Below are 72,089 nucleotides of genomic sequence, written 5' to 3'. Positions count from 1 at the left end.
AAGTTTTGCGTCATTGGGGGTTTTTATGAAGAAGTTATAGACGCTCAAAGTTAAGGTGTTAGTTTTGGATCTACTGTCACTCTTTTGGGTATAACGCACGCGTATGGATAGCAACTGAGGATCGGCGACTGCGACTGGAGAGAGCACTTTTGCAGCTATACTTTTTACATACTGCTTATTGGATTCTAAGCTAGAATGAAGGAATTATTGGATTTTGAAGTCAGCACATGCAATCTAAGGGTAGTAAGTAAACCGATTTGCTAGTGGTTGTCTCTTGAGCTATATCTTGAGCAATTTGACAAGGTTTTAGCTCAAACTTTCAAGGAATGTGTAATTTCATGTTAAAAAACTTTGTCCATAAGTTTTATGACATTTGGAGTTCGGTTTTTTGAGATGTAAGGAAAATAGTTTTTTGGGTGCTTATAAATTAGGGTTTAGAGTGCCTGCTAGGATTTCTTAGATGCCAGTAGATCGGGAGTGAATTTGTGGTTGATTTTTTTTGTGATAAAATTTAAAGGTGAATTCTACATATCCTATAAATTTGAAACAAACTGAACGGTTAGATTAGTAGTTATGATTTTCTAAAGTTTGGGGCAAGAAAACCCTTAGCAGAAAAAATATGTTTTGAAGGGATTTTGTTATATTTGGAGTTTTATACAAAAATAAAGGAGTTTTGGAAGCTAAGACAAGAATCATATAAAGATTTAAGCTACACTCCCTATAACTAGATACCCGATGTATTCCCAGATAGCAAATCATGTCATATGACAATGCTCCCTCTGTCAAACTCTTAACTGGAACTGCTATGCTCGAATACACAAGAAATACAAGAAATGGCACTCCAACCAACCCAAAACAATACCACAGAATGACTTTAATTGGTGCCCTACTCCTATTCTTTTATTACTTGGTGATAATGACAACATATTACCCATGCTGTCTATAAAAGGTAATGGGAAGTAATCTTTCTTGATAGCCACATTAAGTTTCCAAAAATCTTGAAGAATGTGGATTTTCCCATTCTTTTTCGGTACCATGACGATTGTAGAAATCCACTCACTATTCAGTTTCGGATAAATTAAACCAACTGCAAGAAGCTTGTCCAATTCCTCCTTCACCATGAGGGAATATTTAGGATTAAGGCAATGTTGCCTTTGCTGTATCGGTTTAGCATTCTCCTCTAAAATGATACGATGCTCACAGACGTCAGTGAGAATATCCTTTAAATCAGCATAAGTCCAAGCAAAAGCGGACTTATGATGCAAGAAAAATTTTGTCGAACAGGTCAATTCTTGGTCCTTAATACCTTTATAAACCTTAATTGTCTGTGGCTCTACTGTGGTCGCCAAGTTAATAATTTGACATAAAGGTACAATGGCGATGTTCTGTTTCAACTTCCTCCACTGATTGAAAATTAGTCGGTAAATCTGACATGTGCGAAGTACTGAATCCTATATCCAAGGCACTAACATGGTGCACATCATACTTAGTCATCCAATCAATACTAATATAATCAGAGCTTTCCGAATCCATCAGGTATATCAAGTACTCTCCCAGACCTCTACATTGGTACACCCTTCCAAGATGTTGTACTGCCTCCACAGACGCCTCCGTAATCGATGCGACTGCACCATTATTAGAACTAAGCTCATCGTCCAACATCAATTCAGATGCTAGTAATTGAAACTCCCCATGATAGCATACTCGATACATTTATAATACCATTTTATCGCTCTCTTTGTGAATTGTCAAAGTACCCCGATCCCAATCGTTCTTGGCCTTTACTTGATAAAATCAGGGTCGTCACAATAAAATTGGATACGATAAAGTCGAATGTTGTAGTTGAAAGATGATATAGTCAATTAAAAATACAATATCAATAATTATAATTTGAACACTCCATAAAATATCCATTGATTTAACCTAGATATGATCTATCATCTGTAATACCAATGTCGTGGATACCAAGTATTCTAAATCTAAAGCATCCATTGTATTAGCGTTCATTAAATTGACACTGGAACCACCATCCACCTGAACACCCGAGATCATAACACCGTCAATCGAAACATCGATGGTTGATGTACCTGAGTCAGGGTTCAAACTAACTTCACAAACTTCCTTATTACGTTGCCTATGCTGTGTTAACGATGAATTCAATGTGGAACGGTACTCGAGTGCGACCGCTAGAAGTTGCTTCATAGAAATAGAAGGCCGAATAGTATTTAGATCCTTCAATATGTCATAGGGTTCCATATTTAGGTTAATGCCCAATGTCCTCTTTCTTTTCATTGGTTTGAGTTTAACTCCATGAAGTAAGATATTCTTCCATCCTGGACTCGGAATTGGAATAGCAGACGAATTTTCTTTGGAATTCCCATCTCTTAGAAGATCATTCAACAAAAAGGACGTTTTCCAGAATGACATAAGAAATAGAACAGCTTGAAACAGATCTGAAGCCTTCGTAATCAGTACCTCATTGGATAGCCCAACTGAATCAGGTCTCATACTAGATAAAAAGCCCGTAATAGGACTTGAATTGGATGTCTCCATAATTGGATCACATTGGCTCTTTGCTTTAGGATTGTCCAAATGTTGAATTGGTCTTTTCCCTTTTTGTTCACTCCTTATAAGCATGGCTTGGACACATTCTATCCAATTTATCCAAGAATCTTGAGGATCTTGATTTATCTCTTCCATTTTTCCTTGGTTTTGGACCTACTGATCCCGATTATTGAAATTGAATGGAGCATTACATTGCTGATAAGTATGCCTCGACTGCTTGCAATTTCAACAAATTGGTGCATAATCATCACTAGCTTTGGGATTGAAAAATTCACTGACATAATGACCAATCTGTCTGCAACGGAAACAACGAAGTTGTCTTCTTGCACCTGCATCAGGCATATTGGGTGTCTCTACTAGTATATACCTATTAAGCTTGTTTCATGTAGGATTAGAAAATGATCCTGGTTGTCCCATTGGAACGGAGGAAACTTGGTTCGATGACGCTGGTAGAGCATATTATTGATACCTCTGCTGTTCCTTCCCATGGTTCTGGGAGTTTGATGCAAACCTTTAATTAAAATTGGAACTTTGAAAGTTATTGAATGCTCGATTCTGTCGATTAGATTGATTTCCATTCCATCCAAACGTATTCTTTGATTGAACTTGATTGATGTCCCAATGAGTTAGTAGGATCATGGTCTGATTATTGAATTATTGTTGCCTTTGCAAATTCCAATAATTAGCTATTAAGTACTTTTCTCCGTAAAATGTACATTGATCCATCATTTGTGAGAGTGAAGGGCATTCTGTTATCAAATGACCGTGGCCCTTACAATTATTGTACCAAACATTGGTCCTAGTATTGGTAGGCTTTTACCTCTTTTCTTTATCCTTGGCCATATTGACAACCATTTCTTCCATTTTCTTCGTCAGGTTCAACAACAAGGCTTCATTAGAATCTTTTGGGATTTGTATTATTGATAACTCTGCTGCAGTTAATGCTTGTTGTTGATATGGAAAATAAAAAGCATATATTGTTGTCACATTCGGTGGCATAGCTTGCAATGGGGTGACATTAACTGGCCCTTGAATATTGGCACTGGAATTAGCCCTTGTATCTAACATCCATGGATAAGTATCCATTGATCCGTTCCAAGTCAGATTTTGATAACTGCCTTAAATTGGAATCATCATAGCTCTCGCAGTTAAAAATTGATCATAATGGTATTCCCTCCAAACCTTGGCTCTATTAAGGGTTGCAGACACCGTAACGGGTTGAGCTTCCTTCACAAACATTTTTAACTCTGGTGGTTGTAAACCATTGATTAATATGGATAAGATAAATACCTCTGGCATTTAGTGATTCAGCCACTTATTGAGTAAATCAGCCACCCGGCCATAATACGATTCCACCACCTTTCCTAGGATCATTTTGATGTTCATTAACCTCTCTTGAAGACAATCCTCAAAACCTATTGGTCGAAAATGGGTTAAAAATGTATTCTTCAATGCTTCCCAATTCAGAAATTGATCCACTCGTTGGCGGTTGTATCATTTAAACACCGTGTCCTTTAAGATTGCTGGCTACTATCGTAACCAATTAGCTTTGGTTCTTCCATTATTGGCTACACATGTTGTCAGAAACTAAGACAAAAAGTAGGTAAACGAGCCATGCTCATTGTGCGATCACTCACGTCACCTATTTGTACTACTATTAGAACCGCTGGACCACCCGTTGCCATTGAAGAGAACAATGTGCTGCTTAATCTCTTATTAAAATTACCACTACCTTTCCCAATTATCTTTTTCAAAATTTCTAACCTCCTCAATTTATTATTATTATCCCTGAATAAGTTTATTGATTGAATTAGAGGTAAAAATGATGAATTTTGAAATACGCTGAATTGGCCCTTATTGGTAAGTAATTTATGCCATTCTACGGAACTAGTTTTTACAAAATTGACAGTTTCTGCTATTGGAAAGGTATCCAATGGAGTACCCAATTCTTTTGTCTTTCCTTCACTTGTAGTTAACGAGCTCAAGAGATACGCTAGGTTGTTGACGAAATTTCCTACGAGTGCTCTTGAAATTTTTTTTAACGACATATATGTCTGAAATATTAGAGATCGGTCAGCTTCTGGGTATACTCGGATATGCTGACAGGCATGCAACTATGGCTTAATCCAACTTTATCGATGCTTCCTTTTTAACTTACGTTCTTACTTGTTTCGTAATAATTCTTTTACTTGTATTTTCTCTTGTCTTTCTTTGACTGGTGTGTTTTCTTTACTGCAATGTTTTCATTCTTAATAACCATAATCTTTCATTATATATTGCTGAATTTGCATCCTATTGCCTAACTATTCATCCGACAGTTAATTCTTAACACTCAATGCTATTGTCATTCCCCGGTAGCAGTGCCAAAATGTGATTGTCGTTTTACTTATTCTACAATTCCTTCCAGAATAAACCTATATAGGAAAATTTGAACATAGAGAAAGACTAAGCGCATGAGTTTCACTTGTTAGGATCACACAATTAATTGTATTCCGAACCACTAAAACACTAAGAAACACTAAAATGCTTCCTCCCAATAACAATACTCTTTCATCAACTGATAACCACAATGTGCAACCCTGCACTCTCAAAAGATTGCTCAAAACTCAATAAATTCCATTCAATACCAAGAATAATAGATTTCACTCCAACCAATCTGAATTCACAAAATTCTTGTAATCACAAACTTCCTATGTTGAAACACACACACACAACTCTCAATGAACAACAATCATAATCTTCCATCTATAATCAATCTTCCAATAACTTCTCATATAATTCAATCACTCAGTACTCCAATTATAGAATCAATAACTTATAAATCAATCTTTGATTTATTCCACATACTCACTTCTCAGTATTCAAAAACTATTTATTACTCTTCAATAACAAAGAAAACAAAAAAAACAAAGAGGAAGCACCAAGCTTAACCCCGGCTCATGACTATCATAGTCTGGCCCCCCAACCAACTTCTACAACTCTTATATAATTGCTAATGATTTCCAAATCCTAACCATAATCCTATAATTAACCACTTTTAATAACTAAATCAACCATCCCTCCTCCTAAACTAACTATTCTATAGACTATTAGTTTATTTTACCAATATCTTACAAAAACAAACTAATATCTATTCTACAGATTCTAAACTTCTTCTATAGGCGTAGGATTAGTGTTTTTCTGGTTGGCACTAGTGATGTGTGAAATTTCTATCCTTAGAATATTGATAAATTTAAAAAGATCTACAATAGTTATAAATCTATTTTTACTTTTGCTAAGTATAGCATCTATGATTTTTTTTCTATTTCAAACAACTTATAAATCTACAAGTCAAATTAGAAGAAGATAATCTACAACTTCTAATATGAAATAAAAATTTCTACGAATGATAATCTCTTTTCTTTAGAAAAAAAAATTAATATTAGAAAACTAAATAGTTTATTTAAAAATATGTAATCTAAACTCTTTAGAATACAATAATAGAAAAGAGATAATCTACTTACTTCTAAAACTTAACAAGAATAATAAATTAGAACTCTTGTCAAACTACCAAAGAAATATGTATATTTTTTTAAATCCTCAATAAACTCTTATATCATTTAAAAAAACTAGATAATCTTTTAAGATGATATAGTATGAAGCTACAATAGCTATTACCAAAGAAAAGAAGACTAAAAAAATTTAAAGCAATACTAAGGACTAAAAAGGTATTGACAAGAGTAAGTGGATTATCCCACTTCTATTGTTATGTTTTGAAGATTGCAGACTATCCACCTTTAAACAAAAAAATCTTATTTTTTAAAACTAATCTTTTCTTTAAAAAAAGTAATAAAATTTTTTTTGTTAAAGGTTACAGATTGGTCTCCTTTAAATTAACTTTTTGAATTTGTTTAAATTATCTATAGAAGGAAAGATTATAGATGCTACTCTTAGCAAAAGTAAGAATAGATTTATAAATATTACAAATCTTCATGAGTTTTCTAATACTCTAAGATTAAAAATCTTATGTATTTCCAATATGAATCATAGAAGTACTATGACTATGCGTGTAGAAGAAGTTTAGAGTCTGTAATAAGAAATTGTGCAATTAAAGGAACCAAGTAGATCAACCTCACAATCAAATCCAGGGAGTTTTTCTTTTTACAAATATGATGGACACAAAGATTAGTACATTTCAAAAGTTTAATGGAACAAGATCAAAATTTTGAGGAATTTTGCAACCAATCAAGCTCTATCTAAAGTTACATCTTTTCTAATACCCTGATGTATTTAATCAAGTTGGATTCATGGACACAGTTTTATAAAGAAGTCATTTCTCTTAATTTATACCTTTAATGAAAAGAGATTTACAACTCCTTTATGATTTGAATTCATTTTTAGAAGTATTTATGGCCACATTTAAAAAAAAATAATCAAAAAAGAGTAGTAGAGGCCAAACTCTTATCTTCATGGTAAGAATTATGGTGAGCCACCATATATTTTGCTAACTTCCAAAAGCTTGTTTTTGATGTGGACTCGAATGACAAAGCCCTTTTCAATCAATTTCAATATGGATTGAAGAATAATGTGAAAGAATTGTTACTAACAATACCAAAGATAAAATCTTTGGAACAATTTATTGCTTAAGCCATTGCATATGACAATCAATTAATTGAAAGATGTAAAGAGTAAAGATTTGGTTGAAGAGGAATAAATCAAATAATGACAGTAGCTCTTAAGTTTTTAGAAACTTATTCATCAAGGCCAAAACTAATCCAAATTGATACAATACATTTTAAATCTCTCACAAAATAAAAAAAGACTTGACGATATGAAGAGACCTTATCCTTATATTGTGGAGAAGCTAAATATACTTGTCAATATTATTCAAAGAAATAATGCAACCACAAAATAACAAGCATAGTTGCTAAAGAAGACAATGTGTTAAGAAATGAGTTTTTCTAGCTACAATAGAGACCATTATCATATTGTGGTTTGGCTACCATGTGAAAATAATATAATTATATATTTAATGTATAATTTACTTAACAACATGGTGAAAGCCATGTTACTAGATTTTGGTTGGTTATAGAATGTGGTTAAATTATTACTTTAAAAAGAGGTTATTTAAAAAGATTACTATAGTATTTGTATAACTTTAATTTTTTTTGATAGTGGCTTTTAAGATTGGTTTTGATTCATAGTAACTTTTGAATATTTAGAGTCACCTTTGTTAGACATTGGTAACCTTTGGAAAATTATTTTGGTTCTTATTTGGTGTTTAGAACATAAATTATGTAAATCTTATAAGAAAAAGGGTTGAAAAGGGGTTTTAGTAGCAAAGAGAGTTTAGGGCATCCATATGGATGAATGGAGATGGATGATAAAAATCTCCATTCCTATTGGTCAAAAATCATGACCAATAGGCTTTGAAGAGGTTGCTTGAGGCCATATTAGAGATTAGAGTTTGTTTTTCGACAATATTCGAGCTTTGAAGGCTAGAATCAGCAATTTTAGGTTTTTGGCTATGATTTTGGAGCAAATCTTATATGATTTGGAGTTTATGTGAAGGAAATATAGGTGCTCAAAGTTAAGGTGTTGATTTGAGAGCTACTATCATTCTTTTTGACATAACACATGCATACAGATGAAAATTAAAGATCGGCAACTATGACTAGAGAGAACACTTTTGCAGCTACACTTTTTGCGTATTTCTTGCTGGATTCCAAGTTATAGTGAAGGAGTTATTGGATTTTGAAGTCAGCACATGCAATCTAAGGATAGTAAGTGACCCGATTTACTCGTGGTTGTGTCTTGAGCTATAACTTAGGCAATTTGACAAGGTTTTGGCTCAAAATATCAAGAAATGTATAAATTTATATTAATAAAATTTGTACATAATTTTGATGATGTTTGAGTATTGGATTCAAACCCTAATTTATACTCCATATTTACTCTTGATCTTCTAGCATCTGAGAAACCATAGCAGATGCTAGAAGATCAAGAGTAAATATGTAATTAAGTTTTTTTGTGGTAAAATTTAAAGGTGAATTCTATCTATCCTATAAATTTGAAAAAAATTGAATAGCTACATCAAGAGTTATGAATTTCTAAATTTTGGGAAGATAAAATCCTTCGCAAGAAAAATTTGTTTTAAAGGGATTTTGTTATATTTTGAGTTTTATGCAAATTAAAGGAGTTTTGGAAGCTAAGACAAGATTCATATAAGTTTTAAGCTAAACTCTCTACAAATAGATATCCAGTATATTTCTAAATAGCAAATCATGCCATACGATAACGTTTGGATGGAATAAAAATTGATCTAATCGACAAAATCAAGCATTCAATAATTTCAAAGTTTCAATTTTAATCAGGGGTTTGCATCGAAACTCCAGAACTACAATAAAGAATAGCAAAGGTATCAACAATATGTTCCATCGATGCCATCAAATCAAGTTCTTTTCATACAATTGGGACAATCAGGATCATTTTCTAATCCTACATCGAACAAGCTTAGTACGTATATACCACTGGAAACATCCAATAGGCCAAATGGGAGTGCAAGAAGACCACTTCATTATTTTTATTGCACACAGATTGGTCATTATACTAGTGAATGTCTCAATCCCAGAGCCAGTGATAATTATGTCCTAATTTGTAGGAATTATAAGCACTCAGGGCATATGTATCAACAATGTAATGCTTCATTCAATTTCAATAATTGGAATCAACAAATCTAAAGGCAAGGAAAACTTGAAGAGATAAATGAAGGTCCTCAAGATTCTCTGATAAATCGGGTAGAATGTATGGAAGCCGTTCTTACTAAGAGTCAATAAAAGGAGAAAGGACCAATTCAACATTTGGATGATCTTGATGCGAAGGGCCAATTTGACTCAATTATAGGGCCATCTAATCGAGGTCTTGTTACACACTTCTTATCCAGCATGATACCTGATTCAGTTGCGCAACTCAATGAGGTCTCGATTATAGAGGCTTTGATTTTATTCTAAGTAAATCCATTCTCTACGTAGTTTCAAGAAATTTTCTATGCGTTGAAAGATCCTCTCGAGGGCAAAAATTCCAAAGAAATTCCAACTATTATTCCAATTCCGAGTCCAAAAAAAAAGAATATCTTACTTTATGGAGTTAAACTCAAACCAAAGAAAAGAAAGAGGGTATTGGACATTATCCTAAATATGAAATCCTATGATATTTTGAAGGATTTGGACGCTACTTGGCCTTCTATTTCTATGAAGCAACTTCTAGCGGTCGTACCAAAGTATTGTTCTACATTGAATTCATGGTTAACACAACATAGGCAATGTAATAAGAAAGTTTATGAAGTCAGTTTGAACCCTGACCCAGGTGCACCAACCATCGATGTTTCGATTGATGGTGTTATGATCTCGAGTGTTCAGGTGGATAGTGGTTCTAGTGTCAATTTAATAAACGGTGATACAATGGATGCTTTAGATTTGGAACACTTAGTACCTATGACATTGATATTATGGATGACAAATTATAGCCAGATTAAATCAATAGATATTTTACAGAGTGTTCAAATTATAATTATTGACATTGCATATGAAATCAACTATATTATCTTTTGGTTATAACATTCAACTTTATCATATCCAATTTTATTAGGACGACCCTGATTTTATCAAGTGAAGGCCAAGGACTATTGGAAACAAGGTACTTTGATAATTGGCAAGGATGGAGACAAAATGGTGTAAGAAATGTATCTAATACACTATCACAAGGAGTCTCAATTGCAAGAATCTAAATTGACGTTGCATGATGAGCTTAGCTCCAATAATGATGCAGTAGGACCAATTACAGAGGCATCCATAGAGGCAGCACAACACCTTGGAGTGGTGTACCAATGTGGAGGTCCAAGGGAATACTTGATATACCTGGCGGATTCAAAAAACTCTGATTATATTAGTATTGATTAGATGATCAAGTATGATGTACACCATGTTAGTGTCCTAAACACAAGATTTGATGTTTCATACATGTCAGACTTACCGACTCATTTTAAACTAGCATGGGAGTTGAAACAAAACACTATCGTTACACCTTTATGTCAAACTATCAACTTGGCGACCACAACAGAATCTCGAAGAATTAAGGTCTACAAAGATATTAATGAACAAGAGTTGATCTGCTAGATAGAATTTTTCTTGCATTATAAATCCGCTTTTGCTTGGACTTATGATGATTTAAAAGGTATCTTCCCTGAAGTCTGTGAGTATGGTATCATTTTAGAAGAAAACATTAAACAGGTACGACAAAGGCAACATCGCCTTAATCTTAAATATTCTCTCATGGTGAAGGAGGAATTGGACAAGCTTCTTGCGGTTGGTTTTATTTATCCAATACCTAATAGTAAGTAGATTTCTTCAATCATAATGGTGCCAAAAAAGAATGAAAAAATTTGAATTTGTCAGGATTTCTATAAACTTAATGTGACCACCAAGAAAGATTACTTTCCATTGCCTTTCATGGATAGTATATTGGACGTCGTAGTAGGTCATGAATGTTATTTGTTCTTAGATGGATTTTTTGGATATAATCAAGTTCATATTGCAATAAAAGACCAGCTCAAGACGACTTTTAGTATGGATCGGAGCACATTTATTTTTCTTGTGATGCCTTTTGGTTTATGTAATGTCCCAGCCATATTTCAGAGAGTGATGACTCAGGCCTTTGAAGACTATCTTCGGATATTTATGGAGATCTTTTTAGATGACTTCTGTGCATTCAGTACAAAATAAGATCATCTTAATTATCTAAGCAAATATTTGGCTCAGTGCGCTAAGTTTGGAATATCGTTGAACTTGGATAAGTATCAATTCAATGTTCTATGAAAAAAATTATTGAGACATATCGTCTCTACCCATGGTATGGCTATGGATCTTGATAAAATAAAGCATATAATGAACTTATCCAGATCAGAGACGGTCTCTGGTGTTCGAGGATTTGTCGGCCATGTCAGTTATTATCAACCATTTATTTATTTGTTTGTAGTTATTTGTCAACCTTTAATAAACTTATTGAAGAAACCTTTGTTAAATAGACCTAGTTTCATCTGGACCATGGAGTATACCATGGCCTTTGAAGCATTGAAATCAAAATCGATCTCTGCATGAATACTGGTGGTCCCTCATTAGACAGAGCCCTTTTATGTATACATTGATGCATCCAATGTGGCTATTGGATCGGTGCTAAGTCAAAAGGATGACAAGGGTCTAGATCATCCTATCTATTATGCTAATCGGCAAATGGTGGCTACAAAATACAATTAGACTACTACTGAACGAGAAGCATTGGATATGATATATTCTATCCAAAAATTTTGGCACTATTTGCTTGGATATCCATTTGTGTTTTATATAGATCATGATGCCCTCAAATATATGATTAATAAGCCTCAATTGAGTGGATGTATTATCCGATGGATATTACTCCTACAAGAGTTAAATTTTTTAATTGTCGTATGACCTGGTAAGAAACATGGAAATACTGATTATTTATCCCGATTATCAAATATTCTCGGAAATGAGCCTATCCCTAATGCTTTTTTTGACTCCAAATTATTTGTAGTAGATGTGATTTCTTTTGAGTATAGTGAAATCATTGAGTTTTTGACCTTCCACACCTTTCCACTGACTTTCATTGACAAGCTTACCAAGCAACTCATTCTAAAGAATGCCATTTACACGATGATTTGTGATGCTTTGTATAAACAAGGCAAAGATGGCATTTTGAGACGCTGAATCTTTCTAAGTGAAGTACAATCGATTCTAGAGGGTTGCTATTTGGATAATTATAGTAGTCATTTCACGAGAGACAGTATTGCTTGCAAGGCTTTAATGGTTGGATATTTGTGGCCCACAATGTTTTTTGATGCACACCAATTTTTATGTGGTTGTGATCCTTGTCAATGAATTGGTTGATACACAAGTACTTTAGCGATGCCATTAGTACCAATCTTAGCACAAGCACCATTTAAAAAATGGACTATTGATTTTGTTGGTCCCATTGCACTAGCGTCAAAACTTGGCCAAAAGCGATATATTTTAGTTACCATGGACTATATAACAAAATGGGCAAAGACTATCACTATCTACAATGATAATACCAGTATGGTGGCTACTTTTTTATACGAAAATATTGTACCTCAATTTAGGTGTCCAAAGGAATTGGTTAGCGATAGCAGCATTCATTTCATAAATGCTATCATGGTAGCCTTGACAAACACATACGAGATCAAGCATTGAAAAATCACTCCATAACATCCTCACGCTAATGGACAAATAGAGAAGATCAATGAAATTTTGTGTAAGGTCTTGATTAAGACAATTTTAGAGCCAAATAATTATTGGGAGACCAAACTCTTCGCGGCTTTGTGGGCATATCGTACAGTATATAAAGTAACTACCAACTCTACTCCATTCCAACTAGTTTATGCACAAGAGGCAATTTTATCCATCGAGTTGGAAGTTCAAAGTTTACTTGTTGCCTTGGATGAGCGACTTAGTGACAAAGAATCATTACACTCTTGGTTGGCAAAATTGGAGGAATTGGATGAAATATAGGATACAAATCTTTTCAACATGGAAGCAACTCAAAAACGGAGGAAGAATTACTATGATAGTAAACTGCGTCTGAAGAATTTTATGTCTAATGATTTGATATTGCTCTGTTATAACTGATTTTATCATTTTTCGGACAAATTTTAAGTTCGCTAATATGGGCTGTATCATATGGTTGAAGGTTTTTCTAATGGATCTATTCAATTCAAGGATTTCATGGACCATCAATTTAATATCCACATTAACGGGAACTAATTACGATTATATAATACATAAAATCCGAGATGGATTTTCATTTTTTTTGGAAGAAGTGACTTCGAATGAACTCGGGATAGACCTAATTATGATATAAGTGCATTAGGGTGTAGAGGCGACTGAAAAGATAGTTAGTAATTACTAATGTGTTAGATGGGATGGAGGTGAAAAATGGATAGTATAGGTAACATATTATCATTATCACTAAGTAGTAAGAAAATAGGAGTGGGGCACCAGTTAGAGGTCATTTTGTGGTATCGTTTTGGATTGTTTTTTCTAAAATTGCCATTTTTTGTGTTTCTTACATATTTGAGAGTAGTAGTTCCAATTAAGAACTTGAGAGAGGGAGCGTCATGGCAATTGAAAGTACAAAGTGAGCTACAGACAAAGAGGACAGTGGCCGAAATATGAGAGCTAAACACACATTAAAACCACCTTCTGTGATAATCGTTACCAATATAGAGCCGATGAAGTTAGATATTTACTGGATGTGAAGAAGAATAAGAGACTTTGGGAATGCTCAATTGTTCAAGTTATTGCACCAGTCAGACCACTTACCATCAATCAATATGGCATTAGTGGAAGAATACGTCACAAATTATGACCCTGAGGATGAATTGAGTATCATACAAGGACAAATTATCGGGATTGATGAAACAATCCTAGAAAAGGTGTTGTTTTTTCCTATTGAAGAGATTGTAGTAGGGACCGATGAGTCAAGCAATTTTATTTGAGGAAGATTTTTCAAGGGATGTATGTCATCTTTTGAGAGGAGCCAAGGTTGGTAGACTATTGAGGCAATTTCACCAAAACTTGAGAAATAATTTTATTTTGTGGTGAGGCAGTTAGGATTGTACAGACACCTTACATATATGTCCAAACGATTATTGTATGCAGCAATAGGGATGTTTGAAGGGATGGTATTCAATTGGACAGCATACATAGCTATTTGTATTAATGTAAAGATAGGAGCCAAGTGGAAATTAGAAAAGTTTACATATTTGCTTTGTTTCAATTATGTGTATGTTGTGATCGCATATATATTGCATCAAACACGATCAGTAGAAGAAAGTCTTGTACCAATGTCAGTGCCTTCACAAAAAGAATGGAATTTGTTGGCACAGAATATCAATGAGGTGGATGTAATACATGAAATTGAAGAGTCAAGTCATACAGTGATACAAGAAGTTGTTTCAATTATTGAATCGAAATGGGTTCTAATTTATTTCACAGTAGAGGAGGAGAATGAAGCCCCAATTATAATGGATATCAATCAGTTAGCGTTTCCATAGGATCAATTGCCCAAAATTTTATCTCTTAAAAATACTTCATTGAATCACATTTCACAAATACATTGTATGGTACAAGCATTAGATGTAGAGGACAAAAGCAAACGGGATCTAGAAGACATCAAAAAGTGATATTAGATCAAAACCAAAGAATTGAAGAACAAAAATGGACTATCCAAGAAATTAAGGAATCCAAGTTGATATTGGAGCGAAAATTGGTTCATCAATATGAGGCTATAACAAAAGAAAAAGAACACATCTTATAAATTGTGGAAGGACAATAGGATTAATTGATCGAGAATCGCAAGACATAAAATTTGGAATGGGAGAAACTCAAATGCCACTTAGAAGCGGAAAGAGACAAGGCAAAGTTATTGGCAAAAGAGAAAGCAATATTGAGTGACCAATCTAGATGCGAAATGGATAGGTTGAGGTCCAAAATTGAAGTTTTACAAGCTGAGGTGGTAAAATTGACAGAAGAGTTAACTATGAGGAGCTGATCACAATTGTCAATTGAAGATGTCCTAAAATAGCTGAGTTAGCAACAACATCAGTTAGAACTCTGAGATGCCTAGATCTTGAAATTAGAGGCTCAAGTTTGTGAATTGAGAGAGTAAAATGAAGATCTCTCAGTCTAGTTGAGAAAGAAGTCGATGGAAGGATTTGAAGAAGAGGAAGATTTGCAATTGGAACCAGAATCAGTGAAACCAATAACAGATAGTGCGGCAATTGATCAATTGGGTGGACCAAAAGGGATAGTAATTTTGTAGAGTTTTTTTAAGTAGTTTTTAAATAGGTATCAATTGCGTGTTTACGAGGATATTGTACAGATATGAATGGAACTATATAGAATAGATATTAATTTGTTTTTGAAAGATATTGGTAAAATATACTAATAGTCTATAGAATAGGTAATTCAAGATGACGAATAATTGATTTAGTTATTAAAAGTGATTAATTACAAAATTATGGTTAGAATCTAGAAAATCAAGGAAAAGTATAAAGGAGTTATAGAAGTTAGTTTAAGAGGAAGACTATGATAGTCATGAGCCATGATAAGCTTGATGCTACATCTTTCTTTGTTTATTTCTTAGATTTTGTTTTCTTTGTAGAAGAAGAGTTATGGATAGTTTTTCAAAAATAAAAAGTTATGTTCTGGAATGAAAAAAGATGTGATATTGTCAAAAGAAGAATTTGATTTATTCAATATTGAGATATACAATGATAAATTAAAAGAAAATAATTGGAAATATTTGTATAGAATAGATATGAATGGAAGGATTATAATACATTGAAAATAGAAAATTGAGAGTGATTCATCAAAAGGAATCTGTAGAATCTGAAATTCTATAAAGAAGTGTGTTAAAAATGACCATTAGTGGTGAAGGATTCCAGTGTTTGGATTATGGAATGATTATGTACTGTCTTTTAGGATAGTGTGGGGTTACACGTTGTTGTTATCAGTGATGGCAAAGTATTATTAGGAAGTGGAAAATATTGTGGTATTCTTTGATATTTTTAGTGGTTCAGAATATAATTAATTATATGATCCTAACAAGTAGAACTCAAGCGCTTAGTCTTTCCTTGCATTTGAATCTCTTTCTATAAGTTTATTCTGAAAGGAATTTGTAGAATAAGTAAAACGATAATTACATCATGTATAAGTGAAATTTTATAAATTTATAAATATATTTATTTTAGATATTTTTTAGAAATCTTAAGTCATTTAAATGGATAGATTGAAGGACATGGAATTTTGATTGGATTAGAATTTAAATATTTGAATTTTAGGATTAATAAGAATATTTATGATCTTAAAAAATCTTCTAATTTGATTGAAACAAAATTTCATAAGGCTATATTAGACTTAGATTTTTATATTCTATTAATTTAGAGAGAAATTAAAGGCTTAATAAGAAGTAATCCTTATTAAAAGGTCAATATCTTAATTAGAGAAGAATGAAAATAAATAGTTGAAATTATCAAAATCTCTTTTTTTTAATTTATAAATTTATTTTTTAAAAAACTTTGTATGCTTGTTGTTTGCTTAAATATTGATATGTAATTTTTTATTATTAAAAACCAAAAATTTAATTATAAGTTATTAGAATTTTTAAATTATTATAGAAATTTGGTTAGGATTTATTTAAAATTATTTTAGGATTTTATTATCCTTTTATTAGTATTTTATTAAAGTTTAATGAAAATTTCTTAGATTTTTATTTTAATTTTATTAATATTTATTTAGAATTTATTTAGGATTATATTAGGATTTGATTAGGATTTACATAAGATTTATTTGAATTTTTTTTAATATTTTAAAGATTTTTAAAAAAAAATTAAGGTTTTATTTATATTATTTTTTAATATTTTATTTATTTATTTATATTTTCTATTTTATGTTTCTTTAGAAATATTTAAATTTTTTTAAGTATTTTTAAAAAAAATTATGATTTATTTATGATTATTTTTTATAATTTTTTTAAAGATTTACAAGAATTGATTAAAATTTGATTATGATTGCTAAAGTTTAATTGAGATTTATTTAGAATTCTATCAAAAATGTTTAGACCTTTGTTATTGGATTTTTCAATTTATCTTCTACAAGAAAATATCTAATGCATTTTGAAGTAAGATAATATACAATACAATACCATAGGAGAATAAAATATAAGATTTATTAGAACCAATCTGCATTGAGAATACACACACCGTTCGAATATGACTTTTGGCTTTGATTCTAAAAAAAAAATGTAATTACTTCTTAATCCAAAAGAATAATTTTTCATCCTAGAAAAAAATCCAGATAGGTATATGATTGATTGAATAAATACATTGGCATCTTTATTAAAATCCAACACCTATAAAGGTCTATACTTGGTTGAAATACCATAGAGACTTGTGATATTAAAGTGAAATGTCTATTCACCTTATCTGCAAAAAATCTCAACCACTTTTTTTTTTGCACATGAAATATGGTTGGATGGTAGTAAGATCCTCTATATTTGCAATAATATAAGCATAAAAGCATGTCAAGTGCCCGTCTCCTATGGTAGCACCTCAAATTATATATGTATATCCATGACATCTTCTTGGCCAAGTTTCTAATGTACCAATCAACTATAAACATATATAAAGTCAAATATGCATCTATAAAGCTTCAAAAAATCTTTGCTATAAAATAATATTAAATCTACCTACATTTACTTTCTTTCTAGTACTTCTTATGTATATAAATATGTATATTTGTAATATTATTCCCTCTCCTTCTGTTTTCAAAATAAATTCTATGATGAATAATTATTATATGTTGAAGAAGTTCAACATGCAATGACTTATATTTGCTACATATTATCACAAATATACATATTTATTCTAATAATTATCTATATGTTTAGATAGAAGTAGGTAAATATATTTTAATTTTATAATATCTTTTAGAAAAGCTTCTTAAAAGCTTTTTAGATGAAGTTTTGACTTTACATGTATTTATAGTTGGTTGATAGGTTAGAAATTTAGTCAACAAGTTAATTATATGCCATATATATTGGTAGTTTATTAAACAAGCTAAGTATGTAGTACACATATAAAAAACTTGTTTTGCAAGTTAAGACATGTGTTTAATAAAATCAACACATGTTGAAGGTCCTATAGAATATTACCATATAGCTCTTAGTTAGATAGAACATATGGATACAAGAGTGAAGCCTTTTTCACTCTTATCAATGCCTTTTTAGTTCTTAGTCTTATTTTAAGACTTTTTAATCTTTTTTATTTTTACCAATAATCATTTTAATTCAATATATTATCATCTTTGAATAATTTACTAGTAGTTTTAGTAATAGAAGAATGTATTAAGATTTTTTTTAAAGATTCATGTCTTTGAAAGTTTAACAAGAGTGCTAATTTATTATTCTTGTCTTGTTTTAGAAGTGAGTGCATTATTATACTTCTATTGTTGTATTTTAAGATTGTGGACTACCTACCTTTAAACAAATAGTTTAATTTTTTAATATTGATTTTTCTTTAAAAAGAGTAAATTATCTTTTTTTATAGAAATTTTTATTTAATATTAGAAGTTACAGATTATCCTCTTCTAATTTAATTTTTTGAATTTGTTTGAATTTTCTATAGAAGAAAAGATTATAAATGCTATTCTTAGTTGAAGTATGAATAGATTTATAACTATTGTAAATCTTCATGAGCTTGTCAACACTTTAAGAATAGAAATATCACATATTTCTAATGTGAATCACAGAAATATTATTCCCATACATATAAAAGGAGTCCAAAGTCTATGCCAAGAAGTTGTACAATTGAAGGAATCAAGTAATCAGCTTCACAAGTAAATTCATGAAGTCTCTCTTTTATAAGCACGAGAGGCAATGATTAGTATAAAGAAGAAGTTTGATGGAACAAGATCAAAATTTTGAAGATTTTTGCTACAAATTAATCTTTGTTTAAGATCACATTCTTTTCAATACTTCAATGGATTTACTCAAGTTGGATTTATAGATGCACTTCTATTGGAAAGTACTCTTTTATAGTTTATAATTTTGATAGAAAAATATTTATAATTATTTCATAATTTGAATTTATTTTTAGAAATATATATGGCTATATTTAAAAAATTAATTTAAAAAAAGTAGTAAAAACTAAGTTTGTATTATTATGATAAAGATTTATTGTTTAGCGACTTTATATGCTACTGAATTCCAAAATCTTATTCATGATGTGGATTAGAATGATAAAATCTTTATCAATCAGTTTCAATATGGATTAAAAAATAATGTAAAAAATTTATTTTTGATGATATTGAGAGCAAATTCATTGAAGCAATTTATTACTCAAGCCATTGCATATAATAATTTATTCATTGAAAGATGTAAGGAACAAAGATTTGCTGAAAGAAGTATAAGTCAAGCCATAGTAACACCTTCTAAGTTTTCAAAAGCTTATTTTTCTTGAGCAAAGCCTATGCAAATTGACACAATACATTTTATACCTCTTATTAAATAATAAAAGATTTGTCGTTGTAAAAAAGATTTATGCCTATATTATGGAGAATCCAACTATATTAATCAACATTGTTCAAAGAAGTAATGCAATCACAAAAATGAGAGGCATGGTTGCCAAAGAGGACAATGTATCAAAAAACAAGTTTTTCTAATTATAATAGAGATGATGTGGCTGAAATCTTATATAATACCTAATAAAGGTCATATTCTCTCATCAAATTCTTTACCTTGTTTTATAATAGAAGTTTTTTTAGGATTGAAAAATCATAAAGTCTTAGCCTTATTAGATTTAGGAACTTTAGCTTATTTTAGAAATAAAGACTTTGTCAAAAAATAAAGTATGTCTTTTATTAAGAAAACCAAACTTGTACATATAGAAGTAATAGATGGTCATTTGTTATCTTTTGAAGATGTTACATATAAAATTGAACCTTTAGAAGTAGCAACTAGTAGTCATAATAATTTAGTAATATTTAATATACTTAGATCTTTTTTTAATCTAATTATTTTTAGATTATCATGACTAAAAAAATATAACTTTCAAATAGACTAAATTTCTTGTAATCTTGATTTTTTCCATAGTTTAGCTCAATATTCTATTAGGCAAGTAAAAATTTATAAGATTGATACATCTAAATCATTATTAATGGGAGCAAGCACTTTCATGCATGCTACAAAAGAAGGATCAACTTTTGCTATTTACACCACCTATTATTGATGGAAAAAAGATTTCATGTAGCATTCCAAGCCAACACCAAGATTATGAAGAAATATTTTTTTAAAAATAAAGATATTCTTCTAGAGCATTATCTTTATGATTGTTCCATCAATCTTTGAGAAAAAGCACAACCACCATTTAAACCAATTTATAGCCTATCATAAAATAATTTAGCTATATTCAAGGAGTACATTGATGAGAATTTTATTAAGAACTTCATACACCAATATAAACCTCTAGCTGGGACTCTTATTTGTGAAGGAAAAAAATAGATCTTTGCAGATGTATGTAGACTTTTGAAGACTCAATATGATTAACATCAAAAATAACTATCTTCTATATTTAATTTTAAGAATTTTTGATCAATCAAATAAAAAAAATATCTATACAAAAATATATCTATAATGAGCATATAATTTGGTACATTTTAAAGGAAAAGATGAATAAAAAATTGTGTTTTGAATCAAGAGTGGATATTTTGAATATAATGTCATATCTTTGAGATTCAAAAATCCACTACTTACTTTTTAAAATCTTATAAATGACGTCTTTTGTAGGTTTCTTCATGATTATTTTATCTATTATTACGATAATATCTTAATCTATTTTAAAAATAAAAAATATATATATATCATATTTTTTATCTATTAATAAAACTAAAATATGCATACTTATATGCCAAGATGAAAAAATATATATTCAATACTATTCAATTTGAATTTTTATAATACATCATTTTCAACAAAGATTTAATAATAGATCCAATAAAGGTTCAACTATTATAGATTGAGAGATCTCAAAAATAATTAGAGATGTATAATATTTTTTTAGATTTTCCATTTATTACAAAATCTTTATTAAGAACTTTTTTCAAGATTTATAATAAAGAGATTCTTGCGATCTTGGATTTATTTTGAGAATGATATTATTATGTAGAAGGAGCTTTAAGTCTAGTCACTATATATACAAATCTTAAGAATCTCAAGAATTTCATGTCAATAAATGTTTTAAATCATCACCAAGCTCATTAAAGCTTGTCTTTATCAAGATTTGATATCAAGTTTACTTATCAACTCAATAAACAAGAAGATTTATCAAATGCCTTTTTTAGATCTTTTCATTTTGCATCAAAAGAAGGAGGCTCAACTTTTTATCAAGAAAGAATGATTCTTGAAGCTAGAGCATTTTTATCTTTCAGCATTAAAATTAATATTTATGAAACAAATTCAATCAAATATGTCCTTTGATCGTCCTATTTATAATATCAAAAATAATTCTTCTAAGTTTCATGATACTTCTAAGTTTAAGTTCAAGAATAATCTATTTTATTTTAAAAAATAATCATATATTTTAGAAGCCAAAGTACAATTATGTATTCTTTAAGCTAAACATGATTTTTTAGCAATTGGACATTTTGGGTACAATAAGACTTCAAAGCTAATATCTAAAGATTTTTGGTAGTAATATATATAAAAGATAATCAAAGACTTTATATAATCATGTGATATCTATTTAAGATCAAAAATTCCTTGACATCAATCTTATGGACTTTTTTAGCCATTACTTATTTCAAAACAACCAAAATCTTTTATTTCTATAAACTTTATCATCAATCTTTCAGTCTCAGATTCATATGATTTTATATTTGTGATAATAGATTATTTTACCAAGATGGTATATTTTGTACCATGTACAAAATCTATCACAAGTAAAAAAAATGGCTAAATTTTTTTTGATAATATCTATTTTTATCATAGATTACTCAAAGATATCATATTGGATAGGAAGATTCAATTTATATTAAGATTTTTAAAAAACCTTTTTAAGATTCTAAAGATAGATATAAAGATCTCATTGATTATTTATCCTCAAGTTATCAAACAAATAGAATAGGTGAATCAAGTTCTAAACTAATATTTGAGCTATACCATCTATTGTCATTAAGATGATTGAATAATTCTTTTGCTATTGGCAGAGTTTGTATATAGTAATATTGTACATTCTTCTATTCAAAAAATAAATTTTTTTACCAATTATAATTACCATCCATAACTTGATACTTTTGTCTTTTCAAAAGTTGATAATCTTATTGCAAAAGATTTAAAAAATTATTTGTGAGAGCTACATGCAACAATGAAAGCTTAGTTAAAGAAGCTTAAGAAAAACAAAACTTCAATATAGATGCCTATTATAAGAAACAACCACAATTTAATATAGGTGATAAGGTATGATTACTTTGTTACAATATTAAGACTACTCGTTCTTGTGACAAGTTGGACTATTGTAGGTTTGGAACTTTTTTAATTTGTGAACATGTCAATCCTATTGATTATTGATTATATCTATTGGAATCTATGAAGATCCAACTTATATTCTATGTATCTCTTCTTGACTCATATAAAATAGTGAATATCTTGGAAAGAAGACAAATGCCATATCTTCTTAATGAAGTAGATAATGATCAAAAGTTTGAGGTGGAAAAAGTCTTAGATTCAAGACAACACCAAAATAGATTAAAATATCATATTTATTAGTATAGATATGTATTACAAAAATATTTAGGTATTCTAATAAATACCTATATGATTAAGTAGGAGTAGGTAAATGTAAATAAAAATAAGTTAATTTCATAAGATCTTTTAGAAAAGCTTCATAGAAGCTTCATAGAATTTGCTTGAATTTACATGTGTTTGTAGTTGATTGATAGATTAGAAACTAAGTCAACAAGTTAATTATATATTTATAGCTTACGAAACAAGCTAATTATGTGGCGCATATATAGATAACTTGCATTGCAAAGTTAATAGGTTTTAGAGGACTTATAAGACATCACTACATAATTTCTACTTAAGAATATATATAGAGGCAGGAGTGAAGTCTTCTTCATTCTTGTCAATGCTTTTTATAGTCCTTAGTCTTATTTTAAGACTTTTTAGTCTTCTTATTTTTGGCAATAGCTATTATAATTTAATATTATATCATTTTTGAGTAACTTTCTAATTCCTTTCAATGATACAAGAGTGTATTGAGGATTTTCTTTCTTTGAAATTCATGTCCTTGATAATTTGACAAGAGTACTAACATATTGTTTCTATCTTATTTTAGAAGTGAATAGATCATCCTACTTCTATTGTTGTATTTTGAAGATTTCAAACTACCTTCTTTTAAATAAAAAAATCTTATTTTTTAACACTAGTTTTTTTAAAAGAGAATAGATTACATCTCTTTGTAGAAATTTTTATTAGAGGTTGCAGATTGGTCTCATTTAATTTAACTTTTTGAATTTATTTAAGTTGTCTATAGAAGGAAAGATTATAGAAGCTATTTTTAGCAAAAATGAGAATAAATTTATAAATATTCCATATCTTCATGAGCTTGTCAATACTCTAAGAGTGAAAATCTCATGTATTTCTAATATGAATTATAGAGGTATTATGCCCATGCTTATCAAGAAAGTTCAAACTTTGCGATAAGAAATTGTGCAATTGAAGAAAGCAAGAAGATCAATGTTATAATCAAATCCAAGGATTTCTACTTTCTACAAGTATGATGGAGATAAGGATTAGTATACTTGAAAAGTTTAATAGAATAAGATTAAAATTTTATGGATTTTTGCAACCAATCAAGCTCTATCTAAGGTTGCATCGTTTCCAATATTCCAATGGATTTACTCAAGTTGGATTCATAAGTCCACTTTTATTAGGAAGTAATCTCTCTTAGTTTTCAACTTTAATAGAAAAAGATTTGTAACTCTTTTATGATTTAAATTCATTTTTAGAAGTGTTAACAACCACATTTGAAAAAAATAATCGAAAAAGAGTACTAGAGACCAAGCTCTTATTTTTATGGCAGGAATTATGGTTAGCCACTATATATGCTGTTCACTTCCAAAAGCTTGCTTGTGACATGGACTCGAATAACAAAGTCTTTATCAATAAATTTTGATATAGGTTAAAGGATAATACCAAAAAACTGTTACTGATAATGCCAAAGACAAAATCTTTAGAACAATTTATTGGTTAGGCTATTGCATGCGGCAATCAATTCTTTGAAAGACGTTGTCATGATGTAACATGGATAACAAGTGAAAGGGTGAAGAAAATATCATGTTTTGAGGATCTCACTTCAAAAATATTATACCAAATTATCTTGGAAAAATAGATATTAGTCAAAGGGTAGAAAAATTAAAGGTGCTAATGCTGCCTATTTACAAATTATGCTTCTATTTACTTTATAAGGCCATAAATAAGGCAAAAAAAGGTAGATTAGAAAAATAAAGGATATAGGAATATGTAGGGAGGAAATAGGAGTACAAATTAGTAAAAATTACCTCAAGAAGACGAAAGTTGATACCCGAAGAGGACCGGTTATGAACCTGGGTCGAAATCAGACCCTGAGGCACAAAACCGTACTCTGACGGCGACTCAAGGACTCTTTGGTAGATCGGAGAGTAGATTTTGATAGAAGATTGGATAGGTTTTCTATGGGTGTTGGTTTTGGGTGATTTGGAGTTGATATGACTTTGTAAACGCTTTGCAAAGTCGAGGTTTGTTTCGGATGACTTGGATTTTATGAAATAAAATAGGGTTTATGTTTTGGATGATTTTAAGAGTTTTGTAATAGATCTATGGGTGAAATTTTGTAGGTTTATGGTTATAGTTGTGTTAAATATGTGTTGTGAATTTGAGCTTGATCTAACGGTTGAATTAAGGGATATTGAGGTTTAAGTGGGTCAAGGTCTCAGAAAGTAGAATTTTAGGTCTAGTGGGGGTTTTTGAGATTTCTTGCAATCTATTGGTTGAATTGGAGTGAAACTTGCCTGAGAGGATACTAGACTTGATTTTCTATGTGTATGAGAATTTTGAGATCAATCGAAAGATGCAAAAGAGAGATATTGGCTTTGAAAGATTGGCATTAAGATTGGAGAAGGAAGCAAGCCAATATCCGAGCACATTTTTGAGGAAATCGTCAATTTGGTAACTCCGATCCTTATCAAATTTTTTGTGCTTGTTTTTAACTTATTTTTTCAGAATTAGACAAAATTTTAGTTAAGATCAATGGTTTATTCATTAGTTATTGAGGTTTAAATCTGTTGTAGGAATTATTAGGGTTTTGTTTAGGATTTGGTTAGGATTTGGTTTGGGGTTTAGGATTTGGATTAGGGTTTGATTTAGGGCTTAGGATTTGGTTTAGGGTTTAAGGTTTGGATTAGGATTTGGTTTGGGATTTAGGATTTGGATTAGGATTTGGTTTAGGATTTAGGATTTGATTAGGATTTGATTTAGGATTTATGATTTGGATTAGGATTTGGTTTAGGATTTAGGATTTAGGGTTTGGACTAGGATTTGTTTAGGGATTAAGGTTTGATTAGGGTTTGGTTTAGGATTTAGGATTTTTCTAGGGTTTCATTAAGGTTGGATTAGGATTAGGATTTGGTTAGAATTTAAGTTTCTATTAGATTTTTGTTAGGGTTTGACTAAATTTTCTTTAATATTTTTTTATATTTCTTTAGGATTTCCTTGTGTTTCTTTTATAACTTCAATAAAATTTAATTGAGCTTTCTTAATATTTGATTATGATTGTTAACATTTAATTGTAAATTCTCTATAATCCTATTGGATTGTTAGGATCTTTTGTTGCAATTTTCTTTTACCTTCCACAGCGAGGTGCTCAGTGCATTCTCAAGCAAGACTTCACGTTATATGACAACGTCAAGAATAAAGATATGGCTAAAGAGGAATAAATCAAATAATGACGATAGCTTTTAAGTCTTCAAAAATTTATTTATCAAGGCCAGAATCAATGTAAATTGATACAATATATTTTAAATTCCTCAAAAAGTAGGAAAAGAGTCAACAATGTGAAGACAACTTATTTTTATATTGTAAAAAAGATAACCAAATTCCTCAACATTATTCAAAAAAATAATGCAATTATAAAATGAGAAGCACGATTGCTAAAAAAGACAATGTGTCAAAAAATAAGTTGCTCCAACTACAATAGGAACCGTATGGTTGGAATCATAAAAAAATTCTAGTAAAGGTCTTATTTTCTCCTCTGATCTCTCATCTTGTTTTACAATAGAAGTCTATTTAGGACCAAAAAATCACAAAATCTTAACCTTGTTGGATTCAGGAGCCTCAGCATATTTTGTAGATGAAAACTTTGTGAAAATACAAGACATATCTTTAGTTTAAAAAATCAAACTTATACATATAGAAGTAATAGATGAACGTTTATTATCTTTTGGGATGTTATACATCAAACTATTTCTATAAAAGTAGCAACTAGTCGTTACAATAGTTTAGTAATATTTAATATGACTAAATCTCTTTTTAATCCAATTATTTTAGGATTATTGTGGTTAAAAAGATATATTATCCTCAAATAGACTGGATTTCTGACAATCTTAATTTTTCCTATAGTTTAGCTCAAGGTCCTATTATACAAGTAAAAATATATAAATCTAATACATCCAAACTCTTATTGATTGGTACGAGAGCTTTCATGAATGTCACAAATGAAAGGCCATCTTTTGCTATATATGCCATATCCATTGCTAATGATAAAAAGATATCAAATAGTATTTCTAGCTAATATCAAGATTTTTAGGAGGTTTTTGAAAAAAAGAATGCACATATTCTTTGAGAGCATTGTCCTTATGATTGTTCCATTGATCTTCAAGAAAGAACTCAACCACTATTTGGACCAATCTATAGCCTATCATAAAATTAGTTGATTGCACTCAAAAAGTATATTAATAAGAACTTGGCTTAGAACTTTATACGCCATTTAAAATCTCCAATAGGCGCTTCTATCTTATTTGTGAAGAAAAAAGATGGATCTCTGTGAATATGTGTGGAATATCAAGGACTTAATAAAATCACCATTAAAAATAAGTATTCGCTATCTTTGATTTGGGACTTCTTCATCAACTAAATCAAGTAAAAATCTATACAAAAATAGCTCTATGAGGAGCTTATAACTTAGTCTACATTAAAAAAAGAGATGAATGGAAGATTACTTTTCAAACTAGATATGGATATTTTCAATATAATGTCATGCCTTTTGGATTCATGAATGCACCAGCTACTTTTCAACATCTAATGAATGATATCTTTCATGAGTTTCTTGATGATTTTGTTGTCTGTTATTTAGATGATATTTTAATTTATTTAAAGAACACAAAAAAACATGAAGTTCATATTTGTCATATGTTAAAAAACTAAAAGATGCAAGATTATACGCAAAGATAGAAAAGTATGTATTCCACACTACTCTAGTTGATTTTTTGGGACATATCATTTCTAATAAAGGCCTTATGATGGATCTAAAAAAGATCCAAACTATCATAGATTGGAAGATTTCAAGAACAGTAAGAGATGTGCAATGTTTTTTGAGCTTTGTCAATTATTATCAAATCTTTATCAAGAAATTTTTTCAAATTACAATTCTACTTATATATTTGACTTATAAAAAAAAACTTGAGTGGAATAAAGAAGTCAAAGTATTGTTTGTTGCTTTAAAGAAAAAAATTACTTCTATACCAACTTTGTATCATGTTGACTTTTTTAAACCATTCTTTATGATAGATTTATTAGACTTTGTCTTAGGTGCAGTATTGTTATAAATAGGAAAAAATGATAAATTCTATTCAGTAGCTTTTTATTTTAAGAAAATTTTAGTAATTGAGATTAATTATGAGATCCACAACAAAGAACTTCTTACAATTGTGGATTCATTTCAAGAATGGCATCATTATCTAGAAGGCACTTCAAGTCTAATTACAATATATACATATCACAAGAACCCTAAGTATTTCATATCAATACATATTTTGAATCATTGCCAAGCCCATTAGAGCAGTTTATTATTAAGATTTGATTTCAAGATCATATATCAACCTAAAAAATAACAAGATTTATCAGATGCTCTTTCTAGACATTCTTATCTCACACCAAAAGAAGGAAACATATCTTTTAATCAAGAAAGAATAATCTTCTTGAAGGTAGAATATTTTTATCTTTGAGCAATGAAATCAATATTAATTGTTAATTTAATATTTTTCAAACAAATTCAATTGAATATGTCCTCTGATCCTCTTATTCATGATATCAAGAATATTTCATCTAAATCTCATGATATTTTAAAGTTCGAATTCAAAAACAACCTATTCTACTTCAAAGGATGCCTATATATTTCAGAAAAAAAAAAAAAAAAAAAAAAAAAAAAAAAACACGCTTACAGGTTCTTCAACCATGTCATGACTGTTTAGTGGCAGGACATTTAAGATACAACAAGACTTTAGAGCTTATATATAGATATTTTTGGTGGCCACAAATGTGAAGGGTGATAAAAGACATTGTCTAGTCATGTGATGTTTGTTTAAGATTAAAAACTCCTTGTCATCGATCCTATAGACTTTTCCAATCATTGCCTATATTCAAACAACTATGATCTTCTATTTCTATGGATTTTATTAAGATCTTTTAAGTTCAAGTTCAAATGAATATGTATTCATAATTATAGATTACTTCACCAAAATGGCGCATTTTATACTATGTACAAAATCTATTTGAGGTAAAGAAATAGCTAAATTTTTCATCAAAAATATTTATTGCTAACATGGATTATCAAAAGATATTATATCGAATAGAGAGACTCAATTTATATCAAGATTCTAAAGAATCCTATTTTAGATTTTAAAGGTGGATATAAAATTTTCTTCGACTTTTTATTCTCAAAGTCATAGGCATATAGATTGGATGAATGAAGTTTTGGAGCAATATTTAAGGTCTACTAGGAATTATCATCAAGATGATTGAACAACTCTTTTGCCATTGGTAGAATTTGCATACAGTAATTTATTATATTTTATTGAAGTAAGTAAGTAAAAATAAGATAAGTTATATAGTAAAAGATATTATCTTAGATAAGTTGCTAATGGTCAAAGGATTGACTCTTGATATATGGGAAGGGCATCTTATAGACATAGGATGAGGTCAAGGACCAAGAATCAAACTCAAGAGAATAAAATATGAACTAGCAAATATCCAAAGACTAGATAAGAATAATTAGCGTTTGGCATAAGATACCCTTGAGATTAATAAGATGTCAAAAGATTCAAGGACCATAGAATATCCTTGATGTACATTAGATACCAAAGGATCTTTGGACCTACGATCATGTATATAAAAATCAAAGAGTGGAAGTTATCTTGTAGGTCAAAAATCACAATCTATAAGTATTGGATGTTGGAAGTGAGAAAAATCTTATTCCATACTCTCTTTATGTGCAACCTTGCTAATGCTATATGTTGTCACTTTAAAGTTCTATTTTTTCAATAGGTTATGAATCCACTCACCTTTAATTCTAAGTTTTGAAGTTCTTTGAAGACTTTGTTGTAATAACAAGTAGATCTTATGGTTATTGCTAATGTTAGAGTTTGATATCTTTTAAATTTCTTTTTGCATCTAGTTGTTGATGTAATTATACTCTTACTTATTATTAAGTGCATTCATGGTCTTAGAGATTATTATATACTTTAGAAAGTTATTTTAGAACACTAATGGTGTATTTTTTTGTTGACCTACCTCATTGATATACTAACATTGAACTTTAATGTACTTAAGTTCTTAATAGATCTTCTTATAGTAAAAAGAGATGTTATAAGACATTAGAGATGATAAAAGAGCGGAAAATCTTGCAAAAGAGGTAAAGATAGTGTATAAAACTTATGAGAAGTCTTATAAGTGAAGTTGAGAGTGATCAAGTAGTGAAATCACTAGTTTACTCACAAAGAGGGTATTCTGGGATTCTAAGGCAACAACACCTTTTTGTTGATTTTTAGAGTTCTATCTTTCTTTCTTTTTTTTTTAATATACCCCTTCTTTAGACATGGCTTCAAGTGTAGGTAAGGATTTGAGAGTGATTGAGAAGTTTAGAGGTGATAACTTCTACCATTGGAAGAAAAAAATGTAGCTTTTAATGACTTCATTCGACCTTTGGAACATTACTAATGAAAGTGAAGAGCCTCCTAGTGATGATGCTGATGTCAAGGTGAAGAAGTAGTACAAAAAATGTGAAAAGAAGGATTTTGACATCATTGCAACAAATCTTGATGATGCCAACTTTTCACATGTAATTGCTTGCAATGGACCAGCAGAAGCATGGAAGATTTTTTGCAATATCTATGAAAGTAGAAAACTTGCTAATATTCTGTGGATAAAAAAAAAGTTCTTAACAATAAAGATGGAAAAAGGAGATGACCTCATAGCTCATGTCAACAAGATAAAAGCACTTTCAAACCAACTAGCAATTGTTGATATGCGAGTTGATGAAAGAGAAATTGTGTTCGCATTGTTCATGAACCTTCCCGAGTCCTACAACTATCTCATTGTGGCATTTGAATCTATCAACATGAAGGAACTTACCATGAATTATGTTGGATCAAGACTTGTATATGAAGTAACCAATTTGGAAAAAAAAGAGCTTCAAAGTGATGATTCAACTCTATTCTCAAGATAAAACAAAGATAGTTTTCCACACCAACATGATAATTTAAAAAGAAATATGAAAAATTCCTATATTTATAAAAAATCAAGTCATTTTGCTTAAAATTACAACAAGGCCAAGAGAGAAGATAGGAAAAATGCAAACAATGCTAGTAATAGTTTTGGTGGAAATGATTATGCTTTCATGGCAAGTGAAGGAGCCTCCATAGCTACCATGTCTAAGTGGATTATAGATTCGGATGCCACTAAGCATATGACACCATACAAGTATTCATTTGATACTTATAAAGGAATTCCATCAACAAAAGTATAGTTGGGAGATAATAGTATGGTACAAGCTATTGAAATTGGTTCCACTATAGTGGAGATTATAGTAAAGGACCAAATCAAGAGGATCAGATTGAAGGAAGTCTTACATGTGCCAAAGATAAAAAAGAACCTTCTTTTGGTGAGCAAACTTGTATCATATGGTTGTAAAGTTCAATTTGATATGGATGGATGTTTTGTGAAGACATTGAATAGACAACATGTTGCCAAAGGCCTTAGAAATGGCAACCTCTACTTCATCAATTATAAGAAGGTGAATAGAGTTGAAGTGGCAGCATATGCTAATTTTCCACAAAATCGAGACATGTTTGGCATTTGACATCAACAACTTAGTCATTTGAATGCCAAAAGCATGAAAGAGCTCCAATCTATTTTAAGTGGCTTGGATCTTGGTTATTTCAGTCACAATTCTATGACACTTACTTGTGAAGGTTGTTTCCAAGGCAAACAATAAAAAGCTTTATTTTCAAGTAGAATTACAATACATACAAGCAAATTATTGGAGATGATTCATTCTGATGTTTGTGGACCAATGAAGACACTATCAATTGGAGGAATAAGGTACTTTGTCACATTTATTGATAATTTCTCAAAAAAGGTATCAATATACATCATTAAAGCCAAGAGTGAGTGTTTTTCAAGATTTAAAGAATTCAAGGTACTTGTTGAGAAGCAATATGAGTACAAGATGAAAGTATTGTACACGGACAATAGATGTGAGTACCTGTCAAAGTATTTTGATGAATTTTTGAAAAATCAAGATATTATAAGATAAATCTCTATTCCTTACATTCCACAACAAAATCGAATTGCTGAAAGAGTAAATTGTACCATTATGGAGATAGCAAGGAGTATGCTTCATGCATACAACCTTGGGCATGAATATTAGGCAGAAGCTATGGTCAATGCAATGTATACAATGAATAGATATCCAACAAGTGTACTCATATCAATTACTTTATAAGAAGCTTGGAGTAGCAAAAAAAACCTTATGTTTCATACATGAAGATCTTTGGATGCATTACTTATGCAAAAAAACTAAATTGCATGAGGTCCAAACTTAATGCAAAAGGAACAAAATGTGTATTTGTTGGATATTGTGAAGATATCAAAGTATATAGACTCATGTATTTAGAAACCAAGAAAATCATTTAAAGTCATGATGTAGAATTTTTGGAGCACAAGAATGCTTATGAGTACTTAGAAAAGAAATAAGTTTAAAGAGAAAAAAAGATTGCAAGAGCTATTGGATTGCATGAAGATGAATCTTCATCAAATAAAGTGAGATATCCTTTAAGAGATCAAAAAAAACTTACTGCATAATAGAAGAACGACATCTTTCCTCAAGTAAGTGAAAAACATACCAATGTTGCACTCTTTGCTGATCCATTGAGTTTGTGTGATGCAATGAAGTCCATGGATGCTATGAAGTGAGAGAATGATATGAAAGAAGAATAAAAATCACTCATGGAAAATAGAACATGGGAATTGACTCAACTTCTACCAAATTGATCTTCAATTGATTGTAAGTGGGTGTTTAGAATCAAAAGGAATGCAATAGGCAATGTTGTGAGATACAAGGTTAGGTTAGTTGCGAAATGATACTCACAAGTTCTTTGAGTTGATTTCAATGAGACATTTGGTCTTGTTTTCATATTGTAACATGACTATATGGTAAAAGATAATAATATAAATCTTATTATAGAAGAACCAAGTTAAAAGATAAAATAAAAAAATATAGATAAAAGATAGGAAGGTAATAAAAATTTTAGTAGTAATACTACCTTTTTAGAAAAAATAGCTTCTAATTACATTGTAAAGCCAAAAATAAGACAAAATAAAGTAGATTGGAAAAATAAATAATAAAGACATCTTTAGGACAAAGTTAAGAGTAAATTCTAATAAAACTTATCTAAAAAAACTAGATATTGATACCTGAGGAGGACATGTTATCAAACTGGGATGAAATCAGACCTTGAGGCACAAAATCGAGCACCTATAGCAACTCGAGGATTCTTTGGCAGATCAAAGAATGGTATTTGATAGCAGATTGGATAGAATTTCTATGAACATTGATTTTGGATGATTTAAATTTGTTATGACTTTGTAAGAGCTTTACAAAGTTAAGATTATTTTGGAATGACTTGGATTTTGTGAAATAAAATAGGATTGACGTTTCTAGTAATTTCAAGACTTTATAATAGATCTATAAGTAAAATTTTGTAGGTTAATGGTCATAGTTGTGCTTAATTTGTGTTGTGAATCTTAGCTTGATCTAATGGTTGAATTGAGGGTTATTGAGATTTAAGTAGGTCAAGGTCTCAAAAAGTAGAATTTTAGGTCTAGTGAGGGTTTTTAAGATTTCTTGCAATTGACTAATTGGATTGGAATGAAATTTATGTAAGAAGAAATTAGACTTGTTTTTCTATATGTATGAGAATTTTGATATTAATCGAATAGTGGAAAAGAGAGATATTGGCTCTGGAAAATTGCCATTTAGGTTAGAGAAGGAGGCCGACCAATATCCAAGCACGTTATTGAGGCTATCGTCTATTAAATAATTCCAATCTCTTTCAAAAATATTTGTACTTGTTGTCAACTTAATTTTTAAGAAGTATACAAATTTTGAGTTAAGATCAATGGTTCATTCATTAGTAATTGAGGTATAAATTTGTTATAAGAATTACTAGGGTTTGATTTAGGATTTAGGATTTGATTTAGAGTTTGGTTAGGATTTTATTTAAAAATAGGATTTGGTTAGGATTTGATTTAAAATTAGGATTTAGTTAGGATTTGATTTAAGATTAAGATTTGGTTAAGATTTGATTTAGGATTAGGATTTGATTAGGATTTGATTTAGAATTAGGATTTCGTTTGGGATTCAGGGTTTGGTTAAGGCTTGATTTAGGATTAGGATTTAGTTTAGGATTTAGGATTTGGTTAGGATTTGATTTAAGATTAGGATTTGGTTAGGATTTTATTTAGGATTTAGGATTTGATTTAGAATTATTTAGAATTTGATTTAGGATTAGGGTTTGGTTTAGGATTGGTTAGGATTTGATTTAGGATTTAGAGTTTAGTTTGGATTTGATTCAGACTTAGGATTTGGTTAGGATTTGATTTAGGATTTAGGATTTTATTTGAGTTTTTTTAAAGTTTAAGATTTAGTTAGTTTTTGGCCTAAAGTTTGAATGAAGTCCAATAGGATTTTAACTATGATTAAATTAAGATTGAATTGAGATATATTTCAGATATATTTGTGATCATTTTGATATTTTTTTAAGATTTTTTATTATTTCTTTGTAATTCTTTTGAGGTTTCTTTGAATTTGATTAGAGCTTACTTAACATTGTTATGGTCTAATTAGAATTTAATTAGTATTATATTAGAGTCAAGGTTTTTTTGTTGTAATTTCTATTCTACTTTTTTCAGCCAGGTGCCTGAAGCATTCTCAAGCAAGACTTCATATATTACGATACTATTGTCCAGGTAGAGAGAATTTGCCTCTAGAAAGTACTAGGCTTCTAGCTGCCATTAAATACTCAATCAAGTCTAAGATATAAAAGTATCAAGTTTATATATATTTTTTTTTCTTTCTGGGAAATTATATCAATATATAAGCCCAAGTACAAAGAAAATATCCAAATGTATGATAAAGTATCTTAAAACCTTATCTATCCTTATGAAAAATGTTTTCCAAACTTCAACAGCTCATATCTTAAAATTGGACCATCCAAAAATCTAAAATTTTACATAAAGTACTGATATACTTTCAAAAACTACCACAAAAAAATTCAACTACAAATTCCTTACGAAGCTTGAAATATCACCAAAACTGTAAAAATAGCTTTAAATCCTAGCTTATTTATATCCGCAAGCTAATTTCTTCATATCTCATAAAATAAGTACTCAAATACCATCAAACTTTGATCTATAGCTTTTTAACCTAATAACTCACTTATAAAAATTTTGAGCTGAAAATTCGTCCAAAAATTCAAGATATGGCTCCAACCATTACTATCAACAAAATGACTCACTTACCGCCTTTGAATTACATGTGTTGTCTTCAATGCCCTATAACTCCTTCATTTAGACTTGGATTTCATCAAATAATATATGTAAAATATAGCTAAGAAAGTGTTCTTTCCAACTTCAGTTGCCGATCTTTCATTGCTCTTTGTACGCATATGTTATGTTTCAAAGAGTGAAAGTACATACAAATTTGACACCTTAACTTTGAACACTTATATCTCATTCAAAAATATTCAAAATTATACAAACTCTTCACCCAAATTATACCCAATATCTTGAACTTATTGATCGTAGCCTCTTGAGCTGAAATGACTTCGAAAGAGAAACCCTAATCTCTAATAAGGCCTCAGGCAGCCTCCTTCAAGCCCATTGGGTATGGCCTTTGACCAATAGGAATAAAGATCTCCATTCCTTGCCTTCATCCAACCATGCCTTGCTTTCATCCCTTCCAATAAGCCTCCTAATAGTTTAGACTTTCATCTTTAGACTCCAACCTTCTCTTAATTTTTATACTAAATATCTAAATCCTACATAATATATACACTATAATCAAAATAGATAAATTTCCAAATAAATTTTCTTATATCAATTTTCTTTAAATTTATTTACTAATCACTCTAATCTACATCAAGACTTACAAACATATTATATATCTTAATTAATTTTTACATACTATAAGAAATTACAATATGACACCGTGGCCAAATTCACCACTATTAGAACCATTGTGGCAATTGGGGCAGCAACGGACTTAGAGATGCATTAAATGGATGTGAAAACAACCTTCTTGAATAGAAAGTTGGAAGAAGACATCTACATAGATAATTCTCAAGGATTTGTTGAAGATAGCAAACAACATCTTGTTTATTTGTTGTAAGGAGTGAAGTTGATCATTCTTAGTATGTGATACAATTAAATGAGTTCATATTGATTGTCATCCTCTATATTGATGATTTGATCATCTCAACCAATGCTATGATAATAATGGATTAGTTGAAGATAAAATTAGAAAAAGAGTATGAGATGAATGATTTAAAAGACTTTAATTATTATTTAGGAGTGGAGTTTGTGAGAGATTGTTCTAACAAGACCATTATAATAAGCTAAAGTAAGTATATTGAAGAGATGTTGAAAAGATTCATACAGAAGACTGTTAGCCTATTGAAACACCTTTGAAGGTTAATTTGAAGTTGATGAAATTTACATAAGAAGACTTTGCTGAAGTTGAAGGACAAATGCAACGTATTCCATACAAGGCAATAGTGGGCTCACTAATGTATACAATAGTTGGCACAAATGTAGATCTCGTATATACGGTGAGTATTGTGAGCCAATACATATCAAAGGCTGGACCAATTCATTGGACAACCATCAAAAGGATCATGAGATATTTAAAAGGTACTTTAAACTTCAAATTATATCTTCAAGGTAATAATATTATTATGCATGGTTATTGTCATGTAGATTGGACTAGAGATGCAAATGATAGAAGGTCAATAATGAGATACGTATTCTTTGTTGGATTGGGAGCAATTTCATGGAATTGCAAAAGACAATCGACAATTGCAAGGTCAACAATAGAGGTAGAGTACATAGCAGCAAGCTATAGTGCAATAGAGGCAATATGGCTAAGAAAACTTTTGGAGAACATTAGAATAGTACAAATGGAAGCAATTCCAATGAAGTGTGATAATCAACGATGTCTTATTTTTATAAAGAATCTAAAGCATCATTCAAGGTTCAAAGACATTGACATTCAACATTACTTTATACGAGAGAAGATTGAAATGGGAGTAATTGATATGAAGTATTGTACAATAGAAGACATGCTTTTTGATTTGTTGACAAAAGCATTAGTAAAGGATAGACATCACATGTTGATAAAGGCTTTAGGATCGAAAGTCCCTTGACCAGTAACAAAGTAAGAGTATTGAAATAAGTAATTAAAAGTAGAATAAGTTATGTAGTAAAAGATATTATCTTAAGTAAATTACTGATGGTCAAAGGATTGATTTTTGGTGTATAAAAATGACATCCTATGGATATAGGACAAGGTCAAGGATCAAGAGTCAAAATCAAGAGGATAAAGTATGAACTGGGAAATATCCAAAGACTAGATAAGAGTAATTAGTGTTTGGCATAGGATACCCTTGTGGTTAGTACAATGCTAAAGGATCCAAGGACCATAGAATACCTTCAAGGTACATTAGATACCAAAGGATCCTAGGATCAAGAATCATATGTGTAAAAGTCAAAGAGTGGAAGTTGTTTTGTATGAGAGCAACCACAACCTCTAAGTATTGGATGTTGTAACTTAAAGAAATCTTATTCTATACTCTCTTTGTCTACAACCTTGCTGATGCTATGTATTGTGACTTCAAACTTCTATTTCTTCAATATATTTTTCTATCCAACAAACATATTTTTTTACCAATTATGGTTATCATCCATAATTTGATACTTTTGACTTTTTAAAAGTTGATAATCTTATAGTGGGAGATTTAGCAAATTATTTCTTAGAGCTACATGCAACAATGAAGAAATAATTAAAAGAAGCTCAAGAATGATAAAAGACTAATGTAGATTCCTATCACAAAGAACAATCACAATTCAAGGTAGAAGATAAGATATGGTTACTTTGTTGTAATATCAAGACTACTTGTCCTTGAGACAAGTTGGACTCTTGTAGGCTTGAACCTTTCTCTATTAGTAAACAAGTCAATCATATTACTTATTGATTATATCTACCAAAGTCTATGAAGAATTACTCTATATTTCATGTGTTCTTTTTTGAGCCATATAAGATAGTGAATATCTTGAGAAAAAGACAAATGCCATCTCCTCATATAGAAGTAGATAACAACCAAGAGTACAAGGTGGAAGAAGTCTTAGATTTAAGGTGGTACCAAAATAGGTTGGAATATGTTTTTTATTAGTGAGAATGTGATATTAATGAATGCATACAAGAGCCAAAAAAGAATCTTATAAATGTAGCAAAGAAAGTTGAAGCTTTTCATCAATGACATCCATCAAAATTAAGATGAAGAATAGCAAATCTTTGCTATAAAAGAAACAAGATTAAAAGAAAATAATACTCTATTTTCTATCCTTCTTTGTAGCTTCTATGTAGTTAAGGAGATGGAGAACTAATAACTAGTAGATTCAACTTAAGAGCTTTTATTTGCAGACTTATTAGATAAGACATTCCAATTGTCACAATTTTCAAGATGACAAAATTGAGATGAAGATCTTGAAGAATGACATGTCTTTCTTCAAATAAATGGAAAGATATAACATGTTTGGTATCACAACTTTAGAAGAGACTCCCGATATTTGGTGATTTTATTAGAGATAGAAAGAACTCCTAACAATGTTTCAAATGTTTTATTTGAAGGAAGTTACAAAGGTGTCAACAATGACCAAATAACATGGTCATCTTCTTGCCTTGGTATGAGACACTATCAATGGCCGAGAGGGCCTATCAACCATCATCAAAGAGAACAAAGATTGGAGTATGTAGTAAATATAATTTGTCGCATCTTAGATTTTTTCAACATTTGAAGATCGCTCCTTGAGAACTCATTCCTAGAAGGGGGGATAATGTCACACACATATATAAGTATTCTAATAAATATCTAAATGATTAAATTGGAGTAAGTAAGAGTAGATAAAAATAGATTAATTTTATAAGACCTTTTAGAGAAGCTTCTTGAAAGCTTCATAGATAATGCATAACTTTTACATATGTTTGTAGTTAATTGATAGGTTAGAAATTTGGTCAACAAGTCAACCACGTATTGGTAGCATGTATTGGTATCATGTATTGGTAGCTTACAGAATAAGCTAATTATGTAGCATACATATAAAAAACTTGCCTTGCAAGTTAAGATATGTGTCTTTTAAAGTCGATATGTTTTGGAGGTTCTATAGAACATCGCCACATAGCTCCTAGTTAAGAATATATATAGAGGCAAGAATGAAGCCTTCTTCACTCTTGTCAATGCCTTTCTAGTTATTGGTCTTATTTCAAGACTTTTTAGTCTTCTAGTTTTTGGTAATAGCCATTCTAGTTCAATATTATACCATCTTTAAGTGACTTTCTAGTTACTTTCAATGATATAAGAGTGTGTTGAAGATTTTCTTTCTTTAAAATTCATATCCTTTACAATATGATATTATTGAATGTATATAGGAGTTAGCAAAAAAATTTACAAATGTAACAAAGAAGGTTGAGGCTTTTAATAAATGACATCTATCAAAAATAGGATGAAAAATAATAAGTTCTATGAAAGATAATACTGCTTTTCATAGAACTTGTCTTTAGAAGAGAAGGTATTGTCACAAATATATGTATTTATTCTAATAATTATTTATATAATTATGTAGAAATAGATAAAAGTAGATTAATTTCAAATGACTTTTAGAAAAGCTTCTTAGAAAATTCATAGATATTATTTTGATTTTATACATATTAACAGTTAACTCGTAGGCTAAGAACTTGGTCAACAAATTAGCCACCTAATACATGTATTAATAGCTTGTAGAACAAGCTAACTATGTGGTGCACATATAAATAACTTGTCTTATAAATTAAATCATGTGTTTAGCAAAATCAACATATATTAGAGGTTTTATAGATTATTACTAGGTAACTCCTAGTTAGAGAATATATATGGAAGTAAGAAAGAATCATTTTCACTCTTATCAATATTTTTTTAGTCTTTAGTCTTATTTCAAGATTTTCTAATCTTTTTGTCTTTAGTATTAGCCATTCTAGATTAATACTATACCATCTTTGAGTGATTTTTTAGTCTTTTTGAGTAACATAAGAGTATATTGAGGATTTATTTTTTAAAGATTCATGTCCTTGACAATTATATATATTTCTAAGGTAATTTGTAATAATATTTTTAATTAAGGTCATCTATATTATATTTCTTTTTTTTTTCTTTAGCCTAATAGGCATGTTGCATGTTGAATGTTGCATGTTAATAGGTTTGTTACATGAAAAAAGTAGATTAGATGAAGTGGAATCTTAGCTACTTTATATAGAGAGACGAAATACCATATATGAATTATACCATAGCACTTTGACAATAAGCAAAAAGAACAATTCTACATAGGTTTTAGGAATGTATATCAACATAATAAGTGCAAGGGTGGGAGATATGCATCTTGCTATGCCTCATTTCAAAAGCTGCATCTATGCAAAATTACTTGGACTCCCAAGGCGCCTAGGGCACCAAAGAATCTAATTCCTCAGTCTTTTCTTTTTTGTGGAAACATTGCCCATTGTAATCCTAGGCAATTCAAATAAGTTAGTAGGATGCAATTACTCTTACATGGAACCATTACATGGTTGTTGTCGATGGAATGAAGTGATGCAGTGTTCAATGGTGGCCTTTGGAATGCTAAAGAAATATTTAATAAGATTTGGTTGAATTTGATTGATTATGCATGGATTCAATTTAAAAATAGATACAAGAACAGTCAAGACAATTATGTTCATTGCCTAGAATGCTTCCAGATACAATGGTGTACAAATGCCATCTAAGCATCATGAATGGCTGGACAGCCTCAATGGAAGTTGGTAGGCCCTATGGATTTGTGAGGTAGGTTAAGTTAATTTGTGCTACCGGTCCTGGCTAGGTCTGGCTGGGCCCTTGCTGTATAATATTTTTTATTCTGCAATAGAAGCTCCTTCTATTTGTGTCAATATTGTTTTGGAAATAACTGCAATTTGACACTGTGACAAGCCATATGGTGCAATCAAGCATGATGCTTCTGTTTCAAATCACATCAAGCTTTCAATCACTAGAATTCACACTCAGAGCATTCATTCTGCAGAGGTCCTCCAAAAACACCTCAAATGTGGAAAAGGAAGTCTTGGATGTGTGGGTGCTGTCTCTCATACAATCCAGGGAGGGAAAGTTGGGATGGTCTTGTTGGAGCTGATATTGCTAGCTCAAACAGTCTGCTTGATGATGACCTTTACTGTGAGTGCTGTGATTGTGGCAGTCCACCCCTCTCGTCAATGCTATGCTACACTGGATACCATGTGCTCAGTCTGTGAGGTTAGTAATCCAGGCATTTGACATGAAGCACTCAGTTTCTTACTGTGGATATCTAGAAATGCCCTTACATGGCCACTTTGCCTCACTGCCCTGAGGGCCTGCAACTATCAACTTGGAATCTTGTTCAAAATGGAGGTGATCTGCTTGATGGCAAGCAGTGAAATTCTTTGAGTCAGTTGTGGTGGAATTGCAGGGATGGGATTGCCAGGGCCATGGGTGGCATCCAATGGATACAGAACCTTGGCCACAAGGGGGAAAGAGGGCAACTCAGTTGTAACACATTGAAAATCTTGGCCAGGTCATCGAAGAGTCAACTGCCCTTCCTTGACCTGAGCCTTTTATCAATAGAGCAGTGTAATACATGCTACCTTCTTTACCATAGAACACCCAACCAGCTCTGAAACTGGGTTAAGGATCACACTTGGTCAGGACCAGTCCTGCTTGTCTCATGACTTAACTCCACTAATTAGAGCAAAGATTCAAAAGTAGTGGACAAATTTGCCATGATCCATTAGGAATGACCAATAGTCAGAGCCACTCCTTGTGATTAGTGATCCCACACAAACCAAATTAATGAAAAAAGAGAGATTGGCTTGCAAGGTCACATGACTAAGTTAAAAGCTTTTAGCAAGGCTTTTGAAGATGCTATACTAAGCAGTGTTCACAAAATAGCTGCTGACACACCTAGGAGCATTGGATAGTTGGATTGGAAGGAGAACAAAACCCCAGCCCCATGGTTATGTCCTCTAGCTTGGTAGTTGTTGTTTACCAATCAATATTTGAACCCGTTAACCATCTCCCTGCAATGGAGACAACTGGCATACATTGGGTGACAAGCAACCACAAGTTTTGCATGGGTTTTCCCAGCCTTATCCCATTCTCAAGGCAAATACTTGAATCAAAATACCAATCAATTATCCCACTGAGAAAGTTTGTTTGTCCTGTGGGTCCTTGTGTCCACACATAGATGATGGATCCCCTCTTTGCATGGAACTCTATTTTTTTTCTATTTATTTATTTATTTTTCTTTTATGCTTTTTGTTTTGTCCTGCATCAGTGTCAATGAGCATGAGGCACCTCTCCACAGCTGCCCATATATCTCCCATTCTCTGCAAAACTCCCACTGATTTGCGGGACTATTTTTGGTTTGAAGCTGATGCACACTAAGTACAATGAAGAAGCAGGGAAGACTGAGTCTGTGGCCATGGAGTGGGAGTGTCCATAGCATGGATTTCTGCAGGTCCTAATAGCTTTGGCACACCTAACACTGACCAAAAATTTCATGAATGAGGCAATTACACAGTAAAAAACTTTAATTATTAGATGCTGTGATCTGTAATGCTTGCAGTGTATGAGAGCCTATGTATGTGTGTCTGCATGCATGCATATATATATTTATTTATTTATTTATTTGTGCAAAAGTGTGCAAATAAATATCAGCAGGGCAGTGGAAAGGTGCCACCAATGGTTGTTACATGATTACTATTTCTCTTGCATAGTACTAATGTTACTGTACCTCTAGTAAAGCAGTTGTACTCACCTTCCAATGAACTGCCTGTGCAGTCACTGCAAAGTTGTGAGCCTAAAAGAAGGTGCAACCACTTCATCTTGTAGCTTGCAAGCTCATCAAGCTATCACTACAAAGGCTTTCTTCCAGGAGAGGTCCAGAGCTGACAAACCCCTCGACCAATGTCAAAGTGCATGAGTTTCTACCTACAAAATTGGCAACTGTCTGCAATGCATGGCAGCTCTTCACTGTGCTGTACTCCACCTCTAGCTTTTCCCTGTGCAATACATGGCAAGCAAAGCAAGATGAAGAGCTTTAAACTGTAGAGAGCTGAAGATGCTTGAAATTTGCATGTGTGATCACACTACACAGCAGCCATTTATCATGAAATGTGGTGAATTTCTATTGTAATGGTCACCAACATGGAGAAACATGCCAAATTCCACCCAACAATTCCATCGGAGGGTGAAAAACTTCCGAGTGGGTACGTATGGAGCCGCACGGGGTTCCTTCTACACATGGAGGTGCTGGAGGTTTATGTGGACCATGTTGTGAAGAAAGAAATTGAGCACCTCCAGAAGCATGCAGTGGTGGCCTATTTCGTGGGAGGTAAGTAAACCCCCGTTTTTTTAACGAAGTGGCTGTCTATAGTAAAAGAGCAAGTGAATTCTTGTTAGTTGCTTCCCAAATCGCCGGTGGTTTGGATGTTGTGCTTGGCAGAGACTCACACGACACCGCCAATGCGGAACAACGATTCTGTGTCGCATTGGAAGCGGGGATCCGTTGGTGTACTCTCATGTCTATCACGAATGGAACAAGTGAGGACTCTGTTATTTCAGTTGATTATTGTAATCTTCCAATTAGGTGCCCTTTCTATCGTAGCACAAAACACTTGATAAAGAAATGCAAAGGGATCAAATCATCGAAAAGAGGAGTAGTGGATGCGACTGCACTGACGCAGGAACAACCAGCTGTCCTGCCCCCGGCACAAAATCACACCCTCCAATTAGGAGCTAACAATACCAAAGACGTGGAGCATTCAAATATGATCAGAGTACCACCTCAGAGAACATGGGCAATGCATTGGCTATCCATCGATGCAAAACGGCAGAATGCAGTGAGAAGGGTCAAGAGCAAATGGTCCACCCGCCTTTGTGGAAGACAATACTCATCAAAGATTCGTTCCGCCTCATTCAACATCCTCGAGCAAAATGCATAGTTCACTGATCCCCGAATAAGTCAGCGCTCGGATTCTTTCTCTGACTCAGAATGAAGAAGATGTCAATATGGTATGATCGCCCTTACTGGCACCAGAGCCCGACATAGCGATTCGAAAAGATCTGCTAGCGGTCCCAACAATGACCCACGATCGAGATGTATATTGCCTTTTCCAAAGACAATCCCCTGTTCGATGCCCCACCAAGATATGAATTGCCATCTCCAGAGACAATCCCCTATTTGACCCCCGACCAAAGGACAGGGTACTGATATGGCAGTCTCAAACTCCAGAATAATGGCCATACAAAAAGCTAGCTCAGATGTTAATCAACCACAAGAAATAATTAAAGCAACTCGTATCACTCCAGTGTTCCCACCATTCGTTGACCAAGACGTCCGTCCCAGCAGTTAGATACCCCCGCATGAAGGGAGGGACAATACAGTATGCACTGCCACCCCATCCGCACCAATAGTGAAAGAAATTGGTCAGCCCAACTTACTTCCCGAAAGAGCCGAGAGCCCCCCTTCGCCTACTGTCGAAGTGATGCCACCCCCACCCTTGTTGGAGCGAACCCACAAGAACCAAACTTGTGCAATCCAGGAGTAAATACATGCCCTAATATTGATCTGAACAGCACCACTTCTCTCTTTCAATCCCTCCAAACAGGCAGCATTGGCAACATGTCTACAGTATACCCTCCTAAGCTCCACATCAACACCGCTGGTCATCTAACACCTCGATCCAAGGCCTCTACACCAAGGACCCTTGTCAAGACGATCGACAACATTTCCGAGCATCTTCATGCTAAATTGTATCACTAGTTAAGTGATATGAACATACTTGAGGCTAATCGCCGTATTCTTACCCCACAACCTCAAAGACACAGATCACCAACTTCTATGCATACAAGATAAAGCAGCCATATTGCGAAGACAACATAACCTACTATTACAAGGACAAAGAATACCTCGAGAAGTCTCGGCAGCGAGCTCGAGGAGCATGCAATTGTTCCCTCTCCTCCTCCCTCTGCAATATTGATCAACGTTATGACTCATAACCCTTATGACGTTGACCTGGTACGAAGTTACTATTGGCCACTTTTATCCAATCTCGATTTGTTGTGTTTCCAGGAACACCGACTGCAAGGAGACCGATTGCTGTCAATCAAGGATTAGATTTGGTCCAGAGCTTACTTTGTGGGTAGAGAGGCTTTAGTTGATTACGATCACGACAGCACTAAAGCCGGGGCTGAACGGGATGGGGCGTGCATGTGGGTCGCACCCCGCCTCCAGCATCTCATTCTGAACTCGAGACACACTAGATACGAATGGATAGTGTGGGTTCAGCTCCGCGCACTCCTCTGCGTTGACCTTATTCTTTTAACTCTACATGCGGCTACGGTTCCCGTTGATTGGGAGGAACAAGCCCCATACCTCCCCCGCAAGTGCCGCTGGATCCTTTGCGGATATTAAAATGTGGTGGAGAGAAGGATAGAGAAGTCCACACAATGCGGAAAAATCATTCAGGAAATCGAGAAACCGGTCTTTGCAACACTTATCGAAGTGCTCCAAGTGGAGGATAAGTCCCCCCCCCCCCTCGAGTAAAATCCGCTACTTATGGAACAATTGGCGGAAGGATGGCGCAAGAGCCATGGTCAATTAGGTAGAATCTATACTATGTCAATTCATATGAGAAATTATATGTGCAAAGTTTCATAGAGAGAGGATGAAGAAGGAGTGAGCTACATGACATCAAAAATGACCATGTGAACTCATTTGAGAAGGGTTTAATAATAAATTTATATTTTAATGATATGTTTTTACAAAAAAAAATGTTAATAAATAAAGAGAAAATAAAAAGAAAACAACGATGTTTGTAAATGAGACGTAGACATTATAAATACAGTATCATTTTCTCGAAATTTGGAACGTGGCAGTTCCTTCGCCAAGTTTCAAACCGTTTCTACTGGTTTTGCTCCTCACCGCCTACATACCCCGATTAAACCCGGATACATACCCGTGAGGAAGAGACCTAGACAAGGTATCGAGATAGAGAGAGCCCCCGTGCCATGTGCGAGGACAGAGTGTGCTCGCCACGTAGGCGCTGACTGTGCAGGGCCGCTACCAAATTCCGATGAAGAATGAATGCCGCTCAACGTCTGGTGAAGAGGAAATGAATGCCGTGCTGCCCCTTGCCACTGTTGCTGCTGCTGCTGGTAATCAATCGCATGCGATTGATTCACGAGCTCGTCGTCCCATCTCCCTCGGGAATTCCAGAATCCCACTATAGCCCCCCTCCTTCCCTCCTCTCAGGCACTGACTGCTTCCCTTGCGATCCTCGCCTTTATCGAGGAGTGGCGTTTCTGTGTTTGCCATTGATTGCAATTTCGCCACCACGGAAGCACGATTCTGCCATAACAGGATTGATTAATTTCCTGTAGTTTGAGCAATTGCCTCTTGCATTTGTCAAAGGAGAGGAGAAGGCCACCGCTGAGGGGGTCATGGCTGCCATGGCGTCTCAGGGGATGACCTTCGATCCCGCTTTGAGGTTGTGGCGCAAAGGACAGATTGGGCGGGAGAGTAATGTTGAGTTCAGGTGAGCGCGCTGAAAATGCGGAAGAGGAATGTTGAGTTCAGGATGAAGGGAGCTGTGGTAGTGAGAAGGCGTAAAACTGAGTTTGGAGGTGCTATTCGGGGATTTGGTGGGTTGGGAGACGAGGGCGTGGTCGAGAGATTGCCGTAGAGTCAGGACGTGCTGAATATCTCCATCAGGTCGCATGTCGTGGAGATGAAGAAGGGGTACGGTTCGTTTGGAGGGGGTAGTGCGACCTTGGAGAAGTCAAAGCTGGACTTGTCGCAGTCTTCTTCCAAGGTTAAACAGGAGGTATGCAAGAGTGGGTTTTGTGTACGTGGGGTTGAATGGAGTCGCATTTTGTTGCCCTCTTGGTGATTTCGTGGTGGTAGTCATCAGATGATCGGGGATTGAGTGTGGAAAAGTTTGAGCCTCCAGATTGCGGATGACCTTATCTGTTTGGATTAGTGTGACTTGGAGTTTTTTCAATGTGGACGTTCGTATCGGTTTGGCTTTGGCATGTTGCTTAAATTGAGGATGTGTTGGTGGAACTTGGAGGAGGTTCACAGCGAGATTTTTTCATAGATTTTGTGTTGTATGGCTCTTGTGCAGATGTTAGACCGGAAGTATGTGGAAGTTATCCTACAAGAGTGGCTCAAAACGATCAGTGACTTGCCTGAAGGCTTTCGACTGGCTGTGGAATTAATGCGTTGAATGTTCCCGCATGTCGGTCTAATTTGTTTCCGAGAAAGTCAGTGAATCTCGGTGGATTACTAAAGTCGACTTGGCCAACTTGTTGCAGGTTGTAATTAATTTAAAGCATGAGGATTAGGACGTCCTTGTGTAGGTGACGTTGACTGTTTTTTTGTTCGTAGTGGTTAGAACAGGAAATTTGTATTCCAGAGTCAGAGGAGGCGTGTGTTGATTGAAATCGTCTCTGAGGACTGACATTGCGCAGTTCTGTATGTGGCTAAGAAAATATTTCTTTTGCTTTGCTGAAACAGGGATTGATTAGCTCGGCCCAGATGGTCAGGTTTTTGTCGGTAATGCAAGACCGACTTTTACTAGGAAGTTATCATGGATGCTACCTGAGCCAGTTTCAAGGGCATTCATCGGTCGGTATGTTCTTGCTACTCGCACTTTGTCAGTTCTGACATTCTATTCTTTATGTTTGGCATTCAATTCTATTCTTCCTCTCTTGAATAAATCGTATGTACCTGCGTAACTTCAGTTGAGATTTTGGTATCTCTTCTCGCCAAATGTACAGATGAGAACATCAGAACTGACTAAATTGATTGGCAATAAGTTTTGGGTTCCAAATAAGGCCCATTTTCACAAATAGCAAGGATTTGTATTGATTGCCGTTTTTATACAAGTTTTATTAGGGGCTGTGTAGAGTTCAATTTCGTTCTTGTGTCTTTGAATCTTGCATAGGATTCATTTTCTTGCTATCTTTGATTTTTTGTGTTTATTTTACGTGAACAGCATTCTTGCGGACCCTGGATTTTTGTACAAGCCAGTATTTGACGAGATGGTGACTATCGGTGATGCTGTGTGGTGGGAGTTCCAACAAAGAGGTGAAAGGTAAGCTCCTGGTTTCAAATGTAGGTGTGATTCTTTGTCATCAAGTACGGAATTTATTGATTTAATGTGATGGGTTTTTGTTCTCTACATTTTCCTATGTGCTCTTCCCATTTTAAATAGGTAGAGTCGTTCTGGCAAAAACGTTGACCTTACTATCAAAAAAACCTCGTATAGATGCCATTCAGCTCCAGTTATTGGGATTTGCAGCATTCAGGCATTTTGTTCACTGATTCCCTTGGGTTTTCTTTTTCTTTTTCTTTTTCAGGGTATAGCATGAGTGGAACGTTGCTGCAGGAAATGTTCTGACTTTGGTTGCGAGTGCAGCAGCTGTGAACTGGGCACTGTCCCTCAGCCGACCTTACGGTTCAACATTCAAATATGAATTTCAAAAACTCTCTTCAAAAGCTTCCAAACCACGTCGTTGACAAGAGCTATTCTCTTCGAGAGTTCGACATGTCAAAGCGTGTATTTTGTTTCTTCTACAAACCTGCGCATCTTAGCCTGGTTGGTATGGTAACTGGGACTGCTAGGGCAGTCTATCCAGTATTATGTCTTCAGCGAGAAATAAGGAGTATGTTATGACTTACCTTTTTCAGCCTCGCATCGGAAAGTATTTATATACGACCATCCATGTCATTTTGTGGTTGGCAATGATAATCGTTATCTAAAAATGTGAGGATCCCTGTGAATAATACGTCCTTGCTTAACAGGTTGTCACTGCCAGCCCCTTCAGTCACCACAAGTGCATCAAGTTACTGAGCGTTTATGGGTTTATTGGGTAACCTGAAGTATCAGATGCTTTTTGGGGTGGAAAGGCTTATGCAAGACCATTTCCAGCATTTGGGAGTTGTCTTGTTTTTTTTCTCTGCAGCATTTAGGTACGTCCAATGATGTGCCCCCATGTGACGAGTTCGTATGTGTGATGCAAGCCAATTCTCGGCTATGTGCGTCTTTCGTCGTGGTACCTGAGGTCAGCTTAAATTATGAACCAGTACAAGTTGAGCAACTGGTAAAGTTAATAGGCTAAATATTTTTGTGTTATTTGCTATGTTTTTTTAAGCCTATTTGTTTTTATTGTGCCATGGTAAGAGGAACTGGACCGGATTTGTTTTCACAGGGCCTTGAATATTCAGATTGGGGACGTGACAAGATTAGCGTTTTTGGGTTAAAGGAAGTTGCCCGTTGTCTATGCTGATGGTCCTCTTTCACAAGCATACCTTCATTGACATCGAAGTCAGTGGTAGGATGGGTAAACCCTGCCAAGAGTCTTATCACTGGCCTCTTGGCTAATTCGAAGGTACAAAATAAGGACGGCACGCAACGGTATACTTCTCATGTTTTCGCGAAGAGAAAAGCGAAGCGTAAAGTTAGCTCTGGAAGTAGGTGGGTAGTCACATATTGAGCAGATTTTAGAACTTAGACCCAGTCTAGCAACCATTCCAGTAGAAATTTTCGACAGAAGACTACTATTGAAAACTGAGATGTTGTGAGGTATTATTTTGCCAAGTATGATGGAACATGAGGATGAACAATTTGAATATTATTTAGGGTAATACTCCACATGGCTAATCAATCATAAATCGATTGTGTTGAGTATCACTGTTTTCCCACCTGTAGACTTGGTTTTTATTCGCGACAAGCAGGAGTTCCCTGTGTGGTGTCAACATTTAGTGGATTGATCTTACATCGTCCTTGGTTGCAACCTTGTAGTTGAAAGTTGTAGCCTACAGTTATCTTGGGTTTGGTAAAATCATAATTTTCCTTGTTTAATGGGTTTTGAGAATTGTGTCATCGTGCAAGATTATGGAAGCTTGTTACTAACGACTAAACTCATCTCTAATATATGAAAATGGACATGTGCTTCAGTATGCCCACATACAACTGATGTTACAACCTTCGTTAAGACATTGATCCCACTCAAAAATACATGTGATAAATGTGTAGAAACTTGACTTGAGCCTGGAATGAGCTTGAAGGGCAGCAACTGAAAACTTTTGGGGTGCCCATTTCATTACTTCAGTGTAATCAGTCTACACAATGCAGGGAGGGTACACCACGCTGGAACCACTTGCGGCGAAGTCTTGTTTCATATCAACTGCATAACTTCATCACAATCGTCATCAAGTGTGAATGAGCAGCTGCCGCCAGTGAAAATTACTTCAAACAAAAATAATTGATTGGGAGCACTTGTCTCTGAAATATCAGAGCGAGGTTTCAATCCTCGGACCTATGGGTTATGGGCCCACCACGCTTCCGCTGCGCCACTCTGATGGGATAATAATATATTAGTGTCGATTCCAACTTATATAGAACTTATATATTTTCAAGAACTTCAATAATTGTACTAGAATATTCTCTGCATTATTGAAGTTTGAAATAGAAGTGTTGCTTTAAGGATCTTTTCCTCTCATTTTGTATAAATGTATCCATTTATACATGTATGTGTTTACTATATAAAAATTGAAGTAAAAATAGAAAAAGTTTTTCACACATACATCTATTAAAATTTAAAACGTTTCATTTGTTCAAATGTTTCAAATGTTCATTTTGTATTTTGGTATTTTCCTTGCAATTGATTGATGGTTTTCAACTTGATATGGAAACATTGAAAAATAAAAATAAAACACCAAAATCACTAAATACAAACTTATTCTGTAAATAAAATATTTAGTATTTTTTTATGTCAAGTACTATATATATGCATATTTATGGTTTCATTGGAATACAATCAAAATAATGCATAATCATTTTTAAGTTTTGAAAGGTGTTTTTCATTGATGACGTCTAACCTTTGTCATAGACTTGGCTTCAGGCTGTATGAATTTAGGAATTTATTTTTTTTGGGTGCATATGTGTACATGCATGGATCAAATGAAGGACACCTTTTTCATAATCATAGACATGGATACAGAGTGTTGAAGTACACCTTTGTCAATCTTTACAGAGACACACTACAATGTTTGAATCATGGCTTTTTTATTCAGTTAGTTCATGTTTCATAACATTGACTGAGTACCTCTTCATATGCTATGATATGATTCCACACACTCTTTTGCACATCTATGCATGACTGAGTGTTTATATTTATATATATATATATATATATATATATATATCATAATATCAAATAAGAATGATTATATTTTTTCTTCCTTTGATTTGATTCTTGGCACGAGCGTCCACAAAACTGGTTGGCATATAAGTACAAACCTCAAAAAGCTAGGCAGGAAAATGGCCTTCCTCCAAGCAGACAGGCAAACATCAATTACATTGAACCAACTTTGGCATCATCTTGCCTTATCCCCAAGTGTTGTTTTTTCTTGTTTTTTATGGTGTGTTTGTTATTGGCGTAACTGGGATTTCATCATTGCTAAAAAAACAGAGTAGGCACAACATCTAAATTCAAAATATGAATTTATTATGTAACTCACACTTAATCCAGTTTGTGGGTATTTGGATTTTTTATAACATTTTTTTTGGTGTTCCAAAATATTTAATCTATAGTCTTATGCCAAACATTTAGAATACAAGAATTTTTCTTGTCTAAGAAATCTTCTGTTGTTGAATATTTTTACTTGTTTTACTAAGTGTCCATCTACATGGATTATTTGTATTTGAGAATGATGAATTCAATTAATTAGCATGTGTGGATATTATTCTAAAATTTTGTGTGAAAAATTGGGTAATTGTTTAAGAGGAATGTTAAATAGACCCAAGATGTTACTAAATCAACCCACCCATTCTCATGAAAAAAAATAATGATTTCTAGATTCATTTCCCCATTATTGGATCTGCAACTAATAAAAAGCAACCACATTCATCATGATTACCATATTCTTCATCAAGGATGGGTCTATTTAGCAAAAGCATGGGTCTATTGAACATTCTCCTTGTTTAAAGTCTATATTTCCTAAAAGCAAATTTTTACAAAGTAATACACACACACACACACACACACATATATATATATATATATATATATAAAGAATTTTAAATCTTTTGAATCTACGAATTAGTTTGCCTACAAATATTGCTCATTGCTATAAGGTCTTCCAAAGGTTTAATTCTCTTATAGATTAGATCATTTTTATTTTTAATATTTCATGTAGCCTAATTTGCAACATATATGTGTTTATATATATATATATATATATGACTACTACAAGATTACACACCTACATAAAAATTAATACAAAATACAAATATTTTATTCAGATCTAATTTTAAAATATATACAATCACTATTCTACCAAGTTAATACTGGAGTGGCTAAAGTCCTTACAATTTTTTATAAAAATATCCTATGTCTTTACTATAGATGGCACACATTATGCTATAAGGGCATTGCATGTGCTTCTTTTGCTAAGAAGATCCCAGAAAACAATCTTACCACCCCCTTCCTCCACTTGGAATTCCTTAGCGTCTTTTAGATGGCAATGTAACTATTTTATTGCTTTCTAATATATATATATATATATATGATATTTTTATGCTTTTGGCTTAGCAATGATTAAGGGATTAAGGAGCAGGGTCATTAAAAGAACACAAAACAACCATTCTATTGCATTTACTCCTCCGCCAGATCCCATTGTTTTCCAGAACAATGAAGAATTATGAAACATGTCAGCAACCAATAGTGAGAATTCCAGATGCATAATTGCGAGGAGCAGAAGCTGAGATGATTCTTCTTAAAAGTCCAATCCGGGCAAAAGAGTGAGAAAGGGTTCCATGGCCAGCTCCGACTTCTCGTCCTAGTCCTTCGTTTTTGCCGCTATGTATTGATATAGGACCCATCTACTACTTCTGTAGGTCTACTAGGGTCTCCTCTGCTTGCTTTAGTGTTGCTTTTCGCCGAGCTCATTTGATGAGGGAGACCTTTTGGTAGCTCCTAGAAACGAGGGCACTGACAGCCACGGATGGATGAGTGGATGGATGGATGAGCAGGTGTGATGACACCAGTGAGGTGCACTCTTGGCTGATGCGTGATACCTACCTGCCAAGTGGAAGAGGGGGTTCATGCCCTGTCATTACTATTTTAACCTTAGGAGTTTGGTTTACCATTCCAAATTCTCATTATGGATGATGGTTGGTTGTATTTTTCATGTCATGTCTCACCTCGTGCACAATTGAGCTCATCAACCTATGTGTTTTCAATGCTTATATATATATATATATATATATGGAATACACATATGCATACAAATTACCACTTGCATGACTTTTGATGCTAGGTGACTTTGCTAAAAATGTGAAGCATTCTCTGAGACCTCCAACTGGAATCCTTTTACTATGTGTTTGTGGTTTTTCAAAATCACCTGTTCTACTTGTTTGGTAGATAATTCCACATTGAGGTGAAAAGGTGTGTCTTTCAATATATATACATATATATATATATATATATATATATATATTTTTATCGAAATAAATATCCCATAATTTATCCTCAAATGTAACCCATGGTTAAACATCTATCCTCTTTACTTGTTTATTCTTTCTTTATTTAGTTTCAATTTCTACTCTTCAACTATTTTCCTCTCTTTTCCTTGAAGAGGGGGTGAAGTTTCACAACAACAAAGTTGTATTAATTTGCTACCCCAATGAAGCAAAGTAGAAAACACCTTTGAACGGTTTGAAAAAAGAAAAAGAAAAAGAGATGATGTGAATTCTCTCTCTGCTTTAGAGAAATCAAGGATCAGAAATAAGCACTTATGAGGTGCATGGAAAGATATCGCTAGACCTAGAAGAGTGGCTTGAAGCCGCTGCTGCTGTTTTTGGAAAAGTTTTCTCTACTTTTCTTTTTGAAAAGAAAAGTATACAATTCATGAAGTTACAATTCCAAAAGCGAACTGTTGGTAAAGTAATACATGATTAGGCGGTACAAAGTATATTCAGAGTCATGAAAATAATTGAATCGAAAAGACTGACTTGGTGGTGAAAAAAAAGCCAAATATGGAAGCCAAAGGGGTACGCGTGTAGGTGGAGGGAGAGCCATGCAACATCATGCCGAGGCCTCTCTTTCAACAAAAGAGAAAGAGAGGCTCTCCCCCTCCCTCCCACCCGGCAGATGCTGCTGCTTCGCTCGCGTGATCGTCGTTGTCTGCATGCATTCCTCGTCGCAAATGTTACTGCGCCTCTCCTCCTCGCTCTCTGCTGGTCCTTACGCACAGACCTGTGATTTCAATCCGTGGACTACCACGATGCGCAGTAAAACCATCGTCGCAGCTGGTAATCGATAATGTCGGAAGATCAAGTGATGTGGCAGTGAGACCAGACACATGTGTCCCCGTTAATTTCTCCACTAAAACAGTATGAGTCAATAAGATTACAGTAATCTAATGAGCTCTCGGTGTGTTAGTTGGAAAATAGGATCTTAGTTGAAGTGCAGTATAAGTTTCACTGGTACTAACTCTGATTTTACGACAAAGTCTTGAGGAAGAGGCAGCCTTTTTCTGCTCCTTGTGCCTCCATTAGTAACCTCCACAAATTATGATATATTTTTCTCGTCCCCTTCAGCATCCTCTTTGAGGTTGTATGGCACTAATCAATCTACAGCTAGTGGTGACTGAGTTTGAAGTTGTATCCTGCTGTTCAATCTGCAGCTAGTGATCGTTGCCGGTGTGGCTGGTCAGTTTTGTCGTCCGAAGGTCTGGGCATGCGGTGCCGCGCGTGCTCGTGAGAGAGTACTCTAGTTTCTCCTCCTTCTCGTCACCTGGCCAGTTTTCAGTGCGAGCATGTGGGTTGAAGATCAAGGCGGATTCAATAATGAATTGACGAGCTTTCATGGTGAGGAAAGTGAACAATGTTCGTGGATATTGACGAGGATTGGGAGGTGAAGTTGAATTTTTGTGTGCAGTTGTTCAGGGACTCGTCTCGATTGAGTACCATGTTTTGTGACGGAGATGTCACTCTTGCAGTAATTCAGAGTGATGTAGCTTGCGCTGTATTTTCGAAGTATCAGTGCGCAGGTAAGTGTAACGCTTAATAATCTAAGCACAAGGATGTTGGTTATCGTAAGGTTTGGGAGAGTTTTTGTGTATGCATACAAGAGGTGTTTTACAGCTGCCTACATGTGAACTTCGCGTAGTATGCAATCGCTAATGCCAGTTTTTTTTTTTTTTTTTTTTCTTTTTCCTTTTTTTTTGCTCCCAAGTGCTTTGTAGTTTCTTCGTGCGAAACTTTACTCACTGAATTGAGCTTTTGATGGGCTCAGTCTGATCTGTTCGAGAAATTTTCTCACGTTGGGATGTGTCGCGCCACATAGTTTTCCAAATAGTTGAAGCCGAGAGTACATTGCAGACGCCTCCATAAGAAAACTTTTGCACACCGTTACTGCGTGCGATGGATACCATGGCTCCATTACGTTTATCTAATTTCGAAGGAATCGATGTGCGTTTCGTTTGTGCTTGCCACGATCATTTCGGTCCTAATAGAAAGTCCTCCCCCAAGTACCGTACTGTTCTAGGACCTACCCCTTGAAAATTGCTCGCCTTGCGCATAGGAAGAGTCTAATAATAGGTCATCATGCAAAACTGTCATTAGCTATACAGCGGAACTCTCCTATATTAACCAATCTTGTAAAATAGAAATGAAAGCGCTCTCGTCTTTTTCTGCATTTTAGTAAGTAGGATTTGTGAACTAGGGACAGCTCGGTCTAAATCTCCAGTTGGTGCGACGCTGACGTGACGGTCCCGAAGTGTCTCTCCGAGTTGTGTTGGTGTGGTTCAAACATACACTCTTATTAGTCCAATGCGGATAGATCTTCGATAGGTGTAGATGAGATGAATGCTTTTTCCGGAGTCCAGGCTCATATTGAAAAGTTGCAGAAGCTTATTAAAGGCCACTTGAATCCTCACAGAAGTCCATGATTAGAGTTAACTGTATCTCCTCGCTTGATAATTTGTGAAAGTTGGTGAAGCTTTGTGGATCTGCTTTAGACACTACAGGTGGGACGGAGATTGTGGGTACCACCTACTGCGCATTAACAAAGTTGCTAATTGTTGAGGATAGTCCATGTTTTGTGTGTTTCTCTCAGGATCTTCAAAGTGTCTGTGAAGTTTAACTTGCTCGCTTCTGCATTTAAACGAATGAATTAGCACCTGGCAAACCTTACGACGCATTACCGCTGACGCTACCCTCGTGGTCTTTGAGAGCAACACGGGAGAAGACAAGGAGAAAAAAGTTGTTTTGAGCGTTATGATGCTGCAGCAGGTGTCGCGGCGCTGTCTATTAGCCCAAGGTTCACGGTTAGCAGCCAAGAGACTTCATTCATGATGGGACAGGACCACTCAGTGCAGCAATTTAGAGTTGTGGTGCCTCTGATTTGCAGACTAAGTGACAAACTAGTACTGTAAATCGTGGGGATGAAACGATTGCCTTTGACATATTCTGCTGATAGCGCAAGTTCAAGATAGGGCTGGGCGGATTCAATCGTCGGTGATGTTTCTCTGAAGGAGATTGAATTACTGTGAAAAGTAGACCACAGATTGATTCCAAATGGCCTCAAAGCTATTCCTAAGCAAGCCGGAGCTGCGAGGGAGTGGAAGTTTTTTTAGAAGGGTTAATAATAGCAATGTGCTGGGTGTCTCGTTGCTCTTAGCTTGTAGCATAGGAGTGCTCTTATTATGTCTCATGTATGTTGACGGAAGTACATTCTTCGTCAACATTGGCAATGAGCCTGTTGTGTTGCAGAGGGGCTTGGGTGCCACTTCATTATCCAGCCACGAGTCGGGAGAGAGCACTGGTTCGCGAATGACACCAGCGACACAAATTATTTCAGTCACAAGGAGTGTTGACCAGCCGGAGGTAGAATCCAACGATACCTCTGAAGATGTAGAGTTAGGAAAGGCTACTGGTAATAATTTCGTCACAGAAGAAGAACATTGCTCTGGACTCAATGATGGTGGGATCAAATTTCACACTCCAGTTTCGAAGGAGCATGAAGTTTCAGCGACACCAGGTGGCAAAGGGACGGAGGACGGAGATCGTGAAGTCTTAGGCCGTTGTGACATCGCCCATGGAAAATGGGTGTATGACGAGATGTATCCACTGTACAGGTCCAGGAATTGCCCTTTCTTGGATGCAGGATTTCGGTGTGAAGAAAACGGGCGGCCTGACACGGACTACATGAAGTACCGCTGGCAACCTCATGACTGTGACTTGCCCAGGTTTGCAATTTTCCCTGTTCGGTTGACGATGCCCTTCACCAAGGCTCTTAGTATTATGGTTGAAAGAGGTCAATGTGTCGAGAGCAAGGAGTGTACTAGCTTGTCCTTGATATCTGGCATTAACTCAATCGTCAAGTGCCTTTTTGTGTAAAGTCCCCCCAATTCCGGTGATGTAAACTACCTGTAGGGCCCTGCCTGCGTACGTTGTGCCTACTATTCTGCTAGGAACGGAGTGCTCGATATGAGGGTCATGTGCAGAAGCAACTAGCTTGTACCATCACTCTCATTCACGCTATCACAATCATCTCTTTCCTTTAGTAGATGGCACATTGCACACCTGTACTGTCGTCTGTGTTGGGGTTAACTCTCCTTGATGATTGAACACACGATCCTCCCAGAGAACTGATTCTTGGAAAAACTATTCTTGCAGATTCAACGCAAAGGACATGTTGGAGAGGTTGCGAAATCAACGGCTAGTGTTTGTCGGGGACTCTTTAGGGCGAAATCAGTGGGAATCTATGTTGTGCATGCTCGCAGAGGGTGTGCAGAACAAATCTCGGATTTACGAAATCGATGGCCAACCTATAACTAAGCACACTGGTGAGCTGAAATTCCGATTCCAGGACTACAACTGTACTGTGGAGTATTACAGAGATCCTTTTCTTGTTCCTCAAACCCGACCACCTCGGAATGCACCAGAAAATGTGACAAACGTACTCCAAATCGATCGAGTCTCGTGGAGTGCTAGCAGGTGGCCTGGCGCCAGCATCTTGGTATTCAATTCAGGCCACTGGTGGTCCTGGGAAAAGATCGGGCGCCAGTAAGATGTCGCTCCTAACTATATTCACTTATCTCCTGAGGTTTGTGGTAAATTTAGATATGTATTGACTCGCTTATCTTAGGATTGTGCGCTTTTGAGCTTCTTGTTTCTTAAATTGTCAGTTGGAAAAGAGTAGTTGGATTGATAACGTCCTTGCAGAGGTGGCGCGTTTCAAGTGGAGAAAAATGTTACAAGCCATGGCTTTGAAGAGGCGTTCAGAATTGCGCTAACAACTTGGGCATCATGGATGGAAAAAAATATTGATCCTATGAAAACCCAAGTATTTTTTCGGAGTTTTGCGTCAATCCATTTTAGGTACACTAGCCACGTGACTCCCCCATTGACATTCTCAACTATGTATTTTGATGTTTAGGTAGAAGTTAAACTTCTTTTGCTGCACAAGGAATCCTCAATTATGCTCGAGGTTCTCTGAGGGTCATTGTATACACAAGAACGCTGACAATCAAAGAGAGAAGACGGAAGTGTGCAATCTTCCGAGTTCTTGATCAATCAATAGAAAACGCTTGATTTCTATAACTTAATGCGCTTCTCGCTGATCAGGAGAAGTCTAATGACTTTTGACAGATTTTAGCGGATCTGCCACAAGCTGAGAAAGTCTCAAATGAGTTCCATTCCCGTGCTAGTACTTAGTCTTCTCACTACAGCATCGCACTTACGACTTTGGATGGTCATTCTTGTTGCAGAGGAGGAACGTGGAGAAGTGGAGGGCATTGCCACGAAGAGGTCAAGCCACTGACCGACGAAGAGGTTCTGACAATGCAGAAAATACCTTGGACCAACAAATACATTGAGGATGCAATCCACCAGAACATAAAGATGAAGAGGAGTGCTGTTGAGTACATGGATGTCACAACGCTCACAAACTACAGGTCTGATGGACACTCGGGATTGTACGCAAACAATGTGAAACTTATGGGACCAACGCCGAAGAACCGTCAAGATTGTAGCCATTTCTGTTTACCTGGAGTACCTGATACATGGAATGAGCTCTTGTTCGCAACTTTGCTCGCTAGGGGTCAAGGTGTTTGGGGACAACCCACAGGCCAGTAAGCAGTCCATTCCTCACCTTCTAGATGTCTAAAGCGCAGACCATGGAACAATCTAGTAGCACATCAAGTGTCTGTTGTCACACAGTATATACAGAGAGATGCTCTCTAGGAAGGATTGATGCCAACTCCATTGGAACAGCATATCTTAGGTCTTGTAGTGGTTCTGATTTTGTACAAGGATATGTACAACCAGATATGGGGTGCACTGCAAAATGTTAGTTAGTGGGTTGCAAGTTGATACAGCACATTAGCTGAATAGGGTTCATTTAATCTACTACTCATTGGAATCAGTCAGGATGGTTAGATAAGTTGGACAACTTTTTGATATATTTATTATGTTTTAGTTTCTCTCAGAAGGAACTGTGCCCTTGAGTATTCACGGAATGGGCATGTTGGGTACCTTTTTGGCAATATCTGACAATCAGGAATGAATTTATCACATGTTTCACAAACATTGAGCAGATCCTGCTATTCGTTTCATGAACTTTAGTTGCTTGGTTTCTTTTGTAGCACTCTTCTGCGTGGTGAAATTGCATCTTGTAGTTGAGAGGAGCCGATAACAGCTGTATTTATTCATATCTATTTAATGTTGATCTGACATACTTGCATTTTTTTAATATCATAACAAATATAAAAACAACACCTAGAGACATTCTCTCTCTCTCTCTCTCTCTCTCTCTCTCTCTCTCTCTATATATATATATATATATATACATATATGTGAAAAAAATTACATAAAAAGAATAATTTAATTCGAGTTAAATGCAAAATTATATATTAAGTTGCATTTAATAATCAGGATTCTTGTTAAGCTTCTTTGTTGAACAAATTTTTCTGTTATGTATTAACACAATTAAAATATTTCTTCAAATATTTGATGTTTTAAACTTTTTTTTTAAAAAATAAAAGAAATGATAGAAAATAGATGAATAAATAAGTATATTAATACAAATACACAAACTTTGTTATTAATTGCCTATATTAACTATAATTTGTTTTAAATGTCACGAGTATTACAAAAAATGCCATATTTAATGCATCAGTATCATATAGGTAATGCAGAGTAATCCCTACCACAACAATCAAGAAAAAAAAAAAAAAAAAAAAAAAACTCCATTTTGTAATTGTAAGGGAGGGGGGGTTGCAGTATTGATGACATGGAAGAAAGGGGTTCTCAAAGCTGAGTCAGCTGCCATGGTGGCACCCCACTCCACAGTGGCACCCCTTGCCTCCCTCTTCCTCGCGGTCACCTCCAACACGTTTGAGGCTCCGGGTCGATGTTGAGAGACCCTAAACATCTGAACGAAGGAGGGAAGCCTGGCTCGGCACTGCTCGCGTGTGAGCAGAAGAAGAATCCGGGTCGCTGTTGTGTTTCTGCGACGTCGTGTCCTGTCACGATGGGTTTGTATCAGATTGTCGAAGCCTTGCTGTTGATGACTAATGCTGTCGCTGTTCTTAACGAGGATCGCTTCCTGGCTCCTTGTAATTCTTGCTCTCACTATGCCCCACCCCCCTGCACTTGGTCACTCTGTCTTAGTTATTTTATTTTATTTTATTTTGTTTTATTTTCTGCGTTATTCGCTACTAACCTTGTGCAAAATGTTTAGTTTCGCCTTTTTATCGGGTTTATTTTTCTTTTTTCTTTTTTCTTTTCTTCATGTAGATGTGAGTATTGTACATTTCGACAACTCATGGAGTTTTGGTTTGGCAGATGGCTTTGGTATGATCGACATGGGAAGTGGGAGGGTATCACCATTCAAGGGTCAGTTGATTGGGCTAATACACGCTGTGCAGTATTTGCGAGGTAATAATTACAGAACCTTTCTTCCTCTGCCGTTTGGCGATGGGGTTTAGGGTTGTCTGGGGCTCGTTGCTTGAGCAATGAGGATGTTCGTTTTGTGTCTGGAGTTTGTGGTGGACATATCGGAGTTATCGTCAGATCGATGCGCTCATGTGGAAGCTGCTATGTTTTCACACGATGAGCTTGAGACCTTCGATCTTACGACAGTGGTGTACAGAGTTCGACTTTTTGATACCTTGGGTGGGATGGGGTGTTTTGCAGTTCCGCTGATCGTTGCGAACTCTATTGTTATTGTAAGCAAATTACTCTTTGGATGATGCGACTCTGCTCGGAAGCTGCTGATTTTCTAACGTCCAGCTCGACCACAGTTGGTCACTAATACTATCGTGCAGTTTGTTCAGCATATAGTGGAGCACAAGCCCACTTTTAGTAGCTGTAATCATTTTAGGCAAGACGATAGCTGCAACGTACGAATTGTCATGTCCAGATTCCTACCAATCTCTCACTTGGTGATTTAGTTTATGTACGTAAAATTTCACAGTAGGGTTATTGGGGTCTCGAAGAAGTCTACGAAGAATTGATCTGGGCAATGTGGTAGAAATGTACATTCGGGTATGTTGAGCTTCTACTGATAATCGAGCCAACTTCTTTTGAAGTTTTCCTGAACAATATGGTGTGGCGACTATGTCGTTTCATCGTTCGTCATACGAAGGTGTACAGAAGCCACCGTGTCTCTCATTTTTTTTTCTGAGCAGTTCAGACAACTATTTGGAGAACACATTGAGCGTTTTGATCATGTTATGGGAGAATTTTCTCTCAGAATTCTTACCTGTATAGGATTTTATAGACCTCGTGCAAATGCATGGTAAACAACATTCAATAACAATGACTTAGATCAACTATGTTTGGACACGAATTGAACTTAATGAAGCTAGTCATCTTGGAGGAGACGAGGAGCCTTCTTCGTCGATTCATCACTATCTCCATGAGCCTCTGTACCGCGTCATCGAAACCTGTTCTTTATTATCGAGGATACTGACCACTGGTTGTTCTCAGTCATACCAACGTTGCTTTGACCCTTGTGTAAAGATCAATTAAAGGTGTAGAGCAGGTGAGCCAGCATTGACGAGACCAATATATCTCTCATGTTAATAGATGGGTGCCTTCGATGGCCTGCTCTTAAGGGAACAATTCTGTAGTTATTGGAACCTATCAAATGGTTCATTTTAAGTCCAAATTTCTCCAGACTCCTGTACAGAGCGGAGTCCGTGCGAATCGAGAAGACGTTTATAGTCGGGATTGTGCTCACTGGAAAATGTATTCAACTCTGAAGGTTGGTGTGATATGTGGTGCAATGGGGGAGTGACTGTGTGGGCATTATTGTTTTACAGCATGGGTGGAGCAGCTGCGATGACGGTGACACTGGCGGTAATTGCGCGCTCCTGAGCACCTAAAAACGACCGCATTCTTAAGCATGAAATTGAAGCACCCATTAAATCTCCCCGAGAGCTAAAAGCAAACTTCAAACGATCGATGAATCAAGCATCGTTAGCAGAAGTTGTTGCTGTGCTCGCCACTGAGTGCGTTGAAGGTACTGCGGTGTGTGAAGCATGAACACGATGCTTCCCACGCAGTCTTGCTCCGGATACTCGAATAACGGGCAGATATAATCTGAGCCGCATGTTGCAGCTTGTAGACTGTAAAGAAGTCATATTTACCTCGTAAACATTGCTATTTAAAATTTTTAATTGAGCAAACTGAGCGAGTGTGACATCTCTTCTCAATACGCAATTGCAGGTTTAGAAAGGACAATCAATAGATATTTCTGCGCTACTAAAAACTGATTCAGGAGGCATATCTCAACAAGCCATAAGCTAAAGGGCAATGGTAGATGTTCACTCTAAGAAGGATACTGTTCGCATTGTTTCATTGGAATCTAAAACGCTTTCACCTTTCAACACATTACCATCATTGAAGATGCCACCGCGACTGATATGTCACACTTAAGAAGAATGTTGCAAAAGCACACGTCTTGTTCGTACTTTTAGTTGCTAATAGATGATTAAAAATAATATAGTTCTGAAACTTCCAGAATCAGCTACAAGCCCCATGAAAACTCACAAGTGCTAGAAATTGTTCAGCAAAGCTTCTCACATGAATGCGAAAAAGTGTTACACAACATTGTGACATTCAGGTTATTGTGAGACAAAAGTTTTAGAATTCATCAGTTGTAAACTGAATTGAACATCATTTTCTCTACATTCCTGGATATTGGATAAAGTCCCGAATCCCAAGAAGTTATATCGTCGAGAGAGATCAGTACCGAGATGTTGTTCACGGCACAACTGAAGTAAAACGAGAGACAAGCATATATCATCACTGAAATCCACGTCACTGGCTACGAAGGAGTCATCCAAAGGTATTCGCTACGCTCAAATCCAACACCTTAAAATGTACTACTGAGGATTAAGATCTTAGGAAGGTGCCGTATGCAAGATTTCAAGGACCAGCAAACAGGCGGCTCAACCAGACTGAAGCATGAACAGTTCCTACTTTTTTATTCCCTTAATTTGTTTGCATAGCTTCTGCATGATATGTTTCTAGTTCTTTATCCAATTCTTCCAGAGTCTTTTCTGCAGCAGGGGCACCACCTCTTCCTCCACCTCGGCCTCCGCCTCTGCTTACAGTACCTCTACCGCCACCCCTGCCGCCTCGTCCTCTAAATGCGCCTATACCTCGTTCGGATCCTGAACCCCGTGCGAAGGGCAAACTACACAAATATCACAACAGCTTATCCATAAGAGGCGTGAGTTGCGTAAGCACTGCTATTCAAAATCATTTCTTATAGTGGGAGGATCTGCGATAAGTGAGGAAAATCAGCTACTTGGAGAATATAAGTTATCCAAGTCAAGGCAGCAGAAGTCCTGCTCAAGGCAATGTATTAGCTATACACAACGTAAAGAGTCACAGTAAGTCTGGATTTTGTCAATTTCCATCCAACCACGGGCTTATACAAGATATCTCCTCGCAGCACATCAAGCAAGTAGTGGAACGTCACAAGAGTATATCTGTAAGAATGTCATCTTCTATCATAAATCATTACACAAGGATCTCCTCTAAACCTGTTGTAATGAAAACAGGTAGGAATACTTGAAATAGTAACTGACAAAACTTACGATTGTGGATAGACGGCGCGCGCACGACCAGCATAAACTGCCATAGCTCCATTGGATCGTGCAAATGGAATTGAGACAGAATTTTCATTTGTGCCAATTATCTCAATCTTCATTGGCTTCCCATCCAACTGGACATTATTATATCTCTTGACCGCATTCAAAGCATCAGGTTTCCTCATGAATACGACCTCCGCAGTTCCCTGATCATGCGCAGCATAGCCAACAGTAACAGCTAAGACAAACCACATTCTACGTCTTGTACTGTGCAACTGAAAGTGAGATAACACAACAGGATACATTCTGAGAAACTTCTGAAGTAAAACTTTTCAGGATTGTAAGAAATTCTTGAGCATATATACCAATGAGAAGAAGAGATCGAGCAAAAGATACAACAGCCCAGATGTCTCACCTTAGAACGACCACTTCGATCATAGTTAATAGAGCACCTTCTTAAATCACCGATTTCTGAAAACAATTCCTGAATAGATCACAATAACACAACATAGGAGGAAACGCATGAAACACATCCCTTGAAAGATTAATTTGAAAATACACACTTGGGAATCTAGAAAGGGAACGAGAATTGCGGTCAGGTACAAAACAGTGACGAGGACAACGCACATCGGAGCCAACAAGGACGTCATAGACAACATCGCAATCAAAATTATGCACTTAGATCTTAGGAACCCGACACCTACAAGGTTGCGTTGCCTACAACGGTTAGCAGAAAGGTAGCACTGCGTAACCCTACCTTTATGTCATCGTTTGAGACTCCATAATCAAGATTGGAAATGTACAACTTGGTCCCTGTCTCGATACCCCCACCAACTCCTCTGCCAACTGCCGGAATAAAGTGGTTTGTGTACTGAAAAGCCGAATCCTGAGCCTGACGGACTCGCTGTTCACAAAGAGAAACATATAATTGGCAGTTGGCACCCACCCAGAGAGACCATCAGCATAAATACTCTTAAGAAAACGCTGTCTTCAGAAAAAAGTCAAACCCTCACCAACATGTCGATACACAGCATAAACACAGCACACGTACTACAAACGCTGCAGAAGAGGCAAACCACATCCTGAAAATTTTAGATATGGATACCTCCTCTCAGAACAAGTGCGTCACAGTAGAGGGGCCCAACATGAATGTGTCAAAGCGCTGATTGAATGGAATTCATCAAATTAGGCCCTCAGCATTCCAGCCGAAGATGAACTACAGGCACAGCACGTCCACAGGGTCTCCAACAGATATCCACCCTTCATTTTTGACATCCAAAACACCAAACCCTGCTCACTTGAAACAGTAAACGTCTTCCTTATCACAGCTTGGCCCGTGCCTCATATCAAACCCAGACGCTTTTCTCACTCAAGCTATTGATTCCTCAAGTCTCTTTGAGCTTGACAATTTTCTATAATTTTTCTTTCTTCTTTTTTCTTTTTTCCTCCTTCTGTTTCCCTATCACTAAAAACTCTTTCAAAGTCTGCCATTGCCATTAAGTGAGTAAGGGGATGCCGCTTTGCTTGCCTTTGCGCTCGCGTAAGGCGTTGGCCGGGCGACCGCCCGGCCTACTTCTCTGCGGGCTGGACCAGAAATTTTGCCTCCAGAATAGCCCCCGGCAGTACCAGCAGCAATGGTCGCTCTTCCTCGCTGAGGCGCAGAACCTGTTCCCCGACCACCGCCACCGCCCCTACCACCTCGGGTAGCACTCTTGTTGGTCTTAATCAGGTCGTCCAATGACATGTCCAATGCGCTCGTCATGATGCCTGTGTTGAATAACGCACACACCTCAAGATCCGAGTATCAAAACTTTAAAAACACGAACTCCACACTGAAACCCTAGCTTTGATAGTCGTCGAAACGGGCCACTCGACAATCCGTAATGCCAATTCCTATCGCCAATACTATCAACAGGCATTGCAATCAACTCGAAGCTCATATCGAAACTCGACTACCAGCACTCGCATCCCCAACAATGGATAAGAGCCTAATAAATGATCGTCCCAGCAAACACTCGGAAGTTGTAGGAGTCGGAGAAACAACCTAGTACAGAAAAAGCCGGTGCTTAATCTCGACAGAGAAAAAATCCGAAGGGAGTGTCGAATTAGCTCGTGGTCCGAAAGCAATCAGCGCGAGTCGAAACGGAGCAAGGAACAACAACGAAAGAAGAGACGGAAAGTAAAGGTGATACACTGCGTCGATGCAGCGAAAGCGTTTGCAAAGAAAGTGTCTAACAGGTATGGAGACAACACCTAAAGACAGAAGCAGAGCGGAGGAAAACGATGCAAGAGCACCAGACACAATAGAGCCGAGAGCAGGGAAACACAAACACACACACAACGCCACCACAGACCACAACGCTCCGTCGAAGCGACAGCAACGTCCAGAAACGCCCATTTCTCGTTTATATATTGGACGTAAAAGTTCATCAATATTATCTTCCGCCCTTATTCGCTGAGAGCGGAAATCTTCGTCGCGTTGTCGACGTTGATCCGTCGATCCCATCCCATTTCAATTCCCCTTCGTTATCCACAACCGTTCTGAAACCTGTTGCTGACTTCTCCCTTTCCTTATGGGGCTAATACTCATACGGGTGGGTTTGTTTGTGCATGTGAGGTTTAAGGTCCTAATTCGTCCAATTCCTACGGACAGGCCCTACTAACATTTTTCAAGAGTCTCTTTCATTACCACAATATCCATCTTCAATTGGTTATTACATAATCGGAGGAACAAGTTGAGCTGCTTTCTACCTTCGAATTGTTTACTTGGCTGGCATCCCGAGCTCGTTTCAAAACTGTTTGTTACCTGGTGGTGTGATGGTTCAGGAATCAGTATAATATGTGTTCAGACACAAGCTGATTGCATCGAAAAAGTTTTCAATATCAATCGTAATGGATCAAAAAGCTGATATTCCACTATGCAGGAGCTCCACATATACTCAGTCCAATGACTGGATGCACAGTGATCATGGATGTACATACAGATCACTTTGTTATTGTGTTTGATACCCTAAGACCCTAAGCGAGATATTCTGACGCCCCCTCGCCCTTGGAGTCTTTCATGATTTGGGGAATGTTGCTCTGTAGTTGTGCTTTTGTTCGATGTGAAGTTCGAGGAGATGGCTGGTCGTCGGCCGAGATTCTTGGATCGTTGGGATACTGATGAGTTGTCGGTGGTAGGCATGTGACTTCCTTTCTTTTTTTCTTTTCTTTTGCTTTTCCTTTTGATAGTGCTTGAGTTGAAAGCTTTGATCTTACTTGTGAAATTGTTTTGTTTATTCAGTTTTGGTGCATCTTGTTCGGTTTGTGGTTCTTCATCGCCACATTCCACCGTTGTTATGATTGGTTTCTGGATTGTTTTTTTTGGAATGCTGAGGTAGAAAAGGATGAGCGTGTCAAGAGTAAACAGCGAGTTGAATTTAACAAGGATGACCAACAGGCAAATTGTTTGTTAGGGAGTAGCTCCGTGATTTTGTCAAAGAAGTTCTATGGTGTGTCTCGCGGATAAAAGATTGGTGTATACTTGTCTTAGTCAGAGTGCGAGGAGCAAGTCCGCGGATACAAAGGGGCTAGATACAAGGAATTCAAAAAGTTTGAGTGTACGAGGTGACTTACATTAGCGTATTTCGATCTCGTATGCCCATCTCTTCTTGAAGCTTAGTGAATTGTTGTTTTTCCAATGATTTAGTGAGACGATCTGCGATTTGTTCTACGGTGGATACAGAAAAGAGATTTATACCCCTGTAAGCACATTGTCTCGGACGTAATGGAACCACATCTCCATGTGTTTTGATTATCATAGAAGACGTGATTGCGTGCCGATTTGAGTGTGCTTTGGCTGTTGCAGAATAACGAGAGGGGGTCTGGAGTTGTGCCCTGAATTCGGAAGGATAGTGTTTGAAGCCATATTGCTTCTCTGATCCCTTTGGCCAGGGCTTGGGCTTTTGCATCAATGGAGGATACAGCCACTATTGATTGTTTTTTCAATGCCCATGAGACTAGACCACCTATTGATTTGAATATCCATCCCATGATGGATTTTTGATCAATTTGGCAGTTGATCTAGTCTGAGTCTGTAAAGCCCAACATGGTAGGGCTTTTGCTATGTTTGTAGAAGATCCCGAGATTTAGTGCTCCTTTCACATATCTGAGTATTTGGTTAGCCGCATGAAGGTGGGACACTCTTGAACTTTGCATGAACTTGCTGAGTACCCCCGTGGCGAAGAAAATCTCAGGTTTTGTGTTGACTAAGTAGATCAGCATACCAATAAGTTTCTGAAACTTTTTGGCATCAACTAGGGATGCACTCTCATCTTTACTAAGTTTCAAACCTTCTGCCATGGATTCCGTTGACAGTGTGCAATCCTGCATATCAAATTCTGTCAATATATGGGAGGCATATGCTTGTTGGAAAAGGAAGATTCCCTCCGGCTGTTGGATGAACCCTACTCCCAAATAATAGGTGATATTTCCTAGATCCGACATTTTGAATCTTTGCATGAGTTTTGTCTTGAACCTTGGAAATTTTTCTAAGTTTGATCCTGTGAGTAAGAGGTCATTGACATAGAGAATAAAAAATGTGACTCCCTAATAGTCTCAAAGGTAGTATAAATTGTAGTCGGCTTCAATAGGAGAGAGACCATGGTCATCCAAAAATGTATTGATCTTTTTAAACCATGCATGAGGAGCTTATTTGAGTCTATTAAAGAAACATTTTTGTATTTGGTAGTCTTAAAAGCCTTTTAGTATATTCATGTAAATGTAAGAATGTGGTCTTAACATCTAAATAGAAGATTGGCTATTTGTGATTGGATTGGAGGCAAGTACAATAATAGAGTAAATCGCTTTCTAATTAAAAATAAGGATAAAAACTTTTTTATAATTGATATATATATATATATATATATATATAGATTTTATTAAAAGATTCATGTAGAAGGTCTAGTTTTCAATTTATTGAGCTTTTCATCTATTCTTGTTTTTATTTTGTATATATATTTTGTTAAAATAGTTAAAGTTCTAAGAGGTGGATCACAGAGTGTTTAAATTTTATTTTTTAATATTATGGACATGTATATTTATCCCAATAATTACTTAAATAATATGAATAGGTAAAAATAGATAAAGTTAGATTAATTTAATAATATATTATAGAAACATTTTTTAGAAGCTTTATAGATGTGATTTCAACATTATATGTATTTATAGGTATTTGGTAGGTCAAATACTTTGCAATAAGTTAGTAATGTATCTGTCATGGATATAAATATGTATTCTAATATTTATCTATATGATTAAATAGAAATAGATAAAAATATATTTATTTCATAATATCTTTTAGAATAGGTTTTTAGAAGCTTCATAGAGATTACTTTGATTTTACATGTATTTGTAGTTGATTGATGGATTAGAAACTTAGTCAACAAATTGAACATGTATCACACGTGTTAATAACTTGTGGAACAAGCTAATTAAGTGGCGCACATATAAAAAAATTTCCTTGTAAGTTAAAATATGTATCTTGTAAAATCTACATGTTTTGGAAGTCCTATTAAACATCACCTCCTAACTTTTAGTTAAATAGCATATATGAAGGCAAGAGTGAAGCCTTCTTCACTCTTGTCAATGTCTTTTAGTCCTTAGTCTTTTTTCAAGACTTTTAAATCATCTTGTCTTTAGCAATAGCCATTCTAGTTCAATATATTATCATTTTTGAGTAATTTTTTTAGTCTTTTTGAATGTCACAAGAGAATATTGAAGATTTATTTATTTATTTATTTAGATTTATTTCTTTGATAGTTTGACAAGAGTGCCAACTCATTTTTCTTGTTGTATTTTAGAAATGAGTGAATTATCTCACTTCTATTGTTGTAATTTAAAAGTTAAAAATTATGCATCTTTAAATAAATTATTTAATTTTTTAGTACTAATTTTTTTCTAAAGAGATTGGATTATCTTTCTTTGTGAAATTTTTATTTGATATTAGAGATTGCAGATTATCTTCTTCTTATTTGAATTGTAGATTTGCTAAGTTATTTAAAATCGAAAGAAAAATCATAGGTGCTACATTTGACAGAAGTAAGAATAGATTTGCAACTATTGTAGATATTTACAAATTTTTCAACACTCTTAGAGTAGAAATTTCATGTATCATTAGTACCAACCATGGAAACACTAATCTTATGCCTATGGAAGAAGTTTAGAGTCTACGTCAAGAAATTGTGTAATTGAAGGAATTAAGCTTAATTGATTATTTGAAAGGCTTTAAGAACAAAGACTTAATTAGAGAGGAACAAGCTAAGTAGTGTTGGCAATTCTTAAGTTTTTAGAAACTTATTCATCAAAGCCAAAACCAATGCAAATTGATATGATACATTTCAAACTTCTCACAAAGCAAGAAAAAACTCGATGTTATTAAGAGAGTTTATACTTATATTTTAAAGAAGCTAAATACACTATCTAATATTATTTAAAAAAGAAACAAAGTTACAAAATGAAGAGTACAATTTCCAAAGAAGATAATATATCAAAAAATAAGTTTCTCAAGCTATAATAAAAAATTTTCAATTGAAATTATATGTAACATCTAATAAAGGTCATATTCTTTTTTCAAATCTCTTACTTTATTTTATGATAGATGTGTGTTTAGGATCTAAAAATCACAAAGTCTTTACATTATTAGATTAAAAAGCCGCAGTCTATTTTATAGATAAAGACTTTATGAAGAAACTAGAAATATCTTCAGTCAAGAAAATTAAACTTGTACATGTAGAAGTCATAGATGGTTGTTTATTGTCTTATAGGGATATTATCCATAAAACTATTCTTTTAGATGTAGAAATTAAAGGTTATAATAGCATAGTAATATTTAATGACATAAGAGTTTTTTTTAATCCAATTATTTTAGGATAAACATGGTTAAAAAAAATATAACCCTCAAATAGATTGAATTTTTTTATTTTTGTGATGTAATATGGCTAATAAATAAAATAAAGAAAAAAATATCATATTATAGAAAATCTTATTTTAAAATATTATAATAAATTTGAGAGTAATTAAATAGTTTAAAAAAGAGATAGGTACTAGAAGTTCAACATTCAAGTTGGATTAGAAAGCTACCCAATACCTGATTGGAATATCTTATATTTCTTTTAATTAGTAAGTGTGATTGATTTCATCTTTCTTTTACTTGTTCCTAACTAAGATATTAAAAATTAAATAAATTTTAAATTGATATTAATAATTTAATTATTAATTTTTGAAGTTTTATTTTAGTATAGGATTTATTTAGTATTTGTTTAAGATCTAAGATTTGATTAAGATTTGGTTTAGGATTTGATGTAGGATTTTATTTAGGATTTAATTAGGATTAGAATTTTCTTAAGATTTGATTTAGAACTTGTGTAGGATTTGTCTAAGATTTAGAGTTTTATTAAAATTTTATTAGGGTTTTATCTAAGATTTGGTTAAGGTTCAATTAGAATTTAAATTAAGATTTGATCTAGGATTTGATTAATATTTAATTAAAATTTTAATTAGGATTATATTAAGACTTTTATTTTTAATAATTTAAAAAAAAAATTGTATTTTTTTTGTAATTTTAACCTATCAAATTTCTTTAAATTTATTTTGATAGGTTAAAATTTGATTGAATTATTATGAATTATTTGAATTTTATTTAAGGCTTTACTAAAATTGATAGAATTTTTGTTGTATTATTACTTACCTTCCATAGCTAGGTATTTAATACATTCTTAACTAAGAATATATGTAATACGACATTGTAACCTAAAGTTTTTTAATAGTTTAAT

The 72,089-nt window shown here is 34.4% G+C and overlaps 3 protein-coding genes and 3 long non-coding RNA genes across 13 annotated transcripts; 4 read left to right on the top strand and 2 right to left on the bottom strand.

Moving 5' to 3' along the window:
* Positions 1-42,756: 42,756 nt before the first annotated feature.
* Positions 42,757-45,620, bottom strand: LOC149989330 (uncharacterized). Of its 2 annotated transcripts, XR_016503163.1 has the most exons (5): positions 45,292-45,620; positions 45,066-45,124; positions 44,598-44,724; positions 43,941-44,283; positions 42,757-43,679 (listed from the first exon to the last, which is right to left on the bottom strand). It is a non-coding gene; the product is annotated as an uncharacterized LOC149989330 (long non-coding RNA). The 2 variants fall into 2 exon arrangements; XR_016503162.1 differs by lacking the exon at positions 43,941-44,283 and having other exon boundaries at positions 42,757-43,156.
* A 712-nt stretch (positions 45,621-46,332) lies between these two features.
* LOC149989329 (uncharacterized) lies at positions 46,333-49,852 on the top strand. Of its 2 annotated transcripts, none has more exons than XR_016503161.1 (7): positions 46,333-46,981; positions 47,282-47,471; positions 47,674-47,788; positions 48,155-48,253; positions 48,578-48,824; positions 48,964-49,131; positions 49,371-49,852. It is a non-coding gene; the product is annotated as an uncharacterized LOC149989329 (long non-coding RNA). The 2 variants fall into 2 exon arrangements; XR_016503160.1 differs by having other exon boundaries at positions 46,354-46,981; positions 48,519-48,824.
* A 4,388-nt stretch (positions 49,853-54,240) lies between these two features.
* LOC112282935 (protein trichome birefringence-like 9) lies at positions 54,241-59,759 on the top strand. 5 transcript variants are annotated; one of them, XM_073534035.2, is made up of 6 exons: positions 54,241-55,218; positions 56,286-57,417; positions 57,848-58,017; positions 58,117-58,237; positions 58,397-58,552; positions 58,942-59,759. In XM_073534035.2, the coding sequence occupies exons 2-6, from the start codon at positions 56,747-56,749 to the stop codon at positions 59,306-59,308; spliced, it is 1,485 nt and encodes a 494-aa protein (XP_073390136.1). In that variant the 5' UTR covers positions 54,241-55,218; positions 56,286-56,746; the 3' UTR covers positions 59,309-59,759. The 5 variants fall into 5 exon arrangements, with proteins under 5 accessions (XP_073390136.1, XP_090106946.1, XP_090106945.1 ...); XM_090250822.1 differs by having other exon boundaries at positions 54,717-55,036; XM_090250820.1 differs by having other exon boundaries at positions 54,246-55,218; positions 57,848-58,237.
* An 847-nt stretch (positions 59,760-60,606) lies between these two features.
* Positions 60,607-61,777, top strand: LOC112282937 (uncharacterized). The gene is made up of 3 exons (XM_024521140.3): positions 60,607-60,789; positions 61,019-61,111; positions 61,370-61,777. The coding sequence occupies exons 1-3, from the start codon at positions 60,705-60,707 to the stop codon at positions 61,423-61,425; spliced, it is 234 nt and encodes a 77-aa protein (XP_024376908.2). The 5' UTR covers positions 60,607-60,704; the 3' UTR covers positions 61,426-61,777.
* Positions 61,778-63,303: 1,526 nt separating this feature from the next.
* Positions 63,304-66,463, bottom strand: LOC112282936 (THO complex subunit 4B). The gene is made up of 6 exons (XM_024521139.2): positions 66,323-66,463; positions 65,807-66,045; positions 65,036-65,182; positions 64,694-64,762; positions 64,285-64,484; positions 63,304-63,878 (listed from the first exon to the last, which is right to left on the bottom strand). Exons 2-6 carry the CDS (start codon positions 66,038-66,040, stop codon positions 63,674-63,676), a joined length of 855 nt encoding a protein of 284 aa, XP_024376907.1. The 5' UTR covers positions 66,041-66,045; positions 66,323-66,463; the 3' UTR covers positions 63,304-63,673.
* A 791-nt stretch (positions 66,464-67,254) lies between these two features.
* Positions 67,255-68,769, top strand: LOC149989328 (uncharacterized). 2 transcript variants are annotated; one of them, XR_016503158.1, is made up of 3 exons: positions 67,255-67,454; positions 67,811-67,884; positions 68,126-68,769. It is a non-coding gene; the product is annotated as an uncharacterized LOC149989328 (long non-coding RNA). The 2 variants fall into 2 exon arrangements; XR_016503159.1 differs by lacking the exon at positions 67,811-67,884 and having other exon boundaries at positions 67,320-67,458; positions 68,126-68,266.
* Positions 68,770-72,089: the final 3,320 nt, after the last annotated feature.

The sequence above is a fragment of the Physcomitrium patens genome, chromosome 5, assembly GCF_059467195.1.
Source record: "Physcomitrium patens ecotype Gransden chromosome 5, ASM5946719v1, whole genome shotgun sequence".
NCBI lineage: Eukaryota > Viridiplantae > Streptophyta > Bryopsida > Funariales > Funariaceae > Physcomitrium > Physcomitrium patens.
Note: the sequence above shows the minus strand (reverse complement) of the source record. Positions and strands in the feature narration are given on the sequence as shown.

Coding starts and splice junctions, on each gene's coding strand:
- LOC112282935 (XM_090250820.1), top strand. CDS start 56,747: ATGGCCTCAAAGCTATTCCTAAGCAAGCCGGAGCTGCGAGGGAGTGGA. Junction 58,238..58,396: donor TGGGAAAAGATCGGGCGCCA/GTAAGATGTCGC, acceptor ACGTCCTTGCAG/AGGTGGCGCGTTTCAAGTGG. Junction 58,553..58,941: donor TTTGCGTCAATCCATTTTAG/GTACACTAGCCA, acceptor TTCTTGTTGCAG/AGGAGGAACGTGGAGAAGTG.
- LOC112282937 (XM_024521140.3), top strand. CDS start 60,705: ATGGGTTTGTATCAGATTGTCGAAGCCTTGCTGTTGATGACTAATGCT. Junction 60,790..61,018: donor GGATCGCTTCCTGGCTCCTT/GTAATTCTTGCT, acceptor TTGGTTTGGCAG/ATGGCTTTGGTATGATCGAC. Junction 61,112..61,369: donor CGCTGTGCAGTATTTGCGAG/GTAATAATTACA, acceptor GGTGTTTTGCAG/TTCCGCTGATCGTTGCGAAC.
- LOC112282936 (XM_024521139.2), bottom strand. CDS start 66,040: ATGACGAGCGCATTGGACATGTCATTGGACGACCTGATTAAGACCAAC. Junction 65,183..65,806: donor CGCCTTACGCGAGCGCAAAG/GCAAGCAAAGCG, acceptor CTTTGTGAACAG/CGAGTCCGTCAGGCTCAGGA. Junction 63,879..64,284: donor CGCGCCGTCTATCCACAATC/GTAAGTTTTGTC, acceptor ATATTTGTGTAG/TTTGCCCTTCGCACGGGGTT.